Source organism: Filicampus tigris, chromosome 21 (assembly GCF_054856515.1).
Source record: "Filicampus tigris isolate MCC_2025a chromosome 21, RoL_Ftig_1.0, whole genome shotgun sequence".
Taxonomy (NCBI): domain Eukaryota; kingdom Metazoa; phylum Chordata; class Actinopteri; order Syngnathiformes; family Syngnathidae; genus Filicampus; species Filicampus tigris.
The window spans coordinates 12,618,595-12,688,720 of record NC_141237.1 but is presented as its reverse complement, the minus strand read 5'-3'; the positions used below and the strand labels follow the sequence as shown (position 1 = coordinate 12,688,720).

At 40.0% G+C, this 70,126-nt stretch overlaps 5 protein-coding genes across 6 annotated transcripts; 3 read left to right on the top strand and 2 right to left on the bottom strand.

The window, feature by feature from the left end:
• Positions 1-12,087: 12,087 nt before the first annotated feature.
• Positions 12,088-39,077, bottom strand: mtrr (5-methyltetrahydrofolate-homocysteine methyltransferase reductase). The gene is made up of 15 exons (XM_086020149.1): positions 39,000-39,077; positions 38,479-38,623; positions 38,185-38,338; positions 37,970-38,087; positions 36,986-37,403; positions 36,762-36,875; positions 36,506-36,662; positions 36,213-36,301; positions 35,615-35,795; positions 31,631-31,673; positions 28,786-28,966; positions 28,260-28,378; positions 20,676-20,768; positions 15,249-15,443; positions 12,088-13,006 (listed from the first exon to the last, which is right to left on the bottom strand). Exons 1-15 carry the CDS (start codon positions 39,020-39,022, stop codon positions 12,862-12,864), a joined length of 2,175 nt encoding a protein of 724 aa, XP_085876275.1. The 5' UTR covers positions 39,023-39,077; the 3' UTR covers positions 12,088-12,861.
• Positions 39,078-39,235: 158 nt separating this feature from the next.
• Positions 39,236-44,610, top strand: cct5 (chaperonin containing TCP1, subunit 5 (epsilon)). Its single transcript, XM_086020150.1, has 11 exons — positions 39,236-39,557; positions 39,952-40,012; positions 40,124-40,288; positions 42,033-42,231; positions 42,332-42,524; positions 42,594-42,743; positions 42,820-42,939; positions 43,530-43,715; positions 43,798-43,935; positions 44,034-44,214; positions 44,302-44,610. The coding sequence occupies exons 1-11, from the start codon at positions 39,453-39,455 to the stop codon at positions 44,427-44,429; spliced, it is 1,626 nt and encodes a 541-aa protein (XP_085876276.1). The 5' UTR covers positions 39,236-39,452; the 3' UTR covers positions 44,430-44,610.
• Positions 44,594-47,215, bottom strand: cmbl (carboxymethylenebutenolidase homolog (Pseudomonas)). Its single transcript, XM_086020151.1, has 6 exons — positions 47,055-47,215; positions 46,719-46,933; positions 46,435-46,542; positions 46,127-46,269; positions 45,940-46,031; positions 44,594-45,853 (listed from the first exon to the last, which is right to left on the bottom strand). Exons 2-6 carry the CDS (start codon positions 46,931-46,933, stop codon positions 45,674-45,676), a joined length of 738 nt encoding a protein of 245 aa, XP_085876277.1. The 5' UTR covers positions 47,055-47,215; the 3' UTR covers positions 44,594-45,673.
• Positions 47,216-47,375: 160 nt separating this feature from the next.
• Positions 47,376-59,606, top strand: LOC147127661 (E3 ubiquitin-protein ligase MARCHF6-like). The gene is made up of 25 exons (XM_086020148.1): positions 47,376-48,121; positions 49,051-49,150; positions 51,030-51,103; positions 51,410-51,553; positions 51,756-51,828; positions 51,989-52,157; positions 52,302-52,488; positions 52,621-52,682; positions 52,749-52,781; positions 53,775-53,826; positions 54,725-54,783; positions 54,884-54,964; positions 55,050-55,118; positions 55,322-55,396; positions 56,175-56,309; positions 56,396-56,616; positions 56,812-56,949; positions 57,031-57,247; positions 57,512-57,581; positions 57,747-57,928; positions 58,173-58,307; positions 58,437-58,526; positions 58,633-58,765; positions 58,875-59,010; positions 59,108-59,606. Exons 1-25 carry the CDS (start codon positions 48,103-48,105, stop codon positions 59,193-59,195), a joined length of 2,742 nt encoding a protein of 913 aa, XP_085876274.1. The 5' UTR covers positions 47,376-48,102; the 3' UTR covers positions 59,196-59,606.
• Positions 59,607-60,320: 714 nt separating this feature from the next.
• On the top strand, positions 60,321-69,234 carry LOC147127660 (palmitoyltransferase ZDHHC20-B-like). Of its 2 annotated transcripts, XM_086020572.1 has the most exons (14): positions 60,321-60,716; positions 62,633-62,659; positions 62,779-62,873; positions 62,963-63,083; positions 63,343-63,412; positions 63,520-63,552; positions 64,260-64,380; positions 64,696-64,731; positions 64,910-65,048; positions 65,222-65,348; positions 65,477-65,566; positions 65,638-65,744; positions 67,071-67,118; positions 67,243-69,234. In XM_086020572.1, the coding sequence occupies exons 1-13, from the start codon at positions 60,599-60,601 to the stop codon at positions 67,112-67,114; spliced, it is 1,128 nt and encodes a 375-aa protein (XP_085876698.1). In that variant the 5' UTR covers positions 60,321-60,598; the 3' UTR covers positions 67,115-67,118; positions 67,243-69,234. The 2 variants fall into 2 exon arrangements, with proteins under 2 accessions (XP_085876698.1, XP_085876699.1); XM_086020573.1 differs by lacking the exon at positions 64,696-64,731 and having other exon boundaries at positions 60,340-60,716.
• The last annotated feature ends 892 nt before the right edge of the window (positions 69,235-70,126 follow it).

Sequence of the window (70,126 nt, the reverse complement as noted above, 5' to 3'; positions counted from 1 at the left end):
GACATATGGATAGAGAGGCTCACTTTTTAAAACGGGACTGTAATAGAGACTGTATATTCTCTGTCATAAAATTCACACGTTTACATAATAAATGCCAGCATAGAAAAATGATAGTATAATTAAACAGAATTATATGAAGTGTTTTTTATTCATCTGCCTCACAGTCGAGAGGTTCGAATTTTTGCTCAGGCCCTCCTATGTGTGGTTTGCATATTCTTGCTTCAATTTTCTCCAAGACGTACTTTCACATATAAAAACATGTATCAGGTGAATGCTATTGGTTACCAGTGCAATCGGAAATAGATGGACGGATAAATTACATCCCAGAACTGGGATGTCAATCATAGCGCATATTAGGGGGTCTAAGGAGTCCTCAAGTAATTCAAATACTTCCATTAAAAAAAAAAAAAAAAAAAAATGTTTGAGGGTTTTTGTCTGATTTGGTGTTGGGAAGACAAGTCGTGCCAGCCTCAGCAACAATTGTTCATGTTATGCATGGCGGGAACACGCATCCAATGTGTTGAGAAGGCCATCTTCAAAATAAATGTTACCTTATCAAATAATACATGCATACATACGCCGAAATAGGCTGGCAAAGATAACTTTTCAAAGGCAGTTTAATAAGCGTGAAGCTGCCTCCGTGACACAGTTGCAGTTCCTACTGATTAATTTTGAACAAACCAGGCTAACTCAAATGCTACTGAGGTTCTGACGTCACTTCGGCTCAAAGGCCAAATTCTTGATAATGTTTCCAAAGAGGAAAATACAGTTTGATGCAGTTTGAATAAAAATGAAAAAAACATTTATTATGAATTTGATTTTTATCCAAATACTCAATTATTCGATATAATTTTCAGTAGGATATCCAAATATCCAAATATTTGAGAGCTGCAGCCAAAGCACACAAGGATTCACACTGTCATGATTGGAGATTTTGTTGTTTGGATTTTTCTTTTTTGCCTCATGTTGTGTTGCGGTTCATGTCTCGTCCTGCTCCTTAATTCTTTTTTGTTTCCACCTGTGCTCATCGCCTTGTGTCTTCCAATCAGCTCCCTCAGCCACTCGTATCTTGTCCAGGTGCTCCTCATTGTCTCGTTAGTTTTCTTGTATTTAGTTCCCTGGTTTTCTTCCGTCTTTGTTGGTTCATTGTGTCTCTGCTTCTATTGCTGACAGTCCTTTCTCCAAGTTGTGGCTTGTTTTCTTTTGTAATTCATATCCTGTTTTGGTGTGTTACTTTGAATGTCATTTTTGGAGTTTGTTCATTTAAATTTCTGATTCTTTCCAGTACCTTGTTTGCCTTTTTGAAAGAAAAAAAAACAACTCTGCCTTCCTGCTTCCATGTGTAGACAAACAATCATTTAGCTATGGTCAATTTAGAGTCTTCATTTAACACATAACATGCATGTTTTTGGGCTATGTCAGGAACCCGTTCGCCAGCCTCTGCGAACCACTAAACTATCAATTTGAATTTAAAAAAAAAAAAAAAAAAAAAGTTGAATTTGTACCGGCGATTTTACCTGTGTACCTAATGTAGAGTCCCTTGAGTGCAGTTTTATTGCCTATGGCAGATCAAACATATGTTCAAATTGATTTGCCCCCATGGCTTTTTCAATCACCACAACGTAGTGTGTGACTAGAATACATCATGAAATAATGCTTGTGAGTGTTGACTTCAATCCAAAAGAGGTTTAGAGGAGCAGACTCATGCAGCTGAATGATACATTTACAGTATGGAGTAACTCAAGTGGTGGTAGGCCCACAGCGAAACAGCATGATAGCTATCAAGGCTTTCATTACAATCGCAAGACATCAAGCAGTTCTCAAGAGGTAACGCTATTATCAAGCCCCGCTGAGGCCAAAGGAGCACAAAGAGTAGCACCTGATTCAGCAACTTTAATGGCTGCCGTACCACAGGTCATTAGTATGGATGCGTGCATGTGCGCTGTCAACATTTGGAGATGTCCAAATGTGCAACTCTCGCCACTGCCATTCTGATCCTAGGGGGACCTGATTCATATTTCAATTAATTTCTAATCAAGCTGGGAGCAGCAAACATGATGTGATTTGGCCCCCCTCACAGAGTGACGCTCTTATCACTTTCCCATCCAAAAAAGCATTTGGAGGGACGCCAACCCCCTTTTGTTTTAGAGGTCAGCCTTTTGAGGCGTTAACTCTCACTGTGACACACCTTCCCAACTGCCACCTCACAAAGTAAAATGACATTTAACTGTGATGTTAAGGTCATACACAACACTGGAAATGATACTTGAGTCATTATCCACAAACAAAATGATTCACACCCTTTCTGGATACATGCATACCATTAAAATGCAATAGCTAATGCTACAAAGTTGCTAGATGAATTTGTATATTGTGTTACCACAAACATGTAAGGGAATGAACCATTTTCCGAATGTAAAATAATTTAAAAAAAATGGAAATTGTGAATATTTGTCTTCTTTCTTCACTTCTTGTTTCCTTTCCTCCAAGCCATTAGTTGAAACAGGGCATTTTGATAAATATTGTGTTTGTGGAATAAGTGTTAATCCACTCGTTTTTAGCCATCTCTGGGTCGGCCATTTTGTCTTCTGTCGACTGAAAATGACATCACAACTGCTCGCAACGACCAATCACGGCTCAGATTCAGAAAACAGGTCAGCCGTGAATGGTCGTTGTGAGCAGTTGTGATGTCATTTTTCGTCGACAGAAGACAAAATGGCTGCCCCCGGAGATGGTAAAAAAACGAGTGCATTTTGCTGCTTAACTTTTATTCAACTAGTGGGCCTGCTGGCGAACATATTCTTGAAAAAAATATATTTGGGTTGACTTCTGCTTTAATATAAAGCTTGACTAGAATAATTTTGGGGGGAGCAGCATGGTGTTGTGGTTAGCACATCTGCCTCACAATTTTGAGGGTTTGAATCTTGGCTCCAGCCTTCCTGTATGGAGTTTGTATGTTCTCCTCGTTCTTGCACAGGTTTTATCAACGTAATCCGGCTTCCTCCCTGATTCCCTAATCTACATCGTTAGGTTAATTGAAGAATCAAAATTGTCCCTAGAAAACGGTTGGTTGGAACATCCATAAGGTTGTTGAGAAGTCGCCTAATAAAATGATCAATAATATGAATTCATAGGGTGACATTTTTCCATTGCTGCGGCTATTGCCATTGCAACGTCTCATCAGGGACATTAGTCATTTCCCTCGCAGTGGGACAAGAGAAGAAACAACATCCCAAGGCCACAACTTCTGCTGCAATAAAGGACAACAAGCAGCTGCAAAGCGCCGGGAGAGCACTTTACATCAATCCATTAAAAGGCTGAGACGCAGCATGGGCAAATAAATGTGTGGAGTGTACACAGAAAGGTGGAGCACAAGAAGCAAATTAAGGCAAAATAGAAGAGTCATAAAGGAGGGTTGAAGCAATGAAGACGACAAGCCCATGAGCCTGACACCTGGAAGCAGCTGGACTTAATTAGAAGAAAGAAAGGAAAGGTTGGGTCTAAAGAGTGCTTCACGTCACATCACCTTCATTTTTACAGTTTTGTAAGCAAGGACCAAGAGGGGACCAGTCATTTTTGCAAAACCAAAAAATATCATTAATTGTGACAGTGATGAGCTGGGCCGTGAAATGACAACAACATTGCTTAAATTTTGACCTAGAGCCAAGCCCAATAATGACATTCAGGCAATAATAAATTGAAATACAGCCTTTCAAAAGACTCAACGATGCTAAATTGTTAATTCAATTATCTGTGTTTTTTTTAAATTCATGGTCATGATTAAAAAATAGGAACCCGTACATCTGCTCTGCCAAACTGCCACCCTCCTTAACACCATCTTGTTGACGTTTTCCCAAAAGAATCAATGCATTTAACAAACAGTATTTTAAAGTCTGCCTAAACATATTTTTTTCAAGAATATGTTCTGTACAAGCCCACTAGTTGAAACACGGCATTCTGATTAATATTGCGTTTGTGGAATATGAGTTAAGCAGCAAAATCCACCCGTTTTTAGCCATCTCTCTGTGAGGCCATTTTGTCACTTCTGTCGACTGAAAATGACATCACAACTACTCAAGGTTCATTTAACGGCCAATCACGGCGAGCCTGTTTTCTGAAGCTCAGCCGTGATTGGTCGTTACCTGAGCCTTTGAGCAACTGTGATGTCATTTTCAGTCGACAGAAGTGACAAAATGGCCTCACCAAGAGATGGCTAAAAACGGGTGGATTTTGCTGCTTAACTCATATTCCACAAACGCAATATTAATCAGAATGCCGTGTTTCAACCAGTGGGCCTGCTGGTTAAATCTATCCATCCGTCCATCCATACAATTCACATTCAGCCCAATTGTACTATAATGTACTTTTTACTGCTGGTACCACTCCATTCTGGTGTAGACGGTTTTGTGGATTTCTCTCATCTTCTTGGGAGGGCACTTGGAAGCCTTCTACTTCACACTTACAGTAAAGACACTAACAAATTGCACACAAAGTTTACTGTTTGATGTCAGGTTTTACTTCAAGTGCTGCAGTCAAAAGGGCGTCTTTGGTTCTTTCAAGTGGTCATGTGCATCAAGTGTGCTCGGAAAAAAACAAACACTCAAGTCCACGTGTAAAATGAGCGCCTCATTTATCAAACCCCGGTGAGCCAACGGTGGGTGGGCACCACCGTCAGAAAGGCCGCTTCACTCATTCACTGGCAGACATTATGCTGGTTGGAAAGTCAAATATCACTGTGGTACATCGGTGGCTTTGTGAGTTTTGTTGAGGAGAAAATCAAATAAACAGAGTCAGTAAGTATTTGTTTGTCGTAGGCTGGACAGGAGAGGAAAATGGTGTAAAATACACAACACACAGTTCCGTCTATCAAAAGAAGACAAATGATATTTCCCTGTCAAAGACAACTGAAAGAGATTGGAGATTTTTCTGGCATTATCATTTTAAAGAATATTGCAGGGAAGAGCTCATTTTTAACCACCAGTTGCATACAAGTGTTGGGCAGATTGATACTAAAATACCGATACTGTCATGTTTAGGCTTTTTTAGTTTAGTTTTCTCTGTATTTCTGTCTGTCTCGTCAATGATTTATTGTGTCCACCTGTGTGGATTCCATCCCCTCATGTTAGCCAATCAGCTCCCTCCTACTTTGTGTGTCTCGTCCAGGTGTTTCCCGTTGTGTCGTCAGTATGCCTGTATTTAAGTTCCTATTTTTCATTCAGTCCTTGTTGGATCGTTGTCGCTGTCATGTTGTTTTGTTTCTCCCAATGTTGTGTTTTGTTTCCTAGTGTTTCTTTGTTATTTTGAGTTTTGGATTTTTCAGGACCTTGTTTATGCTGTTTTTTTGTCAATACATATTTGTTCAGTACGCCCTGCTTCTCCTGTAATTTGGGTCCTTTACCATGCATTCATGACAGATACTCTATATTCAACATTTGTTTTTATATTGGCATTAAGCAAAACCATATTTTACTTGGTGTTGCATCTTAAGGAAATATGTGGTATTCACACTTAGCAGGAGCTACATTTAAAAGATTTGTTGATGGTTATCACCATAGAGCATTGCAGGGGTAAGAAAAAGTTTGAAGTGATGGAATTAGAAGTGTTGGTGGAAGAGACAAACAAATATATTACTGAGTTTAAAAAATATATACAGTATATCACTTCACTAATTTGGGGGAGGCCCCATTTTGCTTAATTTAACTTTTGCCAAGAGCGTTGAATTGGATGGAAAGATTATAATGTGTTACATTGTGTTTAAAACTTGGGAAAGGACTCCCAAAAATAACTGCTCTGGGAGAGGTGTATGGGAAATTCAGAATGGAAAGGAAATAAATGATAGCATGACTCCTCCTTGTGAATCGCTCCAATTTAGTTACCCCTCTTAGATCATTCAAAAACTGGTTAATAGATCAGCTTCCACATCTGTCAATCAATCACGTTACACTTTACATTCAAGCACCTAGTCAAATTTGTAACATATGTTTCTTCCAAAACTTTTACAGGATGTTGGATTTTTTTGATACAGGTATATGTGCTTTGGCCCTGAATCTGTATTTTTCAATAGCTGGTGACGCTTCGGAATTTCTTAATTCTTACCTGAAGCATTGAGTTGGCAGTGAAGGTTCTCTGGACTGGTGCCAGTCCTTAATAGATATGAATCTTGAACTGCCATCAATTAGTCAGGACAGCTTTGCTCAGGAACTTTGCATAAACTGCTTTGAATTCAAATGTGGTCACACAAATTATGCAACCATTTCCTGTTGTTACAGTACTTTCTGGACTTTTCTTTCCTGTATCTACCATACTACTTGTGTCCGAGCAAATCAGAATGTCCTGTGTCATTCATCTGCGTGCGTTCAGTTCCTTGTTTGTTCAGCTCTTGCCTTTTGTACTAAGCATCAATTGCGATTGACACTTGTCGTATCCGAGTTGTGCGATTGCTCAAATGGAATCTCATTATACATCTGTACCATCCGGCCCGTACAGCGAGAGGACGGAAAATACGACCTTCGCAGCTTTGTCCTGCACTCGACATAATTGCTTCTGTTCAGGATTTAGCATTTCAATGCATTCGTGTATAGCATGATGTTGCTATAACAAGGCTTAGACAACAATTCATGTCATGCTTGCATGTTTCGCCCCCGCCCCCCCCAAGAGACAACGACTGATTAAGGGACTTTGTAGAGCTTAGTGGTCGTTTCACACAGAGATCCTGCCGTACTGCTGTTGAGAACACGTCTTATTATACCACATTGGCTTGTTTGCATTGAACCTTCCAAGAATAACGCTGCAGCTTGACACAGATCTAATTAGGCTTCTCGTTATTTTTGCCATCGTTAAAACCAGAGCTGGGCACTTGACCCTTTTTTTGACCGTCCGGCCGCGACCCTCCACCCTTGACCTGGGTACCCTTCCGGCCGCGACCCCCCGGCCATATTCATTAACATTGTCGGCCCCCGCCCCGTTCCAACCCCCCCCCCCCCCCCCCAAAAAAAAAGGGCATGATGCCCCCGCGGTAAAGATGCTAATGGAAGAGGTTTATTTAAAGACAATTAGCTGGCTAACTTACTATTCAAACCCGCTGTGGAACACGCTTCAAACGCGCCACTTACTCACGTACTTACCCAGCTGCATGTACTAACTTCCATTGCGAGCCCTGGGGTTGGTTTTGTCGTATTGTATAATTATTTGGGTCCAACAGACGACAAGTCTGCAAGCATTCAACAAGTTATTTATTTTCCACACTTCCCGGCCTTTGAAATAAAAGCATGCCAGCAAACCACTACACAGCAGTTTTGCTACGGCGTATTTCCGGAAGAAGGAAAGTGCAGCTCTGGTTAAAACATACCTGCATATTTTTGGAGCGAGTGGGAGATTTTTCTCACCCTGAGCAGCTAGTGTGAAATGATCTGACAACTGGATGAACCCGCTACCCTGTATAAGTACAAATGTGTGCTGTAGAGCTTGTGTGCGCGTTTAGGCGAGATCACTGAATAAAAGTGCGCGTGACCTTGACACTGGCACAAAAGTGCGATGTGACCATAGATTTCAGTCATACAACAAATTTCAGTTTTCACCCAATGTACACTGAAAAAAAGTTATTGTTGAACTTGCTCAATTTTATTTTGTCAAGCGGTTGCACGAAATAAAATCATCTGGATCCAGATACATTTTTTAAAGTAGATATATAGTTTGGTTTATGGGTTCAACTACTGTTGGATATCAGTGCTGCATCTGCTTGACAGCTGTGAAAAGAATGACGATAACACTGCCCAGAAACCATGCATGTTTTTCATCATTGGGGAAAAAAACGTTCTTAAACACATCAACAACATCTGCACACTGAAAAAAAAAGTATTTTGAAATTACTCAATTTTGTGGCTGTACAAAATAATATTTTTGAAGTAGTACTCCAAAAATGTATGTGGATCCAGATGATTTTATTTCATGCAACCACTTAACAAAATAAAATAAAATAATAAAATTTTTCAGTGTAATTAAGAAAATAAAGTTCTATTGAGGGGGGAAAAAAAGGATTTAAGCGAATATAGTGGAACTTGCCAAGTCAAATGCCGCTATTTGGAGTACAGTGTTCCCTTCTACTACTTTGCGGTTCGCTTATAGCGGCTTCACTCTATCACAGGTTTTCTTTTGTGACCATAGCTTCATCTATTGGAGTTTCTCAGCTTAAGTTCTAAATCAATCAACAGCTTTTTACCTTAAAATGTCTTACTTTAACTAATTTGCCTCATCGCATTGTAGCCAAAGGTACAATGCAGGTGGCTTGATGCGTGTGTTAAATCTTTGTTGTTGTGCAAAACGAAGGTTAGTTGCCATGACAACTTCTGTATTTCCGTCCTCTTTTGAAAAAAAAAAAAGATTTTTCAATTTTAGGTTTGATTTGGTTTTTGTTAACTATAATACAGTAACCTTGCTCGGCATCTCGTTATATAATTTCTTACACAGCATTTACCCATACGCATCCATAAGCACAACATGTGCCTGCAAGCAGATACTCTACCTATAAAACATATCCAGGTGACAATGTTATGGGTGCATCCGGCGTTATGCAAGGTTAAGTAGTTTTACTTTAATGTTATTATCCATCCATCCATTCTCTGAACCGCTTATCCCCGCGAGGGTCACGGGTGTGCCGGAGCCTGTCCCGTACATCGGTTAATTTCTCTTTACAAAATGTTATGACCTATGACTGTAGTTATTAAAGGATTCATAATGGTGACCTTTGACCCTGGAATATATGTATTTACTTTCAATTATTTCCTACTGGGGGGAAATATGTTGAAATTAGAACTTGGAAGTCAACCAGCTAAACAAAACATTGTGTTTGATGTATACGTTCACATATACACCTCCTGCATATGAAATTAGATTGCCCAATGTACTGTATATACGTATATCATCTCATTTACCTGTTTGGGAATGAAGGGATTTGGGTTCCTTATCTGTTATGGCCATCATAATATAAAAAAGTATTTTCTCATTTCCTTTTGGTCACATTACTCACTTTTGAGGGCAATGAGGATCCTCCCTAAGGTGAACGTACGGTTCAACCGTTTGAACTGACGACGATTACACCATTCATTGTGTCAGAAAATGTAATGAGATTTTGATTAGATGAAAAAAGAACTCGGGAGTCAGAATATCCTTCCTCTACATATTTAATGACCAAGGTAAATATTTATGATATGAATAAAGACTACATTGACAAAGCAGCTAAATATGGACTGACCTTCTTGGTGTCGGTGTTCTGCATTGCTCGGTGAAGATTAATTTCTTTCATTCAATCATTCATTCAATTTCAAAGCAGCGCTAAACTAAATTCTCCCATTTCAACCTTCGGTTACATATAACTCTATTCAAGCATTTGTGACCAGCTCTCTGACACATGATATAATACAGGATGGTGGAGCTTCCAAAGTCAAAAACAATTCATCATAATAATAATAATATCAGTTATAGTTAGTCATTTTAATTGTTGAACCAATTCCCAGAATAAAATATGGAAAGTGAATACATGTATTCCAGACTCAAACCTAAATTACCTGAACAGATGTTAAGTAACGTTTGATAATTCCTTAGTGTTAACCACTGGATCAAAAATAGATAAATAAATAAACCGGTCGAGCTTCGAATTATTATTTTTAATGTACAGTATTGAGAAAAAGCATGTTGTCTTGTTTGAATAAATTGCTAACGTGTGTAGATGGTGTGTTGTTATGATTAGGAAACACAAAATTATGACCTGTCATGAAAATTACATCTTTACATTTTAAAAATGAGAGCATTCATTTTGTGCACCAACTGCCAACTAATTTAGCCGTTTCTAATCAGGACTCTCAAATATATAGATTAGTGGGAAGCATAATATTATTGACTGTTGTATAATGATACAACGATGACCTGCAATGCACCCAATATGTACAGTAGGAAGTATGAAGCTGTAGATTTGCAGTATTATCAGGCCAAATCCTCTTGGCCGTTTTCACTCATGTAGGAATTAAGAATGTAGTTAACATTTGGACCACAGTTGTTATTTTTGGTATTTTTTTTTACTTTATTTATGGGGGGTTGCTAGAAGGGTTGGAAAAGTCGCTAGATATAGCAAAAACATTGCTAAGTTGGCAACACTGCAGACATGCTCTTGCTTACGACGTCGCTTGTACTAGCATGCATATTGTGCACATGAAATACAAGTGCAACTTTCAAAATAAAAAGGCAAATTATTGTAAACTACTCTCAGTATGATCAATACTGCAATCGTCAATCACAATAAAGGAATATAAGTACCTTGCAATTATTTAACAGTACAACTTGGATTAACATTACGCTATGGTCGATTTTTTTAAAAAATGATTGTGCAGGCGTAAATAGATTGAGACAAATAAAATGGATAAGATGGCTAAATGTTGCCTTCCTGTTTTAACTTTTAAAATGACATCACGTTCTCTCCCACAATGCAAAGGCAAATGAAGTGGTTATTGTGTCACCAGGCTGATTAGTCTCCTAACCTCATCATTCCCTGTAGTACTTTGTAGACCCATAGAGACCACGCGGTGTCAAGCGGGTCTTGTGCTGTTCATTGACATGAAGTGCACCTCTCCACTAGTCCCGTTTACACTTTCATAATAAGAGTCATTAACGAGAGCACACATCTTTCTGCTTCATTTAGCCATTTTTAACAAGGGGCATCTATCACTGGGGTGTTTCTGCTCTCCGGTCTCACTGACCTCCAACAAACTCTGATTTATTCCAAACTGTTGGAAGTCCTAGCTGCGGGACAATATCGACACCGTGGACCTTTTTAATTATGAAGCCATAACTTTAAACTTGCCTCGAGTCCTTGGCGGTCACAGGACAGGGTGACATTAGCCGCAAGAAGCATGCAAGGCTCTCAGTTTTGAGCCAACACTTGTTGTAGTCACATTGTGAAGATGATTAAAGAGAAGTCAACCCAAACATATTTTTTTTCAAGAATATTTTCTATGCAGGCCCACTAGTTGATATATGAGTTAAGCAGCAAAATCCACTCGTTTTTGGTCATCTCAGAGGGCGGCCATTTTATCACTTCTGTCGACTGAAAATGACATGACAAACCCTCAGGGCTCAGATAACGACCAATCACGGCTCACCTGTTTTCGGATGCTGAGCCATGATTGGTCGTTATCTGAGTCCTGAGGGTTTGTGAAACAAGGCATTCTGATCAAATTTGTGGAATATGAGTTAAGCAGCAAAATTGACCCGTTTTTAGCCATCTCAGAAGGCGGCCATTTTGTCACTTCTGTCGACTGAAAATGACATCACACACCCTCAGGGCTCGGATAACGACCAATCATGGCTCAGCTTGCGAAAACAAGTGAGCTGCGATTGATTGTTACTTGAGCCCCGAGCAATTGTGATGTCATTTTCAGTCGACAGAAGTAACAAAATAGAAAACGGGTGAATTAGCTCTTATTCCACAAATGCAATATTTATCAGATTGCTGTGTTTAAACTGGTGGGTCTGCATTTTTTAACATATTCTTAAAAAAAATATGTTAGGGTTGACTTCCGTTTTAAGTCGATGAGTAAAGGTAAAGTAGTGACAATGATCACAGCTGTGCAGCTTTTTTCCTTTGCCCTGTTTGACAATATTAAAGCAACTAGTCACAGTGAGGGGTGGTTTTCTAGGACAGTGACGGTTTTGTTTACCCGGCTTGAGAACGAATTAAATGGTGTGTCATCAACGGTGCAGGCAGTGGAAGATTGTAAACATGTTTTCCCCCTCTGCCCTCCCTTCAAAACGAGAAATAAAACGACCGCTGTTAGAAGATTTAATTCTGAGGAAGCCTCTCTCTGGGGCTCTGCAGCAGACTAAGAAGCGCCACCACAAAAAGACTTCAATTAGCAGACGCTTTCATTCTCTAACCAAAGGCACCTTCAACTTTCAAGTTAGCAAGTTTTACATTTTAAAATACAACAAGTTTCACGTGTTTTCACTATTGCTGCTCCAAAACAAGTTCATAAATTCGGGTACTTTGCACCTGAAGACCCATGACCTTAAATGTGAGCAATAAAAGGGGAAAAGAGGTGATGACGGAAGTTCATTCTTAATGATTTTATTTGCAGACCACACAACACGACAGGCCGCGTGTGTGTTGTGTTTGAGATCGTAGTCCGGCTGGGCAACATTTGGAGGAGTCTAAAAAAAACATTGTGCATGCGGGCAGGCCCAAACAAAGTCAAGTTGGATGCATTACTCTCAGAGCTTAGGGCTGAGCTTTATGATGGATATTTATGGCCTATATGCTCACTCTGAACTTCACACAAAGAAACAACTGCCTTGTAGTGTGCCTGTAATCATGAAAAGTTTTTGTTTTTCTCAGAAATTTTTTTTTTTTTTTAAGTAATTTTTAAAAAAAAGAAAAAACATAGCTCGATAATAATTAGATATTATGCACAATACAAATCAGCATAACACAAAACTCCAAGTGTTCATGTGGAGTTATTGGTGTGTGGCCTTCAGCTCTTCTTTGCAAATGCGGTGCGTTAAATCGGTGGCGGGTTTTGCGCATTCAAAGAAAATACCACAATGCTAAAAAAAAATCCATTTCTAAACCCTGCACAATCCTTTCATATTTGTATGCCTGCGTCTGTGTAAATGATTGTTGTTTATCTAGGGAGGAGCCATACCCCAATTTCAGTCTCATTGAAATCCCTCGATCAAAGCTGATTTACGGTAAATGCTTTTCCTGGTCGGACAAACATGGAGTGCTTGTCAACCCTAAAGGCATTTTCATGCTGCAAGAACCAAAAAGCAGCATTATTGGTTCATTAAAAAAAAAAATACAAATAAAGTTCTGTGTTATCCCCAGATGTCCTGCAAGTAGCGTTTCTCCTCTCTCAGGCCAGCCAGTTGCTTCATGGCTTCCAGTTGGTCCACCTGGAGCTCACGCTTGATCATCTCCATCAGGGTGTCGTTTACATCTTTAGCCATGTTCTTTGCATCTCTGGGGAGGTGTGGAAAAAAGATGGGACGAGAAGGGAAATATGATGGGTGTCAGAGCAACACTCATCCTGCCAGGAACTTCAAACATAATGTCAAATTTATGCTGTATATGTTATGCTGTATACCCTGCAGAGACACTTTACAATTGACTATTATTGCACTATTAATTTCTATATTTATCTATATTTCTAATCAATTTTTCCCCCACTTTGTGCACTGTAGCATTTTGTGTGGTTACAAAAGACTGCACAATCCTCTATTTTTAACCCCTACCTGAAAAATCACATTCCCCGTACGTGGTCGTACACGGTGAATGATAATCTCCATAAATCTAGAATTCTGATTCGGGCTGTATCTTACCATTGCAGCTTTTTGGGAGACATTCATCATTCTGTTGACGTAAAGGTGAGATTTATTTTAATTAATTTAGTCCGGATGTTTCCAAGATCATTTAGGAGAAGCAGGTAGCCCCGCAGTGATAAAAAGTGAGACCCTCTCGATAAATCATGGGACTCTGAGCTATAAAACTGTTGGCTCATTGTTATGCATCATTCATTGTCTTCCTGAAACTGCACTGACAGAAACAAATATGTGGGAAGTGTATAAAGGTGTAGGTATGCACAAAATAAAAGTTAAGCCGCTTTGTTATTGTAGCGATGAATAAGTGCATAAAATCTTTTCGGTGGTTTACAGCAACAACACAACAACGTGCATTTGCATTCCTTGCAGGAGATTTGTCAAACAGTTTGTTTATCATGCATGCGCACGGCCCTCTTTTATTAATCTTAATCAGTGTGAAATAGATAAAAACAATATTTCCACTCCAATCAAGACTGGCTTACACTCCTGTAATAAATTATTTCTTCCTAAATTATTCCTAAAAGTTGTAAATCTCTGTTTCTCTCGGTATCTTAAAATTTTAAAACCTTAAAACCTGGAATCAATGTTACATTCCATAATAGTAGTGAAAGTTATGGACATACTACATGAGCAAAGAGACGTGGACAAAAAATTAAACATCAGTGCTGATGATCATATACAGTGTGTGTATGTATGTATATATATATATATATATATATATATATATATATAGAGAGAGAGAGAGAGAGAGAGAGGGAGAGAGGGAGAGATACACATATATCAGTGCTATCAAGTGATGAATTTTTTTTAAACTAATTAATTGCAACATTTTTCATAGTTAATCGCGATTAATTGTATTTTTCAACTATATTTTTTTACAAAGCTTGGAACCGATGTTTACTTGAGTAAAATCTTGGAATTAAGGTGGTAACATTTTTTTTACGTATATTTAGATTCAAAAACTGTTCTAATAGCTTTTCTTTAATCTTTTTAATACGATTCTTTTCCTGTCAAATACAACTGAACGATACACCAAAGACGTACAGCTAATATGGTGTTTGCGCAAAGTGCGCAAATTATTTTGGATTCCTCCAATGAGCCGTCGAGCAACATTTTAACCCATTGAAGCCTGAAGCCCCGCGTGAGACATCTCGACGTTGACGTTGAAATCGTCATTGTTTACAAACATATATCTAAACATCACGTTTGGATGGTTTCACGGTTTTAAAGTCCGCGAGCGTGTCGTCTATATCACTGCCGTGACTTATAGCAGAGCCCCGCGATTGACAGCGTCCGCCATTACTCCTCGACAAAAGTCTGGATATGCTGCGACAACTCACGACACCATCACATGTATATTCTGATGCATTTTATTGGCTAAGAGACTGAGAATTGGATTAAAAAACAAAATGACGTATACGCTCTCCCGGCTAAAATGGGAGAACCACGCAACAGCGCTCCCGGCTTTAGTGGTAGAAACGCGGTTATGCGCTCCCGTCCTTAATGGATTAAAGTAAAACTATGTAAAAGTCCGTCCTTGAGACAGTGACCCTCCTCTAAGTTTGGCTGCAAAGTGAGCAGAGGTCAGCTGCCACAAGAAGTAAATTTAAAAAAATGAGTTAACTGAGTAAATTTTTGTTTTAATGCTTTATAAAATTTAAATTAATCTCCATAGTTGATGCTCTAATTTTGACAGCCCTAAAATTGTACATATATATATATATATATATATATATATATATATATATATATATATATATATATATATATATATATATACTGTATAAGGGCCTGGGCCGGAGTTCCCTCTGAATCTTGGTTCCACTGTTTGAAAATACAGTCACATGATTTAAAGAAAATAAATAAATCTGAGTCTGTCTTACCCACAAACGTAGAGGCAACCGTTATTTTTGAGCAAGATGTTGATGATTTTGTGGCTGTGGAGCAGCAGGTTGTGTTGGACGTATCTGGGAGGGCCTCCTGAGACGATGGCTTCCTCCTCCTTCTGCTCATCTCTGGAGAAACATACTTTGAGGTGGTCCAAGGTACCACTGGACACAAAGCCCTCCAGCTCCTCTCTGGCAGGAATAAAAAAAAAAAAATAGGTCATGCTTGGGGAAGATGAAGTTTTATGCAAAACTTCAATTTTGTAACGGACAACCAATCGACAATACTCGGCTTGGGAATGTCAACTAGGTGTTCTAAAGGCCCTCAAAACATGTTTCTTATCACTGCAAGGAATGTACCGTAGACTTGTATCTGTGTGTGCAGAAAAAAGGAATCAAGTGGGCTCACTCATTTGAAATTACAGCGGACATAGGTGCACATATGTCTGCAAGCACCGTTATTGGCGAATATGGAGAATGTGTTAGATGCCTGTAATGTCAGGACTTGTGTTCCTTTTCCAAGAGCCTTCCGGCAAAACGTGGAGAGCTTTGCCAGCCTCGTGAGGTGAGACTAAATGTGGATATGCAGCGCAATGGCCTTGTGACACCACACACCAACACATCCAACATCCCCTTAAGATATTCTGTGCAGATTTCCTCCCCAAACATTTGCAAAGAACAAAAACAACTGTCAGGCTCAATGGAAAAACAACACCGATGAGCAAAAGGTCCAAGGAAAGCCGTGCCAGACAGCTAATTTATTTTGCTTAACAAGAAAACCAGAAAGGTCGCGGCACTGTTCGAAACACATTTTTCTAATCAATCCTGCTGTTGGGTGTATCCTTGCTCCCCATCGGCTGAGGTGAGCTTGCCAACTTCTCGCCTCTGCCTCGCTATCTACACGGCCCGAGGAGCAAGATGGTCAATGAGCAAAAACACTCTCAAAGGAAACTACGGCGAGTCAAGGTGTGTGCTTCAAACCAATGACTTTTTTTAAAACACACAATAGTCAAAGGACATAATTCCTCTTTTGTGTTATATAGTGTTTACCACTCAACCTTTTTTAATTCTGCTTAAATGTGAGCACAAAGCTCTGTCTGGAAAAGCTGACAAATGTCAAGCAGGTTTTAGATTAGACCTGGCAGGCTAGAAGTTGCCATGGTGTTGCCATGGTGTTGTCGTGCTTGATTCTCACAGACAACCTCACATCGATGTAACATGACAGAGGTGAGCTCAGCAGGTAGAACTACATCTTTCAATGCACTTGGGGCCTCATGTTCACATATAAATTGTCGTTTTTTTTTTTTAATTGACTTCAAAGCTGTGTCTGAAATGTAAATCTCAGTGGCAGGAAAATCTTTTCGGGTGGGGGGGGGGGGGGGGGGTGCATTTATTTGTTCCAGGCACAAACTTTCACCATCATAAAAAGGCATATCCAAAGATATCAAATAAAAGTAAAATACAGTTAAACTATTTAGGATAGTTACCTAGCTCATAAGTTTGAATTGCTGTGTTGTGTGTTTCTATTGAAAGGCAGCATAAGCGCGCCTGTTGTGCTTTGTGGTTGCTTCATCAGTATGTCCGCTTTACATAATTCATCCCCAACATAGTCAGTTGTGAAAATGAAAAAATGTCCAGCTCTTGCTCTGTGCAGCTGTTACAGGTGAACACACACTGTAAGTTAGATGTACTGCAAGTGTACTCCATAGCAACAATGAATTTATTTCAAATCTGTGCAATATTTAGACTCAGAATAGTGTGACTTGGCAGGGAGATGATTATTTTTATTATCAATTACATGGGGACGAAAATAGATTTTACCCATTATAAAACTTTCTCACATTCTTAATACGTAAAGAGTTAGCATATGTACATTTAAATGAAAATCTTATTTTTGACTAGCTAGCATCAGAATGTGAATGTGAATGTGACTCTTTTTCAGGCCTGGGATTGGTTTAATTGTGCCTGACAGCCGGCAAATGCATCTTTAAATGACATTGCGTGTGAGCCGAGATTCATTTAACTCCCACAGTGAGGAAGATTTAAAAGTAATATGCATGCAACTCTGAATTAAGATAAAACACACAGCTATGTTCATAAATATTGGGACAGTGACACAATTCTCATCTTTTTGGCTCTAAACATCACCACGATGGATTTATAATTCATCAATGTGTTTTAATTGCAGCGTATCAGCTTTAATTTCAGTTTATTTTCAATCAAATCAGAAATGAGAACAATTTGTAGGTGTGTTTAGGTGTGTGTTGTTCCCTCATTATTCTTGTTCCATTTACAAGGAGCGGATAAAAGGTTTAGAGTTCATTTCAAGTGTGCCATTTGCATTTAGAATTTGTTGCGGTCAACTCTCAATATGAGATCCAAAGAGCTGTCATTATCAGACACGCAAGCTAACATTTAGCTGAAAATCAAAACAAACAAACCTCAGAGAGAGAGATAGTGTAGCAAAAACATCGGGTTTGCCAAATCAACTGTTGGAACATTCTTAAGAAGAAAGAACGCGCCGGTGAGCTCAGCAACACCACAAGACCCGGAAAACCACGGAAAACAATTGCGGTGGATGACCGAAGATTTTTTTTCCCTTTTAATGAAAAAAACGTTCACAACAGTTGGCCAGATCAAGAATGTGCAAAAACCAAAAGTTAGCCTCAAAAACAGGAAGGTCAGTTTAGAGTTTTCCAAACAACATCTAAGAAAGACCAGTTCTGGAGCAACATCCTATGTACAGATGGGACAAAGATCAACTTGTACCAAAGTGATGGGAAGAGAACACTATGGAGGAGGAAAGGAAGATCCAAAACATACCACCACACCTGTGAAACATGGTGGCGGTCGTTTCATGGCATGGGCATGTATGGCTGCCAATGTTAATTTTGTTCTTTGGTATTTATTGATGATGTGACTGCTCACAAAAGCAGCAGAATTAATTTTGAAGTGTTCCAGGCAATATTTTCCGCTCACATTCAGCCAGATGCTTCAGAATTCATTAATAATTCCTAGACCGTTCACCTGATTTGGATGTAAATACCCTCAATTTAAAACTGAAGGTCTACAGTTGATGCACACTGTTTGTTTGATTTCTAATCCATTATGGTGGTGGCTGTGAGCCAAACAGATTAGAATTAGGTCAATGTGCCAATATTGAAAGTGGAAATCAACACCCAAATTTTCTTTACAATAATATGTTCTATGCACCTCCACTAGTCTAAACACAACATTCTGATTTAATATTGCAATTGTGGAATATGACTTAAGCATTTTTTAGCTATCTCACGGGACGGCCATTTTGTCACTTTTTGACGACTGAAAATTACATGCTCAAGGCTCAGGTAACGACCAATCACCTGTTTTCTGAAGCTGAGCCACGACTGGTCGTTATCTGAGCTCCGAGCAACTGGAATGTCATTTTCAGTTGACAGCAAGTAGCAAAATGGCCGACCCCTGAGACGGACAAAAAAAGGTGGATTTTACAACTTAACTCATATTCAACAAACACAATATCAATCCAAATGCCGTGTTTAGACTAGTGTGGCTGCATAGAACATATTATTGTTAAGAACATTTTGGGGTTGGCTTCCATTTTAGGGACCTGGCTTTAGCATAAAAAACTCCAGGAAATACCAGACATCAGACCTCCAATTAGCTCGTCCATCTTGTTGGTGGATTTCGGTAGGCGCCAGCACTCTTCACCTGCACCAGTGAACATCCGGGGAACAGATGTTGAGAGAGTCTCAACTTACAAGTACCTGGGTGTTCATCTGAACAATAAACTGGACTGGTGCGACAACACAGACGCCCTCTATAGGAAGAGTCAGAGCAGACTCTTCCTACTCAGGAGACTGAGGTCTTTTGGGGTTCAGGGGACACTCCTCAGGAACTTTTATGACTCGGTGGTTGCATCGGTCATCTTCCAGGGAGTGGTCACCTGGGCAGGCGGCGTCTCGGCCCGGGACAAGAAGCGGCTGGACAAACTGGTCAAGAGGGCCGGCTCTGTCCTGGGCTGCTCCCTGGACTCTGTGGACTCGGTGGGGGACAGGAGGATGTTGGCCAAGCTGTCATCAATGCTGGGCAACCCGGACCACCCCCTCCAGGGCACCCTAACAGCACTCCATAGCACCTTCAGTGACAGACTGTTACACCCTCGCTGTGCAAAGGAGAGATTCCGCCGTTCCTTCTTGCCTGCTGCTGTCAGACTCTTTAACAAGAACATTGTGTAGTCTCTACAAACTGGCGGTCATTAGTGCAATTGTGCAGTCCTGCACCTGAGCTCGTATCGTGCAATACCCAATATTCCCCACTACTGTAATACCGTGCAATACTCAACATTCCCCACTACTGTTAGTCTAGTTTTATTTTTATCCAATGCTGTTCCTTACATTTCACTACAGCACTGCAGCACTGTCACTTAGAGTATTTTTTCCTCTGTACTATGTACAGGCCGAAATGAGTGTTCCTCATATTTTTTATGTAGATGTAGGTTGGTGTGTATACACATGTGTATATACACATGTTACTGCGTATATCTACATAGGTTTGATTCTAAATGTTTGCCGTCAATGTTATACATTAATGGCCACATTATGCCGCCGCCCCTGTGTGACCTATATCTTTGCTACTGTAACAATGAAAATTTCCCCACTGTGGGATCAATAAAGGCATTCTTATTCTTATTCTTATTATTCTTATTAAAACAACCACAACCAAAAGGGATAAGGAGAAGCTAGTTATGCATTGGTAAGTGGATTGTTCTGATTCTATTAAACCTTTTAAATTGAGTACAACTCTTGGGTGTACCACACAACACAGACCGATAGCTTCGGTCAACAATGATGGTGGTTCACACAGTGGGCAAACATTACCTCGCTGTTTGGCGATATTGACCTAACAAACACGAAAACAAAGGGGATCAAATCACACCGCCTGTGATCTATTCTTGTGATTACGGCAGCTAATCCATGCGCACTATTAATCCGGCAGAATAACTTGATCAGTGCACCAGTGCTGAGCAAACGTTGATACTCGGAGGATGAGCCGTCAGTATGAAGACATGAGAGTAAAACCAAGCAAAAGAGGCAGATTAATGAGGAAAAATTTGATTTTTTTTTTAAAAACAATAAAAGGTACTGGCAAAAACCCACAAATCACAATTTAGCGTCCTCGATTAACCAACCATTCTTGTCTTTGGAATGTGGGGGGCAATCAGAATTTTCAATTCGTCAATCAATTTTACAATGCAGCCACGCACTAGCCACTGCAAGGTTAAAGGAACCAAATGAAAGAACTCTTATTCACGAAATGTGAGCATTGGCAATAGGCGGTGTGGGCTCATTATATTGAACACAATTTTTTATGTCAAATTTTTCGACATATTCCCCCAATCGGATCTCAAACGCACACCAAGCTCACCTGAACAGGTAATCTTGGTCTCTGTACCGACATCCGAAAAACAACCAGGTCTCACCGAACACTGCATCGGGATTCTGCTGCCTCTCCTTTTCTCTGAAAGTCAAATAGGGACTGCTATCAGTCAATCTTCATTCACAAAGAGAGAAGCAGATGGAAGAGAGAAAATCCATTCTCGCAAACAGAGGTTAAAGAGTGGTGACACAGTTAAGCAACATCTGCAGTGACAGCAATTGCCTCATGCACAAAAATGACTGGTGCAAGGACGTTATATGCATGACGAGAGCGGGATACATTCCATCACGGTAAACAGGGAGAGAACAATATATATCATACAATCTGCGTGTGCAACAGTGATTGATTGCACCCAGTGCAACTTTTCATGGATTCTTCTTGAGGCTGGGAGTCTGGAAAAGAATTTTTAGTAGGCGGAGGCATTAGAGCGACACAAAGTGGCTCTGATGGTATCGTCCCTCCCCCCTTCCACACCTGGTGGAGAGGTGCAAACTGTCAGCCCGGATTTAAAAAAAAAAAAAAAAAAGAAAGAAAGAAAAAATGTTGACCCCCTCAACCTTTTCATGATGCCATCAGCAGAATCTCAAAAGCTTTATCTGTTCCTGCCATCTGCTCGGAAGGAGGTGACCGGCGAGAGCGGCCACCAATGGCGGCCTTAAGTGGAATACATAAAGACATTCTGACCATGTCCTATTTTTGCTGCTGTGAGTCCAACAGGGCATCGTTTCTGAAAGAGGAAGTCAACCCAGACATCGTTTTCAACAATATGTTCCATGTTGAAACAAGGAATTCTGATAAATATTGCATTTGTGGAATAAGAGTGGCTCCACCCGTTTTTAGCCATCTCAGGGGTGGGCCATTTTGCTACTTGCTGTCAACTGAAAATGACATCACAGTTGCTCAGAGCTCAGACAACGATCAATCATGGCTCAGCTTCAGAAAACAGGTGAGCTGTGATTGGTCGTTACCTGAGCCCTGAGCAACTGTGATGTCATTTTCAGTTGACAAAAAGTGACAAAATGGCCGCCCCCAGAGATGGCTAAAAACGGGTCGATTTTACTGCTTAAGTCATATTCCACAAATGCAACATTAATATAATGCCATGTTTCAACTAGTGGGCTTGCATAGAACATATTCTCTAAAAAAAAATATGTTTGGGTAGACTTCCCCCTTTAAAGTTGATAGGTCCAATTGCTTTTTTTATTTTTTTAAGCCACAAGACAATATAGTTTCACGGCTACATGTTTGTTTCGAACCAAATCACAAACAAGAACATGGTAATGAAACAGATTTCGTACCAGTCATCACTGTACATTTAATGACGGATGTTTTATAATAGTTAAGCGGCCCCTATGTAGTAATAAAAAATTGGACAGCTATTATATGCTTGTGTCGTGTCAATGATACACGTCCCTCCTCTAATGTTAACCACTCTCATCAGCAAAAGGAAAATACTACAGTTTAGACCTCATACCATTAATTTGGGATTATTATGCTTTATGAATATAAACCCAATTGAATTATTTGTGTGTTTTGCCAATACATTCATTTATTTTCTTTTAACTGACCCCATCTTCAACTGCAACTGGTCTGTTGACTCGCACATAATTTTTGCCGTAAGCTGGTAACATGCACACCAGTGTAAACATAACGGTATTGCAAAATGGTTGTGCATGTTAAACTGTTAAAAACGTTTTTTTTTTCAATAGTTTTGTTCTACTTTATGAAACTAATGCCCCATTCTTCTCATGGGTCATTATTATAACCATTGTGGTTGTATACCCTACAAGAATGTAAAATGACTTGAGCGGATATGCAAAGTCAAAAACGTTATTAGGAGAATAAAGCGAATAAAATCAAGACTCGCGCTGAGCACCTGTGTTCACTCATACAGATTCAAAATTTTTAAAAAACTGGTTGTACAGTATGCAGTATATGGTAGCCTCGTAACATCGTGGTTCAAGAGGTCTTGGGGTCTGGCCCTGGTGTGGAGTTTGCATGTTCTCCACACGCTTGGGTGAGATTTTCCCGGGTCCTCCAGTTTTGTCCCACACTCCAAAAATATGCATGTTAAACTAATTGAAGACTCTAAATTGTCCATAAAATGGCTACGTGGTTGTGCAGTACACAATCAGGTACAGCTCATTTAGTTTGAATAACTGCAAAGGTTTTTTTCATTCACATTTAAAAAAAAAAAAAATAAGTGCAGAGGCATGAAAAAAGGAAACAAGTGTGTTCCTTCAACCTCCTCGCTATCTCTTTCAATTATAAAGATCAAAATAAGATATCAACAGCAAAACAATTAAATTGAGCTCTTTATACCATGTCTTTTGGGAAATGCTTGGTATCCTTGGGCGTTCTTTACAATTTACCAAGACTCAATCCTTCTGCATGTGCTATACACAGAATTAAGCAGCTGACTCCTAAATGGTCTGCCGCACAATGCATATAAATGAACACCATAATTTAGTCGCTGATGAACCAGTTGGGTGGCTGGAAATTTGAATGATTAAGACATGAAGCATCATTTGGAAAATGTGTTCATCTTGGAGTGTTTAGCAAAGTCATTTTTAAACATCAGATGGAGGAAAAAAAACAAACATTGGATCAAGCTCTCACTTGTGTGCAGGTCCAAGATCACATTATGACTTGTCATGCTTCTGGGCTCACATGTCAAAGATTTTACCACTTCAAGCAATGAAAACAGCAGTCGACTGTCAAACTGCACAAAATGTACATTGTGCACAACGGTCAAATGTTTTATTTTTAAGTCCGCTCTCACCAGACTGCTCACAAGGACAAAAAACATGTGCATTTTAGAGCAGTTAACAAATGAGATTGCCTTTACATTTAGTGAAGGATTCAGGTGTGCGCATTTCTCCCCTGACAGCATGATGAAATGCACAAAGAGGAGACGGGCAAGAAAAAGCGAAGGAGCTGTCTATCAAGCACGCCAGTGTCGGAAACAAAGAAAGTCGGAAGCAGAATCTTCCCCTCTCAGGTTCACTGTCATGTAGTGAGCAAACTGAGAGTATAACTTTCACCACAATATTGATTTAAATAAATGTCATTGTTGCTGAAGACTCTAGTGCAGTCATACTCCAACTTTTTACCCCAAGTATAAGCTAAAAAAATCTTAGCTCTTCAAGTACTACTATCATGACCAATATTAATAAACAGTAGCATCATAGACCCAGGCCAAATTGCTCATCAAAAATGTATTTCAATAAATACAACTGAACTGCAGAAGAAAGGTAAACCTGCATTTTACTGGATTAAAAAAAAAACAACAAAAAAAAACACTTGACTCATTCAGTGCCAAAAACGTTTTTGTAAGTCTTTTCACAGTCCAGCCATTCAACCCCAGGAACATATTTAGATTTTTTTTCAACGTTAGGGTAAAAGAGGGTCTGAAAATGTCTGGCACTGATTAAAGACACTTTAAGATTAAAATTTGCACTTAAATATAGGAAGGTAAAATTGTAGCTGTCTATAACTATACTGTGAGCATTGCAGCTCAATTGTTTTGAAAGGGAAACGGAACAAATATTATTCATAATCTTGTCACAGACAGTCAGAGTATTTTTCACTGTTTTGTCACATTTCTCAATTTAAAATGGAGCAAGAATCAAATTTCAGCAGAAGGATAGCCAAATAATTACAAAAAAGACAAGTCTTTCATTTTTGTGTCCATCATGCTGAATCTGGGAACAGAGCCGTCTGGCTGTAGTTCCAATTCCTTCCATTTTGCATCCTGGGCAAGATCCTTCTGATCCGCAAACGGCCTCAAGTATACTCATTTTCGTGTGCTCGTCTCCACTCACCGCCTGCCCTGAAGGGATCAATACCAATATGAAAAAACCCGGGTTCCATTCTGAACAGGCCACACCGACGCCTTTCCCTGAATACAAATTATATCATTGCATCTGCACACTCTTAACAGCGTGCAACACGATCCCATGAGGAGAGAGGCAACTGGAGCATTCAATTTGGTCGGGACTAGAAGCGCGCCATTTCGTAAGGGAGGGCCGAGGGTTAGGACTTGGTAAACATCCCAATTATCTTGTACGGAACATTTCATGAGGTCGCAGATCCGGTAGTTGTTCACCGGCCTGACTTCCGAGCAGGCAGCATGGGTTCCATTCGCATTTAGTGAGAGTGTCAATGACTCTGTTTCTATATGTGTCCTGTATGACTGACAAGCATTTTAAGATGTTCAATACCGGTATGGGTCAAAGAATCATTTTTTAATTCTTTCTCGGGATGGAAGAATCAACAAAACGTGTGCTGGTTGCAGCCAGGTAGCGCACATCACTTGTCTCATTTACCTCGATGAATTCACAATCAATTCTAAAATCGGCACTTCTCTTAAAAATTGATCAAATCAATTGATTACTATGCTCATTACAAATGCAAAATTACACACCGGCTAGAATCTAAAGAGATTGAATAGAAGAGTGACAAAGCAAGAAAAATATTGAATCCGTTAATTTATGCGAATGTTTTTGGTCCACGCCTTCTACAAACTTTAGTGGTAATTGCGATTGAAGCAGTTTTGCATAGTTCGGCTAACTAACAAACACAGAAAGAAACAGCAGACAATAAATAAAATACCGCCCCGAGAGTGTCAAAACGGAGTATTATCACTATAAAAAGCACAAATTTCATTATTCAATACTTTCTCTCTTGTATTGGATTGTCCAGGTTGGATAAAGCTTTGGCTGCTTGTCATCCTTGTGAAGTTTAGCCTCTGGCATCAATTTTTGTCTTTAACGTCATAAAGGATATGACAGGCGACAGCTCAGTGTTATATTTATTTCACTGCCGTCACATGATTCTGCATAGAATCTTGTGCAGAGATCAATGCCAGCCAACTAAGCTGGAGAGCTTGTTTGGGGGGAAAAAAAAACCAGCACCACCTAGTGAGTCTGTGACCTTTAGGAGAGGCTTCTTCCGGTAGCAATCCGAAATCAAAGATTTATTTTTACAAACAAGCATCGATTAGCATTAAGAGTAGAGATGGAAGGGTCTCAGCATGATTTTCCTGCAAACAGGATGCTTTTCAGGCCCAGAGGAAGATACGGCGCCCCTGTTGACAAACTGGTGATTGTTATCTCGGGGTTGGCATCAATCGGCGAGGTCGTGTTTGGAACAACGGTGCTTCACACCAGGACAGGTTTACACAAGTCACCTGCGCTCCATGCAGACAGCACGACGAGATGCAAAGGAGGAGGCGGGAAGATGAGATCAGACAGGAGGCATGCTGAATTCTGTACATGGAAGTTTAAGCTCCAATGGTGAATGAAAACAATAGAAAACATGAACCGTAACAAAGGCGCTGTGAGGAGGCATTTAACAAAACCTATGAGTAACGATTTGAATATTGTTTTTGGGTCAAACAAACAGATTTGCATAAATAAAATGCTAAAATGGTTATTTTGATATTTCAAAATGTTTTGCAATGTTGACATATACTTTGTTTTGTTCCTGTGCTCCATTTAGCTCATAAATAAGAGGTGGCTGCCATTTATTCACATAATAGGGTTTGAAAGCTAAGATTATGTGGAGTTATATCAATCTATTTGCTCGCTATGGCTTGACATGTAAAGGAATTCATTTCACTTCAGTTTGCTGAAAATTCCAGCAAAATTCCAATTGGGCATAATGACAACATTGACGGGTGGCTACTGGCCGACAAAGTTAGAATGCTTATACATTTGTATTTCAACTTCAGTGCCAGCTGCCGGACTTAAGCTGTGCAAAGTCCATTTCCAGCCTGATTTCGAGTCCATCGACTCATTTTATGTTTCGGGGTTGACAGCAGGGTGCAGAAAACGACTGACGGCTCCCGACTGGTCATACAAATGTCAAATGAATTTCTGCCGTGTAAAAAGTTTGCTCACCCCAACAGTGATTTCATACAGATGAAGCTGAGCCATGACTGGATTTGACAATCTCCAAGTCATTTTCATCTCACTGTGATTGCGCAAAGTCGGCAAAATAACGGATAAGTCATGTTACGAAAGGAAACGTGTGTCGACATGCACCTGTGTCTGTTTTTGTGCTTTAAAAGTAACATTTGAAATTGTGTGTGTACGTCAGGTTTTACTGACTGTGAAGTCATGTTGCCATAATCACATTTCTCAACAAGAATTAGCCAGATGGTATTCAAAAAGCTAAAAAGCAAAAAGCTTGCACATTTGAATTTAAAGACATTTAACTCATTCACTGCCAAACATTTTCAGCCCCTCTTTTTATCCTAATGTTTGAAAAAATCTGAAAAAAATATAAATAAGATCATGGGATTGAATGGCTGGACTGCGGAAAGAGAAGTAAATTCATCAATGGCAGTGAATGGCTTAAAAACAACAATAGCCTGTCGGTATTGTAGCCCTGCTTCTTTTTCTCTTCAAGCAGGCTTGTATTATTTATTTTTAGAACAGAAAAAAAAAATCAATGTTCAAAAACGTTCTCAAATATTATCTGACATCGTTTTTTTTTTTAATACTAGACAGAGTCAATTTCACAATCAATGATCAAGGTATGTCCCTCCCTCAAAGTGACACGTCAGATTTCTGACATTGATCTTGCAGCAAGGATTTTACAACAGTCACCCTCAGTCGCTGCCAACGCACCCCACCCATCAACGCAGGTCGGCTGTCCAGGTGGCTTAGAGGCAATTGGAGTTGACTGGGGCACCACCTCATTTGCGCAAAGTCACCCGTGACTTAAACGTGTCAGTCACACTAAAAAGGTTTGCGCTGCTTCCTGACAAGTCCAGGGAGACGTGGGCTCAGTTCAACGCACATCTATCAACCCGAGTAAGAGAAGCTTCAGACAGTCACATTAACTCTTTATGACAGGTCATCTTGCAGTCTTGGCCTAACCATTAATTCAGAACCCCCTTTCAAATTTTGCCACCAAATATTCCTGACAACAATAATTAACTCATTCACTGCCAGACATTTTCAGACCCTCTTTTACCCTAGCGTTTGAAAATAATAAAATACAAATAAGTTCCTAGAATTGAATGGCTGGACTGTGAAAAGACAAGTAAATTCGCCAATGGCAGTGAATGAGTTAAAGGTTAAATTAGACAATCTGCAAGAAAATGCACATAATAAAAAAGCATCCTCGCATCAGCATTCACTCCATGGCTATCGCAATTTTTTTAAAGCTTAAATCAATATGCATCCATGAGCTTCTGTGACTCCTGGCTGCTCATTATATACCAAATTATGCACTGTATGTGTGAATATGTACATTTTGGGGGACTTCATTTATTTCTAATGCAACGGCTAAAACAATCGCTGGAAGCACTTAGCGTTTACTATATAATAATAATATGTATATCATTATTATGCCGCATGCGATGGAATGACGTCAACCTTTATGAAGCTTGTGGAGGGCCTCATTCAACTGTCAGGGCAGATTAGCTAGAAATGTGCAGTGGTGAAACACCGCTAAACATGGACATTTGTGAATATATATGAGCAGGTCTGGAAAGGTCAGAGCAACAATCTGCACAAAACCAGCAGGAAGTAGACAAGAAGTCATGTATTTTTAGTTCACCTTTGCTGGAGGAAGCCAATGAAGGGTGCGACACCCGTACCAGGTCCGACCATTATGAGAGGCACTGATGTGTCAGGTGGATGTCGAAAGGAGCAGTTGGGTCTCAAACTCACATGGATCTGAGGTGTGAGGGTCACAGAACATTAGTGTGCATTCTAAATAATGGAAGTAATTAGAACACTGCTGAGGAGCCACTGTGGGCCTCCCAATCTATTAATTGATCTACTTAACATTCTAAGACAGGCTAATGAGAAAACTTATGAGCTCCAACTAAAATCCACAGGGTGTGATAGAAGGGATTTAGTTTCTTTAATTCAAATTCTAGTTGATTTGAATCGACCCCACATAACAGGCCCAAACCCGGGCAATCGGTGGAATCTCACAGAAGAAAACTCAAATGGGGTATCAATTGCATTCAAAGAGCGCAGACCTCCACCAAGGCAAAAATGCTATATTGTTTCTCATGTAAACATTGCAGATTCTCAAGTCTAGAAATATTATTTCTTTTTTATTCGTGCGCACTCACCTGCGGCAAGGCCACGCAACGCTGCGATGCAGGCTTCCCTGGGAGAACCAGGAGAGGGGTGACGAGGTCAAAGAGCCAACCAGTACACAGGCCCCGCCTCCCAACGGGACGGCCTGAGCATGCTGGGAACTCGACGACGCTGAGGACAAAATTCAGCTTGCCTGGGTGCTGAAGGCAGGAGCTGCGAGTTTCAGAGACGACAGACAAAAATGTTACAAGCAAGTGATAGTGAGGGCATGCGCGCGTGCATGAAATACAGGCTGTTGATGATGAGAGCGAGAGAAAAAGTGAAAATGAACAGATAAAGAACAGAGTGGCGCAGAAAAGCATGATGGAAACCATTCATACAAAAAAAAAAATACTTTCGAAAAAAAAAAAAGGACAGTCGTTGATCAAAGTACCAGAGATGAAAAGGCTTTAAATGTGATTTGATTTTTCAAATATGGCAGTTAAAATGAGGGTGCAACATCTATAGATCTGCTTGGGCTGTCCAAACTTTTTTCCACTGAGGGCTTAGAGATATGTTGACATATTCTGGATCTGTTTTATACCAAACAACCATTCACATTGCTTATAGACTCACAAAAATGACATTCAACAGTGATAAAAAAATCTACACCCTCCCTGAAGGCCGTCCAACATGTCCATTCTTCTCATTTCTACTTCCTGTTTGCCGCTGTAGACCTGAATTGACTCCAGCATCAATAACGCAAGCCTCTAATGTCTCGAGTCTGCACTATCTGATCAACTACAGTCGCCGCCTCGCTCTGAACGGTCTCTCGCTGTCTGGCATGCGCTCTTTTCACAATCAAGGAAGCAGCAAAGCGAGTCGGAGAGCAGCTGAGAAGTTCTGACCTTGTCTTAGACGCTCATGTTCCTTGTGAGCTTTAAAGCAGACCCTAATGGGTACTATCTTAACAGGAAGTGCAAATCGATGACTGGCTAAGTGAGGCAAAAAGATGGAACACTGATTTAAATAGAAGACTCGCAATAGTCCATTTGTTTTGCTCCAAGTTCCTCCGTCACAGAGTTCATTAGGGAATCACATGTACTCACTGAAGTGCACTTAACTTGGACTACAGAGTAGGCAGGTGGGAGATGGTGACTCAAAGTTTTTCTTTTTGTCCAGTAGAAAGTTGGGAAGTCTTATTTTTATGCATGAAGATTATAAAACACCTCAATCTTTACCTAAAGCATACTTTGCTTTTTGTAAATGTGGCTTTAAATAGTCATAAACAATGCAAATACCCCCTCAGCAGATAACTTTAGGTTGCATGTGTACGTCAAAAATGATGTCTTAAACGCGGGAAGTCAACCCAAACATATTTTTTTCAAGAATATGTTCTATAAGCCCACGAGTTGAAACAAGGCATTCTGATAAATGTTGCGTTTGTGGAATAAGAGTTTATCCACTCGTTTTTGCCCATCTCAGCCATTTTGTCACTTCTGTCGACTGAAAATGACATCACAACTACTCAGGGTTCAGATAACGACGAATCACGGCTGACCTTTGTTCTGAAGCTGAGCAGTGATTGGTCGTTACCTGAGCCCTGAGTAGTTGTGATGTCATTTTCAGTCGACAGAAATGACAAAATGGCCGCCTGCTGAGATGGCTAAAATGGATGGATTTAGTTGCTTAAAGAGGGGAAATCAACCCGAACATATTTTTTTCAAGAATATGTTCCCAGCAGGCCCACTAGTTGAAACACAGCATTCTGATTACATTTGCATCTGTGGAATATAAGTTAAGCAGCAAAATGCACCTGTTTTTAGCCATCTCTGGGGGCGGCCATTAAGTCACTTCTGTCGACTGAAAATGACATCACAAATGCTCAGGTAAGGACCAATTACGTCAGCCCTTTTTTCTGAAGCTGTGATTGGTTGTTACCTGAGCCCTGAACAGTTGTGATGTCATTTTCAGTCGACAGAAGTGACAAAATGGCCGCCCCCTGAAATAGATAAAAACGGGTGGATTGTGCTGCTTAACTCATATTTCACAAACGCAATATTAATCAGAATGCTGTGTTTCAACTAGTGGGCCTGCTGGGAACATATTTTGGAAAAAAATATGTTTAGGCTGATTTCTCTTTTAACACCGGCAGAGGTTTTCCTGCCACAATATTTATTAAAGTGGTTGTAGTTTACAGTGGCAAAACTGCACGGAGTCATACTGAGAGGCATTTTAGCAACATGACATGGCAAAATATGAATACTATAGATCAGTATGATGCAGTGCAGAAAAATAATAAACACTGTTTAAACCGCACCCGTCAAAATCTTATCTTTAAATAAAGCAGAGCGTTTGGTCTAGTATTGGTTGTATTAGACTAGCAACTAAATAATAAAACCCATCAAGCATCACATATTTTGTGAAATGTCCGCTGAGATGCATTTTTAATTAAGGATGTCTGTTTAAAATCAAATCCTTCCCTGGGGAAGTACAATACTGTAACCCAGTGTCTTCCAACCAAACGACAACAATTACTGTTCACATCAGCACATAAAGATTGATGACTTTATATCAACTAGCCCCTTGGCAAGCCATTCATTCATTGAAGCATTACTCGAACAAAACTGCGGTTTTGTTAATTAAGACATTTCTCAAAGTTTCAGTGCAATTTAGATATTCTAACGTGGCTAATAATCACTGTCAAAACACATTCAGGATTCTCTTCCTTTCAATTACCGATTGCTGTTCGGAAACTATTTTTAGTCGTCATTGTGCAGAGAGGAAATGAGAGGAGTAATATTAAGGTTGGAATAAGACAGACATTTATCATTGTGAGGCCATGTTAATGCTAACAAATGATGTCATAGCTGTGAAAAGCAATTTCAGTCTCCTTACCTGGCAGCTGAATAAGGCCTTGGTTGCAGCTTGGGGAGATGCTCTAAAAAATAAAAAATAAAATGTAAAAAAAAATTGCACAGCTGTCAATCATCCTGTTGTCCTCCAAATATGTTAAAACCAATGAATGCAAAGTCACTGTGATCCAAACCGTTAGTCTACTTTCAGTAACCCTCACCCAAATTTCAGTCTGTTTTTAGGACATGCTGTTGCGACATATATTAAAATTACAAAGTCAGGCAGTTTGAATCCCAAGCGGCCAGATGTGAAGCCAGTGGGAAGCAGATTGCTTCTGCGAACCCTATTGCAAAGTCAGCCATGAAGGTGCCCTCTTTTTAGTAATAAGCAATGCACACTGCATTAGCAAAGGTGGGTCGCTGGAATTGAGAAAACGCAGAAGGAGCAGCGCTTCCGCCTGTAGCAACAGGATACGCCACTGCTATGCACGGCCACCGATTTGATGTGGGCAAAAAGAAACCAGTTGGATCACTTGAAACTTGGATGTGAATAATTGATGAACACGAAAGACCGAAGCAGCTGAGACCCCGCAAAAAGACATCATTCAGCTAAATCGCCCGGAAAGACCAACAGCTGGACAAAATCTGCTCACACTCTGAGCCTGACACTTGCTAACAGCTCAAGGTGTTATGGAGGAAGCTCAGCAGGCTGACGTCAAAAGTCATTTAAATTGAATGGCATGCATAAAACTAAATATGGAAGATCTTTCAGATTGCCATGTTTAGAAAACATCACTATGCTCATCAAACAGTGGATAACCCCTTCCTGCTTGTGTCTGAATTTCGTCAAAAAGATACATGCATTATTTAAACCCCCCTCAGGCAAAATAGCCCTGTCAAAAAAAGTTTTTATTTATTTTGGAGCAGGTACTTTGCGTAATGACCTTCACTAACAATCAAAATATGGCACTGGGCTTCAATTTCAACCAAGGTCTAACAAGCCTTATTTTGATGTGGGGGTTTTGGATCAGCACTCAGGATCACCACAGTCATGGTCATAAGTTTGGTGATTGAAGGCTCCTTGAAATATTTTATGTTACACATTTCTTACAACTTTATACTGGAAAAACAATAAGATAATATTTTCTCAATGTTTTTGGAAAATTCAAATTTCTTGATCAACATGTTGACCCCTATTCTTCAAATTTATGCAAACTACTGTTCTAATTTTAACAATATATATGACCAATCAAACAATTTCCACAATAAGATCATATTTTTACTGAGTCATTAAAGGAAATGTTGGGTTGTTTTTTTTAAGGTTTCCCGAATTAACTCATTCACCATTGACGAATTTATTTGTCTTTTCACAGTTGAGCCATTCAATCCCAGGAACCTATTTATATATTTTTTCAAACGTTAGGGTAAAAGAGGGTCTGAAAATGTCTGTCAGTGAATGAGTTAAGAAACATTTTTAGTTTCATTGCATTCACTGTATTTTTTAAATATAGTTATGTAGTCTTTAAATTGAAGTTTAAAAAAAGAATTCAAAAGACCAAAGGTCGTTTTTGCTCACTGCACATTGTTTGATTTCTCTCTATTGTAATGTACATGTTGCTGTCATTTTGAAGGTCAAGTATGGAGGTGATGCTTTGAAGGTCTCAATTTAATTTGACAAGCAGAGATTATAGTCTCCTACCCTTTTGTTATGATCAAAACGTTTGGACTGAAATATAAAACCCATGGGGACTCATTTAATAAATATTTAAAGACGGCTCAACCTGGAAAAATAAAATGTTCACTATTTCTGAAATAAAAATGAAAACCTAGTAGAACCTTTGGAACTGTTCGTCTCACATGTCACTAAGTAGATTATTAAACATGCACTTCATTCTTACTTGAGAGAGGACAATTTTAAAGGTATATTTCCTTTTTTTTTTTTTAAGTGCAGTCTCTAGAAAAATCTTGATTTTTGTCCAAGTATCTGTGAGATACTTCATCTTTACCATCGTTCCATTCATCTAACATGTGAAAAGTAAAAAAGGAGTATAAGGTCAAATATTTATGCATGAATGGTCCCCTTACCAACAGATGAATGGGAAGGCTGTTACACATTTCAAAGAATCGTCCTTACTTTTTATGCTACTTAATTTTTTATTAATATTATTTTTTTTAATACTATGCACATGCATTTTAGTTCATTTTGGAAGAGAGGCCTTGCAAGTTCACATACTTTCACTAAGCAGCCTTTCAAATGTTTTTTCTCATCCTGTCGATGAATACCAAGTAAGCAGTGAGTGGCAGTGAAAAAAGAAAGAAACTTCATTCTCAATGTTCATGTTTTTGTGGACTGAGGAACAAGTTCAAACATGGCTAGTAGCAGATGGTAGAGAAAAAAAATGGTCTCCAACTTGATACAAATACCTTTGAGCCCTGCAGTAAATTATAACGAAAAAGATGCTTACAGACAAGCAGTCTGCTATGACCTTTTCACATATGGGGGGAAAAATAGGATCATATAATAGGACAAAGGAGAAAGTGTATCTGTAGTCTTTTGTGCTCTTGGATGCTCTCCTCATTATTTATAGTTACTGTCAAAAGCAAAAGTATAAACCCTGATCTTGCAGTCTAATGAACACGAAGGTGCCCATAACACTGTGTCCTTGGCATGCTGAGTCAGGCTTCACCATTAACCTTTGCTCCAAGATCACCTCTGCATTTGTGCAAACCTCCAGCCCTCCGCGCAATCCACCAACATAACATCTGTTGCTCTGAGAAGCCTCCAGCTACACGCTTTCTCACATAACGATTGTTGATTTCTGCATCTGATCACCACTACGGAGAAAAAAAGGCACTGTGGCAGGAAACTAGCATGGAAGCCAAAAATAGCTGTGACATACTGAAGGTGTTTTCGAGGACAACTTGTATGTGAAGCTGTCACCAACTCATTTCCTTGTCTGCTAAAGTTTGGTCTACTGAACCACTCAGGATGGCTAATGAATGAGGAGAAATATTTGCTCAACAGTGACAAACGTAAGACAGCATGAATGAAAGTGACACTTATCAAATTCATTATTATCGAGGATAAATAACAAGAATGGCTAACTTACTTTACAGAGAAAAACTCATAAAACACAAGGAAAGGACTATTGCCCCACTGAAGTCTAGTTTGTGTCAAAGACAGACTTTAATGCTTTATTGGGGTAACAGCGCCTCTCTCTGGACGAAGGTTGCATCACCCTTGACATGGGAAAAAGTGAAACTAGAAACTGCAATTTTCTCAAAATGCTCATGAATGATGAGAAATTAAATAAATGGAAATACCCCCCAAAAAAGGACTGTAGTGACTCTCTGTGAAATCTCAGCAACGTCATTTAAAAAAAAAAAAAAATTAAAAAGACGCCCAATTCTCTTCCCTCAGTGAGGTTACGTTTTCATAGACTTTTGTTGTTTACCGGTACTTTGAATTACTTCAAAATGCATCTCACAAAACTTTGGGGAAGGATGGAGCATGGACCAAAGAAGAATGTAATATTGTTTTTGTATATGTGGATAAAGATGCAGATCCAGGATTTTTTTTCACCCCCACTGTAATTAACACTTTGAGATGTGGGACAATTAGCAACACATCCATTACTTTTGCATTGGGGAGGACATTGCTGTATTTTTTTTAATTAAAAAAAAAAGTACAAATGCAGGAGGTGGTAGTATTTACCGAGGTATATAATTTGGTGCTGATCTAGTCAAGATGATAAAGCATCAGCCAAGATATGCGCTATGTTGAATTGCCTGATCATTCTAATACTGAACCAGGCTTGGCTCTCGGAAAATCACCAATCACCAGTTGAAAAGTTATAGCTACAATTTTTCATTGCTAACGCTTGACTTCCCGCAAGTAATTACAAGGTTATTTTAAACCTATATAATTACCGTAATATGGATCTAGCGAAAAAGACTCATCTACTAAAGCCTTGACATGATGGTGCCACCAAGAACTCCTGCTTGCTAAATAAGAAAGTGATCTGACCTATAAAGAGGCTGAGGGGAGGTAGGCAGGATGGAAAGGCAGCGAGAAGCTCCAAAACACTGAGGCTGGATTCTCTCACAAACTGGTTGTAGTCTGCAGTGCCTTGTTTGCTACAAAGCTCCTGCAATCGCCTCCTCTGCGCGCTGTCTGCTGTATGCTCAGCCAGCGCTCGCAATAAGGCCTGACAAAGGAAAGACGGCTGAAAGTCACACCGAGAAACATCCGTAACAGTTTTTTTTTACTATGCAGAGTAAAAATAAGCATTTGGAGGCTTTATTAAAACACCTTAAGAACCGGCTTTGCATGGACGGAGGTGTAAAATAAAACATGTATTGCCTTCAGATTTATGGTGCGATTGTAGTGTGTGAATTTAATAAAATTGAAGAGAAATTATCTGCATGACAACAGAATTATTTAAAACAACTACTGTACTTCCAAGTTTAATCATATTCCTTGAAGAAAGTGGAGCATCCATCAGTGAACAAATATTTTTGTTTTGTTTGTCTGCGCTTCCCATTAAATATAAAGTATTTATCTCCTTGAGCTTGAGAATTTTTGAAAATGAGCTGAATTTGTTTTTGTTGTTGTTTCTACATACCTTCTTCGGAACACTTCTAATCTCCAGACACCACGTGAGCAGGTACAGTAAAGAAATGTTCTGAGGGATATAGGAGGGTACCTGAGCACCTGTGACCCAGTCGGAGAAAGAAAACATTACATCATAGCCGGCAGGAAATGAATGCCACGCTAACAACATGTTTTTTTTGCTGCATGATTATTTACTACTGCTCTAACATAAAAGAGATCCTGCTAGTGTCTTGTTTTTTCTTGGCCATTTCAACACAGTGCTGCACAAGACATGCTGCAAATAATTGCCTGATGTGTGCTGACCTTTTTTGTGTGTGTTTTTAAGTAAAGAAACTTGGACATGATGATTCTTCTGATCCTCAAGACCCAATCTTTGAAGCAATTGCTTGACCTCAGAGGCTCTATTGGGGCAGAAAACATCAAACGAATCCCCAGGTTGATAGGTCAACAAAGGGTACGCCTTGAGAGGAAGAAAACATATTTACAAAGCAACGTTATTCGAAATGAATACAGAAGTCATTGAGGAATGCAAAAAAAGAGAACATTTTAGAAATCTTACAGTGATGTCAAGTTCAAGGAGGATGGCAGTCTTGACAGAGTCGCCTGTTGTTAAACAAACAGCACGGGATATAGGAACCGCATTGAGAGTTTCAATGTTTAACGGTCCAAAAATCTGAAAGAGATTACGTGCTCATTTTTTTTAAAAATGCACAAAATAGAAAGGTTTCATGAAAATTTCTAATTATAATAGGTAGGGGATCTAAGAGATAAAAGAATCCTCACCTCTTCCACAGTGTCTACTTCGTAAAGACACACGTCTAGAAAAGGTGGAGGTAGACTAGGAACATTTAGAGACAAGTCAGACAGCGGAGGTACTGAGTGTGACAATGAAGGTGCATTGGACATTCCAGAATCTGAGCTTTGTGTCTCTGCTGGTGGTGTGGTTAAACTGACACCTTCAACTGACGGGGACGCCGCCTGTGTGGCAGAAGCTGAACCCGTAGATGAACATTTGCGATCCAGATCAGAAGATTGAAGGTCAGTGAGGCTTAGCAGGTTTAATTGGACATGTGGTATCGATGAATCTGGAATTGTCTTCTCTGAATCCTCTTTAATACTCCAATCGGAAGCCATGTTTGTTAACACTGCTTTGACAGCTTTCCACAGGCCTTCTAGCCAAGGGTCCGCAACTACCTCCAACCTTGGGAAAACAAAAGTACATTACAGCTGCAGAATTAAGTGATGCCTTAGGGATGTATCAGATGACTGAAGGGGTGGAAAAAAAATCACAGATGAATTGCATCTTGTTTCCTAGATGATGGGTTTTTAGTTCCTATAGTGAGTGCAAACACTCCATGAAATTAAAAAAAATTGTTTAGCAGGGCAAAAAAATCAATACTAAGACTTTTATGAAAAAGTGTGTATGTTAGTAATTAACTATTTTGCTGTTAGAACCCATAAACATTTCTGACTTAAATTTCACAAAAGCCTTGCATTGCATGTTTATATTCATGCTTGTAGCAGGACTACTTCTGAGGGAGCATTTAAATGTTAAACAAGTTGTATGGAAAAATGTGAGATTGAGTACTATAAGCACCATGTTTAAAATGAAGGTTCCAAAGATGTACCTAAATGGCCAGTGAAGCAACTCTGTCCACCATATAATTACAACATTTAGTGTTGTTTTATGTTATGTGAAGGAGCCTCACTGTCCCACACTTGGAACCCTAGTCTTAGATATTTTTCACATTCCTTTGGAGAATTTACCCAGTCCCGTCATCTGCATATCCTGTTGCATAGAATTTTTGGGCTCCAAGCTCCTGTAAACGGCGCTCAATTGTCTTGCCACAGTTGCAAAAGTTTTCATAATTGGTGTCTCCTAAAGCTGGAGGAGACCGACAAAGCAAATAAGAAATCAATACAGAGTGCACAACAATTTCACAATTTACACAAAAAAACACTACAGATTAAGGTTCATTTACCTAAAAGTGCATAGTGAAGGTGTTTGTAGTGATCAGAGGAGAGCGTCGTCTTCTTGATGTGCTTCACAAATTGCAGGGCATTGTCTGGTGGCTCCCCATCTCCGGTCGTAGACACAATAAAGACCACCGGGGACTTTTCCTTCTCAAGATTGTACTGAAAGACGTCGTTTTATTGAACCAGAGATGAGTGCTTGTATCAGACAGAAGAAAACACGTCGTAGACCACCGCATTTGATGCATTATGGCATGTCAGCAGCATGATCCAAGAAAACGAATTGGACATGCAATTGCTACCTTGTCTTTCTGGTTCAAGCAGCTGATCTCAGCAAGTAGTCCATGCTCCTCTGCCTCTTCAGCTATCCCCTCTGCTATGGACTGGGCTTGACCTTTTTGAGACCCATAGAGAACCACAATCCGAGGCTTGATTCCAATGGGCATTCTGGTAGAAAACACAAATGTCTTATATTATATTGAGCAAGGCTTCCTTATGAAATTGTGTAGCGGGGCAACGTAGCATGGAAAAGAAGAACTTTATCACAGTGCTTACCTCTACTTACCTTCAAGAGATGAGACTAGCAGGGTAAAAGTCCGTAACAATCTCCTCCAAACTAAAAGCTCAGAAAACATAAACAATGCCTGACGCTAAGCGGATGTACGTCATATTTGACAGTTCCACACGTGGAATCTAGAAGTAGGTTACCAAATCGAAAACATATACATGAAATGGCGATCGCTAAAGTTGAACTGATCAGATAGCATGGTAACGTAAAAACACAATAAATGTTTTTTTGTTTTTGTTTTTTGAATAGGTATACCTTTCTAAATAGACGAGAATCATCCAAACCGGCCGCCTCACACCCTTTATTTTTACCCATCAGTTTAATTCACGCGAGAATCTTCTTTTTGTGGTGTAATTCACGCGAGATGATCGCACACCGCGAGATATAACGTGATCGGAAGAGCCCACCAAAACAACAAGTTTGTTTTTATTTGAACTTATTTTGTATATCTTTTAAAGGCCCGTTAACACTTCTGAGTAATATATTTCAGCATTTACATATTTTTTGTCGTCTACCAGTGTGCAATTACCTACATTTGTAAAAGCTTAATATTTCCACTTGGTCCCGCCCTTCCCGCTCGTGGAGTCTTCCAGAAGTCGCCGGCAGATCCGTGCGGCTTGAAACTCGCCAACAATCCAGAATTCCATCTCTCAAACTCATAATTTTATCTGCGACAAGTGAAATTGGTACTCCAGTTCCTCCGTCAACATGTCGACTTTGGGCACGCTTGCCTTCGATGAATATGGAAGGCCGTTCATCATCATTAAAGACCAGGATAAGAAGACAAGGCTAACGGGCATTGACGCACTGAAGGTACAATGGGCTAGCTATCGGGGCTTGGTCTTGCACGTTTTCGAGCATATCACCGATGATCTTGCAGTATCCTGTTTACGAGACCACCCTGACATTGTGTAACTATCGGTGAAGTGCTCTGAATGTTAAGGCTTTAAACAGCACACGTAAGGTTAATGCGACAGCGGCAACGTAAATCACTTTTGTAAAAGGCTAGCAGATCCGTTTTCTAGCCACCATGCTAACATGAGGCCCATGTGCTTGCTCAGGGCATTCGACTGGTGGGTGTTGCTACATAGGGCTGTGGCCCTTGTCCTTACAGATGCTAATGATTCATGTAAAAATGCTAACAAACGAAAACACCAGCATACTGAATTTAAATAAACCGTTAATCTGCTCATTGTTGTGTTTGCAGTCTCATATCATGGCAGCCAAGGCAGTTGCGTCAACGCTTAGAACATCATTGGGACCTAATGGTGCGTATAATTAATGTTGAAAGTCATTAAAGAAAATAAAGAACGGCTGATTTTTGGGACACAGCTGATTGAATCCCCTCATCAAATATAATAAATGATTTTCGTGACTAGGGCTGGACAAGATGATGGTTGACAAAGATGGAGAAGTGACTGTCACCAATGATGGAGCCACTATTCTCAGCATGATGGATGTGGACCATCAGATTGCAAAACTTATGGTGGAGCTGTCCAAGTCCCAAGATGATGAGATTGGTGATGGAACCACTGGAGTTGTTGGTATGTTAAAGCAAAATTAGATCCTCCTTTTGCTGTAGATGAAAACTTGGTTGACCTTATCTGGTTAATTAAATGTAATGTCTGCACCGACTTACTGGACGTACTGGTTCTGTTTAGTTTAATTGAATACTACAGGGATTCCAAACCAGAATGCTGCAGCACACTCAGTGGTGTCATGTTATCCAATTTTACTTTCATTGTCTGAAAATTCTATAATTGGAATATATCTTTGTTCCCCTATCTACGTCAGAGACGTAGTGAGGAATGACATTGTGAGTACAGTGATCCCTCATTCATCGCGGCTAATGGGGGGACAGAACCCGCCGCGATAAGTGAAACCCGCAAAGTAGAGTCGGACTTATGATTATTATTTTACATAATGTTTACTTCACAGTTTTATTTGGGGGAATTTGCACCTCTGTTAACGCTGTTGCGAACCCCAACATGGTTCCCACACTTCTAAATGCTTGTTAAACAATCAATTTAACTATAAAAATGCAAAATGAAGAATATAAATACCAAGCTTGCAGGCTGTGATCAGAATTTAGCTTCAACCGACCGCGGCAGCTGACGAGCACGACGGAACGTTCGCTAAACACTACGTTAAAGTTTTCATTTTTATCATAAAATTGACTTACCTTAACTAGAATGGCATAGTGTAATTTATCCAATCCTGCACTTTAAATCGCTTGTCGCCGTCGTGAAAAGTGAAAGTAAAAGCGGCCGCTTCTTCTACCCTCATTCTTCTTTGCCTGCTTTTTCTTCTTCTTCTTCTCCTCCTACTTCATTTAAAAAACGAAGAAGCATGGGGGATCATGCAATAACTTTATCTTTGCACAACAACATCAATAAAGTACTTTGGATAAAATGCAATGTGGGATTGTAGTTAAGGTAAGCTGTTTTTAAGAGAAACTAAGACAAAAGTAACAAACTCTTTTACACTTTATTTGGCGATGTCGTCCGTGCCGCTGGCTTACAAATATGGAGGAGAAAGTATCCGGCTTGACTCTGACTAAATCAACAGCACATTTGAATAGTGGACGAGACTAAGATGCGATGAGGCGCACAGAGTCAGCTCACGTACAGTACAGTGTGTGCAAAAAGTAAATCCACTTGTGCTCTCGTTGGTCGATCTCGCGCTGGGAACCAGTCACCACCTTTTATGAGTGCCTTCGGCTATGTACAAAGCCTTTTTGAATGTGAAAATAGTACCATGGCTCATTAAAGGTTGGGAAGCACTGGGATAAATTTTTTTTTTAAATTGTTCATTTTGTAATGCTCTTAATCGTACAGTTAATAATTAGCTTAGTAACTATTATAATAATAATAATAATATCAATAAAGGAAAGATACAATGAATGAATAATATATAAGAAATTCAGGGGGTGGTTGTGGGGTTGCTAGTGATAGTTGGTAGACTGTAACGGAAGCCCGTTTAAAATGATAGGCGGACCGGCATATTACTATTTGACCCGGCCGGACAAAATGGTGGATAGGCAGACGGCGGAAGGGTACCCCGGCTGCAGACGGAAGGCAATAATAGACTGGGAAATTTGAGTAAAATGTCCAGCTCTGTGTATTTATATATACACAAAAATGTATTGTTACCATCATAAATGTAGTATAATGGTGTCAATTGTCTTGTTGCAATTTTAAAACGATTCATGAGATAATGTACAAAGTAAATATCGTAAGAAAATCATCATTTTGTACTGATTTGTACATGAATTTCTTGTCTTACCAGTACTGGCCGGTGCTCTGCTTGAGCAAGCTGAGCAGCTCCTGGACCGTGGAATCCACCCCATCAGGGTCTCTGACGGTTACGATCAGGCCGCGCGCATCGCGATTGAGCAGCTCGATAAAATCGCCGAAACCTTCCCATGTGATCCCAACAACACAGAGCCCCTCATTCAGACCGCCATGACAACACTGGGATCAAAAGTGTGAGTCTCCTACGTGCAAATCAGTTATGTTTATACTTTATGAATGAATCCTTTTTTGGGGCGCTAGTCTGCTAAACTTCTTTTTTCATTTATATTTCAGCATCAACCGGTGCCACAGGCAGATGGCGGAGATTGCAGTGAATGCTATTCTCACTGTGGCTGACATGGAGAGAAAAGATGTTGACTTTGAGCTTATCAAGATGGAGGGTAAGGTAGGAGGCAAGTTGGAGGACACGCAGCTCGTCAAGGGCGTCATTGTGGACAAAGAGTTCAGTCACCCTCAAATGCCAAAGGTACAAATGCCGCATTGCGTCTAATTTGACTTCAACAATATGGCTAATTCCAAATGTATCACTATCCAGGTCCTGAAAGATGTGAAAATTGCAATCCTTACCTGCCCGTTTGAGCCCCCGAAGCCGAAGACTAAGCATAAGTTGGATGTTACCTCTGTTGAGGACTACAAAGCTCTCCAGAAATATGAAAAGGAGAAGTTCGAGGAGATGATCCAACAGGTTAGTTTCCCTAAAAGACAGCTGTTGATAGTCACATGGTTGAAGCCCAAATGTAAAAATCGCATTGTTGTTTTAGGTCAAAAGCAATGGCGCCAACTTGGCCATCTGCCAGTGGGGCTTTGATGACGAAGCCAACCATCTTCTGCTGCAGAGCAAGTTACCAGCTGTCCGTTGGGTCGGAGGGCCTGAGATTGAGGTTAGAGACTGCCCTTTTTTAAATTATTGCGAAAATTATTTCACTTGCACAAATAACTCTGTCAATAACGTGTTCACGGCGGTCTTCATGTGATGCAGATGAATAGAAATTTCATACTGAGTCCATGTTATGAGCTAATTGAGGTTCTAAAATACTGACAAGAATGAAAGAGTTTCAGTGTTTTTTTTTTTTGCATTTTAGTATAATGGACATCATAGTGACCAGAACTACCCATCATAAATGAGTTCAGATTCTTGCAATATTTATTTTTGTTCTATAATACTGAGCCCACTCTTTGTTGTCATAAGCTGCTTTCAACACTAAATTTGGAGCAAACTGGCACATCAAAGGCATTAATAGTAAAGCCGGGATTTATTCACAGCCACGGAAGGGGCTAAGACTTTACCGGAGAGATGCTGTGGTCTTAAATTTGATCAAAGTAGCCATGAAATTGTCTTTTAATATAATTTCTTTAAATATGCATCTACCTGATTAAACCAAGCACTGTCAAGGCAATAAAGACAACAGTACATTGCTATGAATATGTTGTGAGTGGGCTTATTCACGGTTTATGACTTTTCCTGGCGTAGTTGATTGCCATCGCCACTGGGGGGCGCATCGTGCCAAGGTTCTGTGAGCTGACTCCAGAGAAGCTTGGCACTGCTGGCCTGGTGAAGGAGATATCCTTCGGCACCACAAAGGATCACATGCTTGTGATCCAGGACTGCAAAAACACCAGAGCTGTGACCATTTTCATCCGCGGTGGCAACAAAATGGTAAATCGCTCACAATTAAGGGTAATGACTTCCTAGTTGAGTGTGACATTAGGTTAATCATCATCTCCATTTGTTTTATTAGATTATTGATGAGGCCAAGCGTGCGCTCCATGATGCTCTTTGTGTCATTCGTAACCTGGTCAGAGACAACCGTGTTGTCTATGGAGGAGGAGCTTCAGAGATTGCTTGTGCTCTGGCTGTCAACCAGGCTGCTGACAAGGTAATTGCCTATCACCTTTCAAAAAGGGAAATACTGCAGCATTAGCAGTAACTTTTATCTTCATGTTCTCCTAATGTTTTGTCTTTCCTGATTACTAGTGCCCATCATTGGAGCAGTATGCAATGAGGTCATTTGCAGATGCTTTAGAGGTAATCCCAATGGCGTTGGCTGAGAACAGCGGCCTAAACCCCATCCAGACCATGACAGAGGTCAGAGCCAGACAGGTCAAAGACAACAACCCGCACCTGGGCATCGACTGTCTGCATAACAACACCAACGGTGAGTAACCACATGGAATTGTGCCTTTCTTCCAAAACATCTCGTCTTCGTACAGTTGTTACTTCAGGTCTTTCTTTTTCAACGCAGACATGAAGCAGCAGCATGTGATCGAGACCCTCATTGGCAAAAAGCAGCAGATCTTGCTGGCCACCCAAGTCGTCAAAATGATCCTCAAGATCGACGATATCCGAAGCCCGGGAGAGTGCGAAGACTGAAGTGCTTCCAGAACGCCCGAAGGCTCAGCTGTGCTCAGTAATGTTGAAAACTGCCTGAGATGGAGATAGGCACTTTCCTAGCACTGCACCCAAACCGCACTGCTTACTGCTATTTATCATTTGATACAATTCCCTGTTCTAGTATCAAATTTGCCATTAAAATGTTGGTCTGTAGAAATGCCCACATTGTTTATTACATGACACCAATTTTGTAAGCAGTACATTAAATATGCAGTCCCTCTCTCTCACTCACAACTCAAAACTCATTGGCACCAACATTGGTATTTTCAAAGTTTTTTTTCCCCCTGTTGTCCAAATTCAGACTGCAACAATTTTGGAAACCTGGCCAGAATGAAGAAATCATGACTATAATAGCATTTCTTTTTTAATTGTCCGTTAGTTTTCCTCGTTAGCTCCTTAACTTATTTCATACTGTTTAAAAGGGAAGTCAACCCTAAAATGTCCTTTACAATAATGTTCTAAACTTGATATTATGATTAAAATTGTGTTTGTGGAATATGAATTAAGCAGCAAAACCCACCCGTTTTTATCCATTTCATGGGGTGGTCATTTTGTCACTTGTCACATCACACTTGATCAGTGCTCAGGTGAAGCTGAGCTGTGATTGTTTATTCCCTGAGCAACTGTGATGTCATTTTCAGTCAAGATGGCCGCCCCCTGAGATTGATAAAAATGGGTGGATTTTGCCTCTAAACTCATATTCCACAAAAGCGATATTAATCACAATGCTGTGTTTTGACTAGTGGGACTGCATTGAACATATTATTGTAAATAAAATTTTTGGTTGACTTCCTCTTTTAATTTTCTATAAAATTGAGATGGTATACATTTTCAAGTGTCATTTCATCAGCCTTTGAAAATAATGATCCAAAACCATATTTATATAAAATGAAATAAGATTATTCATACATATAAAATCAGATTGTGGTTCAGGTTTTTGTGTTTACTGAAAAAAAACGAAAAAATAACTTGGGCCATTATTTTAAGAGGGTGATGATTTTTAAGACTAGGCAAAAAAAAAAAAACAATGTTAGTTCCATTAAATGCTTTTTTCGATCCTATTACGTTTAAAATAGTTTTTAAACCCCACTGTGGAGAAATGTTTTTCAAAACACCCATTTTGCATATTTGTGAACATGCTGACATAAATGATGTTGGTCTCATCAAGGTTTCAACATGCGAAGGCACCAATGCTCCTCCTTCTTATTGACTGTTGCAGTTATTTAAATGTACTTGTTCAGCCAGTTAATCATGTCAGCTCTAGCCTCCTGAATTTTCGGCTCATCTGTCGGGCTGATGTCCTCTCTCTTTCGGTGGGCAAACCCGTGATCCTGCCCAGGAAAGACCTTCACCTGGTAATCCATGGTGCATTTCTCCTTCAGCTTTGCTTCAAGAGCACTCACCTGAAGAGTACAAGTTGTCAAATGGCTGTATTGCATTATGTAAGATGGTGCTTATTGTCCTCCTAAAAACCATAACCAATACTTACTTGATCCAGTGGTATTAAATGGTCATTCTCCCCAAAGATAAAAAGGGTTGGGCTCTTCAGATCATACCTATCCTCTCTTTCTCGTATGATCCCTGTATGATATTAGCCATGTTATTCACATTGTAACCCTAAATGCCAATGTTTTACAGCATGTTTGTCTCAAATGTTAGTCACTATTGTTGCATACCATAAAATGACACTCCAGCTTTAACCTCGGGGTATTGCAGGGCCAGATAATGTGTGGCAATTCCTCCCCAACAGAAGCCTACCACTCCGATGCGTTTGGCGCCGCATTGTCCCTTCAAGAAACTCAGCAGTATGTTCACCTCTCTGAAAAGCAAATAGTAAGTGGTTCAGCAGAACAACCTAAAAATTCGATTTGAAGTGGAACCTACTACAGTAGTTGTTGACATGCTAGCCAAGACGCCAACCCATCTCTACTTGCATGTGGGATTCTGTGATGTGCAACTGAATATACAGCAGTGCAGTTTTTACTTGTTGATGTTGGTCGGCTTTTTGTCTTCGATCCATTCCGTAAACGTGGACCAGTCACGTGATGGGTTCCATGGCTCCTTTCCGAGAAAAAAATCTGGGCAAATAGCCCTGCAGAGAAAAACATGTGATAAGCAGAACGTTCACACTAGGGTTAGTAAACCTTGTCCTCCAATATTTAATTTTAATTTTAAAATGTTGTCACGTATGGCCGTAATCTCCCCCATAATTTTTCGCATTATTATAATGTATGTGTTCAGTTAGTTAATAAAATGCATCGAACACACAAGTATCCATTGGCAGCAAGCACATCAGCCATGTATCTTGTGTTTGGAAGCTGCCATCCAAATATGTCTTGGATGACAATGATGGCCTTATCAGATGCTGCTGGTGGCTTCACTAAATATGCTTTAAAGTGCTCGATCTGGACCTCCTGGCCAAGACCCCCATACTCCATTCGATCCCCAATATCACAGGGACACGGTCTCGCCTCGTTTGCCATCTGCGCACACACACGCACAGTTACGCGCACGCACAGACACGCACACACGCAGGTCAGACATAAACAAACCCGTTGCTTGTATATTAAACGCCATTGCAAATATCACACATGCAAAACGTACCGTTCTCCAACTAGGAAATGAAGGAACGGAGCGTCTAATAGCTTGGAACGAAGAGTTTGTGATCCGGATTCGACAGCTGTCAAAACTTTCAAAATAAAAGCTTGCTTGTATCAAGCCAATACTGAACACACTGGTAAGATAATCATTTCAAAAGTCTGGTCGAAATTTACAAATTAAATTATACGTTTAAGTAAAATGGCGACGGGATAACCTCCTATAAGGGATGATCGGTTTAAAAAAAAAAAAAAAGTGGTAAGTGATTGTGACTCCTATTTGTATGCCCATGCTCCTGAACTGCGGACATTCGAACGCAGAAGCTTCACTTTGCCAGACAGGCGCGTTTTAACCATCGAAGCCACTGCGGACCTCGTATTGAAATGGATAAATATTTCATTCTAATTTATTATACTATGATATGCGACGATGCCCTGTCTATTCATTGTTATACAATTTAGAATCTGTTTAAAATTAGAGCACCACTGATGTGTCAATTGTGAAGTGCATACAGGCTACAAGAGAAATTGGTAACAAGGGGTTTGAATCAAAGACTACCGCGCACGTTATAGAATTACTCCCCGACACACTAGACGGCGGTAAAAAGGCGTAGACTTCGCTTTCAAGTGACTGTCATTGTTTTAAAGAAGAAGACGATGGGCGAAAAACTGTTGTGACAGCGTCTCTACGCATGGCGCATGCGTTAGGCTTCAGCTAGCCGTTTGTCTTCTGCCTTTAAACAACTGTCAGTACTACCTAACAGAGGATGCGGTATTTATCGTGTTAACTGAAAAAAAAAAAAAAAAGAATACGTGAATTTAGCAACGTCTAACGTGTTTCGGATGTTAAAACTGGACACGGCAAAGAAGCAAGCAACGAGAGTTTCCGTCTGTTGGGAAACCATTTTCTGTTTGCGGATGCATTCTGACCCATAAGGTTAACGTTGTACTCGTCTCGCTAGCGTAACTTGGCTAGCTAAGCTATTTCGTTTGTCGTTGATGGGTTCACTGAACGAGCAACACCTGCAAGAAACAGCGACAGTTGCTTTGTGAACATGGACACGACCGAAGAAGGTAACCTGTGATGTTTCGTCTTTCTTAGCGTTACTTAGCATTAGGTCAGAGTGATCGTAAGCGCATCATTGAGAACCATCAAGCTGAGCTGGCCTGCTAGTGCTTAACCGGCTAACATTCGAGCTTAACGACGTAATATTGTAGTGTAGCGCCTATTCAGGATGCCTACTAAACTCTACTAACGGTAGCATGTATCAGATGGACTTTAATCAAGGAGCGTGTACTACGATGAAACGAGTACGGTCCAGAACTTAATGATGTCAGCAGTCAGTGGTCATTTCATTAGGTACACATCTGAATTATGCAATAACAATATATGAAGACACACCCATTGACGCACTGATGACGAGGTATTAATTTAACAGTATATTTAGCGGTTGTTGTCATCAGTGCACCATACTGACAGATAAGAAATAAACGTTACTGTCAATCATAGTACTGTTATAAAGACAGACATTAGAACTGGAGATCCTTACGAGAGTATATTGTACCTGATGAATGCTCCGGATTTCTCACTCCATAAAATTGTACAATGTGGTCTTCATTAATAAGTAACCCAGTCCGTGTTACAGTGTAGTGCAAGGATCACCAAACTTTTTTTAAACGTAGTTACTTCTTGGATACTGATTATTGTGAACGATGGCCAATTTGATTCACACTTCTGATTCCTCCGTATAAATATCAATATGCATTACTTAATTTCTATCAATGTCTGCAAGTGTTTTCGTTTTTCATTCCTGGGAAATCACAATATCCCATTACTGGTGAGGTATTTTTCCAACACCGACCACTGGTGTAGGCAAATATCTCATGTACGTTTTTACACCCCATATGTTTTTGTCCCCCTGTACCCTGTTGTTTTTGTCTTTAATATTGAAAGTAACTAAACCTGTCATGGTTCTGTGTGTGTGTGATGTATGCACTTTCAGCGGACATTTGTCGTGTCTGCCGCTCCGAGGGGACGCCAGACAAACCCCTGTATCACCCTTGTGTTTGCACTGGCAGCATTAAGTTCATTCACCAGGAATGGTAAGTGAAAGCAAGAATATGCCAAATCAGTTCAGAAAAAACATTATTTAGTACAGACACACATTGCAATGCAAAGACAACAACAGTAAATAGTATTTTTACTTTTTCACATTTTCACATTCTCACAAAAGTTAATAGTTTTTGGGCCGTAATTTGTGCAATTGGGAGCTTTACATGCTATTTTCATATACATGTTCTTTTTTTTTTTTAATGTGCTGAAAATCACTTTAAATTAATGCTTATTTAGTTAATGTTTAGAAAATATTAAATACTGTACCTATGTTTCCAAATGTTATTTTTGTATAACTTTTATAAAAAGTGCCTGCAACTCTGATACTAGGAAAATGCTGGTCCCAGTGTGAGAGTGACTGTTTTAGATAATATCTCACACTCGGGCTATTTTTAGTGTAATTAGTTAAGGATTTGTGTTTCCCTTGGATGTTAAAGCCATTAGGTAATGATCAGATCAGATTTATGGTCAGATTACTACTACACAGCAGTAGAGGGTAAACTCCAACCGGATTTTTCGTTTTTGTAAGGGACTTTGAATTTTGTTATGTCAGACCAACCTACAGGATACCTCAAAAGAAAAGGGTTGAACATTATTGTTATTATATTTGTTTGCATCCAGCATCACGGAAGAATAGTCAGAGAGCAGGTTTTCCCTCCATCCCTTACTGGTTAGATGCCTCTCATTGCCAATTGCCAATGTGAAAATAGAACCCACCCAAACATAATGTGTTGTCATTGTGTCCTGTACATTACCGGTAAAAGGGTGGGGTAGGTGCATATCCCCTGTAGAGAGGAAAAGAGCCTGGATGTTTCTAGGCAGTTGTAGAATCCAACCATGAATGTGTTTGACTTTAAAGTAGGGCCCAACCGATATAGAATTGTTGAGGCCGATACCAATTTTTGCCAGGAAAAAAAATTTATTACAGATGAATCGACCGATTATTTTCAACAATAGGGATAAAGTAATACGTAACAACGACAATTAGAATTAAAAACGAATTAAAGAAAAGATAGTGGGAGCAGGTGGGTGAGATTTTGCATTATGAAGTTAGATAAATCTTAACATGTTCATTTCTCAGCCGATTTTTACTTTACTTGATCGTCAACACGTGTTAGTAATACAAAACAAGCATCCTTGATTTATTTACTTTTTTTTGGGGGGGGGTTGTGACATCCACAAACATGGAACGCATGGGAACACTTTGCCGTATGAAAGTCTCCTTATAATTCCTGTTATAATTCGTTAATTCCTGTCGTGTGTTTATTACCAGAAGGCGAATTTATGATATGTATATACAACACATTTACGGTATGTTTGTCTTACGCTGCGCTATATTTTTATTTCTTATTTTTTCTAATCAAACAGTTTTTAGGATGTTTGAAAAATAGTGAGATTCAGGTCAATTCTTTACACAAGATGCATCGCTCACCCAAGCAATGCTTGTAAAAAATTCAGTTTCACATGGGCTAAAGAATGACCTTATCAATTACAGTCTTCATATACAATTAAGGAAACACGGTTATAGTATAGATTTAAGACAAATGGAGGCCAGTGTTACTTGTGTACATCTGCCGTAAGCCATAACCGGTTGATTTAGTCAGCCGGGTCTGGCCCTATTTTAAAGTTACCCACTAAAGCAACTAAAAGCAGAAAACTATATTTTGCAAGTTTTTCCAATTAAAAAAAAAAAATAAAATAAAATAAAAATATGCTAATAAAATCCCGACTGGAAATTTTCAACATACAAAATCAAACAGTCATTGTTTGGATACTGGTCGTACACCCAAGATATTTTCTGTACCATGTGACTGAACAAATATTCTATGCTTTAATGTTCAATTTCACCTTCAAATGTTTGCTTTACAGTTTGGTCCAGTGGCTGAAACACAGCAGGAAGGAGTATTGCGAATTATGCAAGCACAGATTTGCATTCACACCAAGTAAGTGCTTGCGTGGTCGTAGCTCATCCGTCCTGACATATGAAACAGCTTCATGTTGCTCATATATGCCACAGATGTTGCTGTACTATACGTCTGTGTGCTTAACGATAATTACCTGACACAATAGTTGCTTGTTGGGTAAGTCCAATATTCTATTAAATGAGTCATTTACCACTGTCAAAAATGGCTTTGAAAGTGCTTGGCAAGTGTTTGAATTTCATGCGCAGATCTGTACGAACCATTGACAGATTTGATAACGTTTGTATTTGCAAAATTGAAGATGTAATCATTCCGCATCTTTTACAGTCTACTCCCCAGACATGCCGTCACGTCTGCCCATTCAGGACATTTGTGCCGGCCTGCTGACAAGCGTGGGCACGGCCATCCGCTACTGGTTCCATTACACGCTGGTGGCTTTTGCCTGGCTTGGCGTGGTTCCCCTCACTGCATGTGAGTATTCAATGTTGAATGCGCATCCACGTTCACCTGGCAGTGCTTAACTAGAGTCAGAGATGTACCACTTTGTGTCCTATAATAACATAAACACTGCGCAATGAATCCACGTCCCCCTCCGTAAGCAGTGTTGGCAAGATCTTACTTTGCTGTTTTTTCCGCAAACATGTCGAAAGTCATCTTTTCCCATTGGTTTCAGGTCGCATCTACAAGTGTCTTTTTACTGGCTCTGTGAGCTCTCTTCTGACACTGCCATTGGACATGCTCTCCACGTGAGTGATGATCTTGAGGACAGCATTACGAAGCAGCACACACACACTCGCAGTAACGCCAAATACATATGTGGCAGCATATTTTCGTTGTTTTTGTAAAAGAAAAAACTTAATGGTGTGTCGTTGTTGTTTTTTTTTCTTGTGTTTGTCTTTCCTGCAGCGAGAACCTGCTGGCTGACTGTCTGCAAGGGTGCTTCGTGGTGACCTGCACCTTGTGCGCATTTATTAGCCTGGTGTGGCTCAGAGAGCAGATAGTCCATGGTGGCGCTCCGCAGTGGTTAGAGCAACACCAGCCGCCGCCGCCCAATGCAGCTGGACAAGCCAATGAGGTGCCTTTCTTAACGTTGATTTTATTTACTTTGATATTGACTTTTGACGCCGATGCGCTTAATATGTGTTTGAAATAACTGCCACGTGCACCCATGTAGACACAATACATTACACTTGTAAAGCCAGCCATGATGTCCCTTAAGGCACAAGCGGCCGGGCCAGGAGCAGCAGATGAAGCTCCTGCTGACCAACCGGTCCCTGCAGAGCCACCGGCCCAGAATGACGCAGAGCCAGAGCCCCCTGATCCACCAGAGCAGGGTGAAGACCCCGAACTGGAGGAAGAGGAGGGAGTGGCTGCTGAAGATGCCGACCCGAATAACGGAGCACAAGGTCGGAGTGCAAGTTTATTTCCTGACTCATTTGATTTGATTTAAATGTATGTGGTAGCAATCTAAAGAAAAAGTGGGATGGTGTGCTGCCTAGCCTAGCTAATTGTATTAAATATTGAAATATATCCAACAGATGATATGAACTGGAACGCTTTGGAGTGGGACCGAGCAGCCGAGGAACTCACCTGGGAAAGGGTAAGTGCATTAAATGACATTGCACTAAAGCACATTAAACACTCAAATTCTGTTCATTTTTTTCAGATGCTTGGCTTGGATGGATCGCTTGTTTTTCTGGTGAGTTTGATTCATGTTCCCTTATGCATGCGGTGATTTCCAACTAATGTGCCGTGTGAGATCATGAAATGTCCTGTGACAGATTGTCCATTTTCGCTTTTTTAATTTGGTGACTAGTGTCGCACAGGGTACCAGTACTGTACCGTGATTTATTGGCGTCAAGAATATGGCATGTAATGTTAAAACTTAGAGTGAATACATACATTGACATGTATACATTATGCTTATATAAACATTATTATCATATTACTATTATCATTTTCTTTTTCAAAAATGCCATTCTTAAAATCAGAATTGGTTAATTCTGTGTCCAAAAAGCATAGAGGCTTGAGAGCTGCATATCTGGCCATGAAAATGATCATAACCTGCTCAATACTGTGTTACAGTAGATGTCATACTAATGACTTTATAAACCTCTGTGCACATTTTCTACTAGTGATGTTTAAAAAAAATAGTTCCCATTTATTATCCTGTAGTCTATAAAATATAAATGATCAAGGATAGAAAGTTACAAACAGTGTATTATCTCACCCTCCCACGTGTGCAAAAGTGTTTTGCAATGTTTAAAATGTTATTTTCTTGTCAAGCATATCCTAGTTTGAATTGATAACAAATTTAAAAAAATGAATTTGAAGCTCTTTTGTCAGTTATAATTTTGCTGATTTTAGATTTTTGCCAAGGTGCCGTTACGGTATCGATGTACTTTATGCAGGTATAGTATTGAAGTCAAAATTTTGCATTGTGACAACACTATTAGTGACAATCAGAAAAACTAAATGCACTTGCCCACCAACCAATATTATTATTTCAGTACCGGTATATGTGACATTTTTGGGGGTGGTGTGCTGTGATTTTAAAAAAAAAAAAAAAAAAAAAAAATTCCTGATGTAAAATATGCATCTTGACCTAGTACCGGTTGTGAAACACTGGTCGAATGGGAAGTAGTTTTGCATTTGCAATCTTCCTACTTCATAGCTTCTATTTGTCTTGTAGGAGCATGTGTTTTGGGTGGTGTCTCTCAACACACTCTTCATCCTGGTGTTTGGTAAGTACACTGGTCAATATTACTATAAAGTCACTCAGTCATCATAAAATTGCAGCAAGAGTAATGAAACTGAGGTCTAATTATTAGCTGTCAGACATTTGATGCACAGTTAGGTCTCTAACGTTTTGTTTTTTTTAATTGGACGTACATCATTTTGTCGTATCCCACACACAACTCTAACTACGGTACGTTTAGAAAGTTAAAAGCTAGTAAATTAAAAACACAACATGGTTATTTCATACAACACATTATTTTGATCTCGTATTTTCTATGTTCACAATCGTGCATTTATTCCTAAAATTGCTGCCCACCCTGTCCTCATAAGGTAATTAATTTAATTAATTTAACTTTAAGAAACCCTCTGCCTTTAGTAACATTACAACCAACATTTTTTTCTTTCTGCAATGGAGGCTGAAACATTTAATGGTTGCAGAATAAATATTTACACTTGTTTTGTAATTTTCATTATTTTGTGTGTATTCTGATATTGTCAACATGTCAACTCTGACTTAGTGAAATAACAATTGATGAAAAAAAAAAACACTTTTCAGAAATTTGAAATATTTGTTTCACCGTAAACAGTCAGCTTGCTAACTGAATCATGCTGCTGGATGAGGATGCTAATTAAATGCTACCATGAGCAAAAAATGTCCACGTGTCATTGTCCACCCTGGCAACAAGATCACATTTTATTGTTTACATGTACATTGTCTACTTGCAGTTTATATAATTAAAAGTGTGGGGGCTTGATCAATATGAATTTCTAACAGCATCTACTTAATACGATGGGTATGAAGCTCGATGGAAAATGAAAGCCACCTTATTAACCTCTGATGTAGACTTGTATCTAAATATTACTGTCTTTGTCTTTAATATCAGCATATCTCTCCTCTGACAGCATTTTGTCCTTACCACATTGGACATTTCTCTGTTGTGGGCCTTGGCTTTGAGGAATATGTAAGACATTGTATTCTTAACCTAAGTTTTAAAAATTTCACCTTGACTTGAATCAATGGTGCGCTTATGTTTTTGACTCTCCTTTTTGTTTTGTTTTAAGGTTCAAGCTTCCCATTTCGAAGGTTTAATTACAACCATCGTTGGCTACATCCTGCTGGCCATGACACTTATACTGTGTCACGTATCCTTACATGGCACATTCACAGTGCAGATAAAAGATTTGTTTATGATATCTCCGGTGTTGATCCTTAACGACGATGTTTTAGGGATTGGCAGCTCTCGTCCGGTTTCAGCGCTCCCGACGTCTCCTAGGAGTCTGTTACATCGTCGTCAAGGTAACCTGTCAAGCATACAGTATGCATTTGCTCTCTTTCACTTGCGAAGACATACAATATTCCATAACTGCGAACCAATGTCTGATCATACCTCAGGATATTACACAGAAAATAAAAACTAATAAATTGCAGTAGTATTTAAAATGATGAGATTATTCTTATTCTAATCAACACTCTTCATAATTTCATTTCATTGTTTATAGGTCTCCCTGCTGGTTGTTGTGGAGATTGGTGTTTTCCCACTGATCTGTGGCTGGTGGCTTGACATCTGCTCTCTAGTAAGAATCTCTCTTGTACGGCTCATTCATTATTGTGTTTAACCATATCGTGCCATTTTACGACAAAGTTTGAAGTTGTTTTAATGGAGGCCCGGGCCTTATTCATGACAAAACTGGCTTTGTCATTACCATTGTAGCTCGCCTTGAAAATGTTCAAGGAGAAAACTTCGAAAAGCAGATGTGTCCCATTTTTTAAAAAATGCTGTCCTGAAGTAAACAAGAGATAAAATGGATGTCCGATCCTTCACGTCGGTGCAAATGCACCACGGCTGTGTGGCATCGGATGCCTTTTGTCTTCATCGATTAGTCATAAATAGAACATGGCTTCCAGCCCTTGCATTCAAATTGAATGTACATTTTCCAAAATAGATATTCTTCTTAGAGATGAATAAGCAGTACATTCACAAGAATATATTGATACTTATTAAATTACTAAGTAGTTAGTTTTTGTAATAGTTTAAATATTATTTCTCAACCCATACAGCATTGTTTAACAACCTTTATTGAACCAAAGCACATATTTTATATTAACAAAATCTGACAGCACCCCACCAAATAAAATTGCCTCACAGTATATTTGTCGTAAATAAGTTACTTTAATTTGGCTTGATTCAACTTGTAATAAATAAATGATTTTTGTTGGTCAAGGTAAGAGAAATTGCATTATTTCCCACCGCACACCCAATGAGCTCTCAATCTGCTGCATTACAGTATTTGCGAATTAGTGAAATACAGACTTTGAATCATTGTTCACCTTTTATCAACATTGAACTCGCAGGAGATGTTTGATGCCTCTCTGAAAGACCGAGAGTTGAGTTTCAAATCAGCACCCGGCACCACCATGTTCCTGCACTGGCTCGTTGGGATGGTCTACGTCTTTTACTTTGCTTCTTTCATTCTACTTTTAAGAGAGGTTAGCCCGTTTGCAACAAGTTTTTCTTGGCCAGGGAAAGAATAGCATATGTCAACTCCCCCCCCCCCCTTCTGTATATGTGTCAGGTGCTGAGGCCTGGAGTGCTGTGGTTTCTGAGAAACCTCAACGACCCAGATTTTAACCCAGTGCAGGAGATGATTCATCTTCCCATCTACAGACACCTGCGACGCTTCATTCTGTCGGTGGTGGTGTTTGGTTCCATTGTGTTGTTAATGCTGTGGCTGCCCATCAGGTTGATTAAACTACTGATGCCCACTTTCCTGCCGTACAACGTCATGCTCTACAGGTAACCAGCAGACTGCAACTTTGTTGCATTGTTTTTTTTATCCAGAAAAGGATATTTTGTTATGCCAGATGGGGGAATCGTGTTTTTTTTTTTTTTTTTTTACAGAAATTGAGATGTCGACCGGCAATTATTGGGTTTTCGATATGCACCTCCATACATTGTTGAAATGGCCTTTTGTGAACCTTTTTCCCTCAGCGATGCCCCTGTCAGCGAGCTGTCTTTGGAGCTATTATTACTTCAGGTCGTGCTGCCAGCTTTATTGGAGCAAGGGCATACTCGCCAGTGGCTCAAAGGCTTAGTTAGGGCCTGGACAGTCAGTGCTGGATATTTATTGTAAGTCCAAAAGCCAGTGTCTTCAATGCACTCAGCACCTTTTTAATTATAACTATGATTTGTTCATCTGTGCCATCGCAGAGATCTCCACTCGTACCTCCTTGGGGAGCAAGAGGACATTGATGCCAACCAACCCGTGAACAACAACAATAATCCTCCCCCGGGACACCATAACAACAATAACAACCCGCCACCAGCTGTTGGCGAGGGCTTGCATGCGGCCCACCAGGCCATCTTGCAGCAGGGCGGACCAGTGGGCTTCCAGCCATACCACAGACCTCTCCGCTTCCCATTCAGAGTGAGTTGATCCCACGGTTCCTGTTTTTTTGTGTGTGCTGCTCCATAGTTGTTCCCCTATAATTAAGGCAACAAGCAACATGTGTCAAATTGAACCTTAACTAAAGTTTTGCACGGGAGGAAGACAGCTCCCTCTAAAGTTTCCTTAAAATTCACAAGGGTGTGGCTCCCAGTGGTCAAGTATTTTTAGTTGATTTAAGTGGGTGCAGTTGGGCTGTACTTGAGGCGTTAACACTTGCATGAACATTGTTCCTCTTTCCTCTAGATTGTGCTACTGATTGCATTTATGTGCATTACCCTGCTGGTGGCCAGTCTTGTGTGCCTGACACTGCCAGGTGAGAGATATTTTGCGGTGCATCTCATCTTCTACTTGTAGACTTGTGGGATATTTAGACAGTTCTGTCTTTAGTTTTTCCTCAGCCAGGCCACAGGACCACCTTAAAGTTGAAATACTTAGGAGGTATTCACTTAAATGTAACCTTTCCCCCCCTGTTCCCCAGTGTTCACTGGACGATGGCTGATGTCCTTCTGGACTGGAAGCTCCAAAATCCATGAGCTGTACACAGCGGCCTGCGGCCTGTATGTATGCTGGTTGTCCATCCGCGGAGTCACGGTGCTGCTGGCTTGGATGCCCCAAGGACGTACTGTCATTGTGCACAAGGTTCAGGAGTGGACGTTCATGGTAGGTGTCAGCAAGGAGCATTTTTTTATCAACATGAAAATTACTCAGACGAGTGTTGTGAGAACTTCTTCCCTGGCAGTAAACACTCAATATGGGTGCTACAATGTTTATCAAGCTCTGCCTTCGTTTAGGAGTACTTCACATACACATTTTGCTTTGCTATGATGAGGAGCGAGATCATCATTTTAATAAACCCATAATTGTTAGTGCCGTGTTTGCTCACCCAGCTTGTATGTTTGTGTAGATCCTTAAAACCTTGGTTGTTGCTCTGCTGGTTGCCGGAGTCATCCCACTGTTGTTGGGCCTCCTGTTTGAGCTGGTCATTGTGGCGCCCCTCAGGGTACCCCTGGATCAAACACCTCTCTTCTACCCCTGGCAGGTAATTTCCCTCGCAGGGTTAATAATGTATATCCATCATTAATTGACTTTTTTTTTCTGTTGTTCTTTTGGAGCAGAGCAACATAATCATTCTCTGTATCATTCAAGTTTCCCCCCCTCTTGTCTGCAGGATTGGGCTCTTGGAGTGCTTCATGCCAAAATCATTGCAGCAATTACCTTGATGGGTCCTCAGTGGTGGCTGAAGACTGTTATTGAACAGGTAAAGGGTTTTTACAGTTGGAGAATCAATTTTTAATTAGTTGTGTGTGTCAGTGTAGCAATCACATTGCATTTTTACTGACGATATTTTGCCTTTTTCCGCCCAGGTGTACGCCAATGGAATTCGCAACATTGATCTTCATTTCATTATCCGTAAACTGGCAGCACCAGTCATCTCAGTCCTGCTGCTGTCCCTGTGTGTGCCCTACGTGATTGCGGCTGGGGTGGTGCCTGCTGTCGGTGAGTTTCTGAACATTTTCAAATCCTTTGGCCACTTATGTTGAGCACAAATTCTTCCTTTCGAACGATTTTTGTTGTTACTCTTATGGCGTTGATGTTGCTCCCATAGGAGTGACCCCAGAGATGGAGATTCTAATGCAGAGGAGAATCTACCCCTTCCTCTTGATGGTGGTCTCACTTATCGGCATTCTGTCCTTCCAAATACGACAGTTCAAACGCCTTTATGAGCACATCAAGAATGACAAGTAAGATGTTTTTAGTGTCTTAAGTGGCATGCTTTTTACATGTTGTCCTGTGTTGAAATTTGAATCGTAAATCCAATAAAATCATTTTTGTGTGCAGGTACCTGGTTGGCCAAAGACTTGTCAACTATGAAAGGAAAGCAGGAAGAGCAAGCTCAGTCCCCCCCTCAAACCCTATCATAGAATAGATTTTCACCCATGACCTCTGCATACATGACACTGCCTTTTGATTTGATCAGTCACTGGACTGTAATCCTTTTAAAATCTCCACTGGTTCTTGGTGGATTTCACGGATGTTGTTCAGTCCCCTGATTTCCCTCTAATGCCCATTTGCAGTTGGGAAGGGAAACATGTATTATAATCATGGGACAGCAATGTAATCTCCACAAACAGAGTGTGAGAGGGAGGGGTTTTGATTTGACTTTTTGTCTATCATTCTCGCCTTGCTTTGAAAAGTGCTGCCTGATAATTGTACATGTGTAAATACTTTGAATGCAGATTTTGTGTTAAAAAAAAAAAAAAAGAAGACATGGAAAAAAATGCAATGACCATTGTACATCTTAAAAGTGTATGTATAATTTATTAAATCAAACCAGCAATTTCTTGTTGTTTTTATGACAGATATAGTGTGAGTTTAATTATGATTTGACATCAGGATGTGCTGAGAATTCCCATTGTTGAGACAACCAAAAGCACAATCATTTTCATGTAGAAAAATTATCAATACGCAACACTAGATGGTGGTGTTGAGGGTGTGTCCTTATGTGGAGAGAATCAAGAAAAATAGCTATTTATCTGTACCAAGAGCAATTCATTCCCTCTCGACATCATACCCACATAGTTAATTTCCGGCGCCATATTTGAGGACCCAAAGGAAAACACAAAGGGAAGCCTTAGCCATTTTTAGCGTCATTGGTCAGTTTCAAACTCTGCCCTTTGCAGAAGGGGAAAAGTTAAACCTTTGCGCATATAACATTTCAACTGACTTCACCATAAGGAATCAAAAGTTGTACCATTATAAACTAATACTGTACAGTTAGAGCTGGAATAGACAAAATTAAACCCCCCAGGCCTCCTATGGCTAGCTCTTTAATCAGTCTCACAGAGCATTTAATATATATTTTTTTAATTTGTTAATCACAATATATTGAATTTCATAGAGCATACAATAATTTATTAAATCAACGTTTTTTTTAAAGTAAACATTTAACGTTTTACTTTTTTAATTTGTAAAATAAATTAAATGTAAATAGAAAAGGCAAACGAACATATTTGACTTTTAAAATGTCTATTTTATATCGATAAAATGTATATTTGAAGATGTCAGTTTTTCTTCTACCTTGAGTATGTATCTGGTCCTTGAGTACAATTTTTTGTCTCCAGCCGAGTTACAGAGATTCTTAGGCCAATACAAACAGAGCTATATTATCTTCACAAAAGGCCGATTTTTTTTTGGTTATTTTTTTCTTTTTGTCTGAATTCACAAAGAAAAAACATTGAATTATGTTTACCTTCTCCGATTTCCGGGTTGTGTGACTTCCACCGATGACGTCACACGCAGACACTCCCTTTCCCCAGTAGAGGGAGAAAAATGGCGCCCACTCACGTACTGAGATGCTGTCAACGGGGATTAGCATGGATACCTGTGATTTTCATCGCTATGGTCGTCTGCTGGTCATATTATGCCTACGTGGTTGAGCTTTGTATATGTAAGTAGACTCTTTGATGCACCACTGTGTGCCTTTCAAGCTTTTTTTATTGCCGCTTTTTCCATTGTACTCGACACAGACGGGCAGCTGCTTTTTTGGCCAGTAGGAAGTAAGACGTACTGTAGCCCAATAATACAACTGGCAAGCCCCTTTTCATTCTCTTGATACAGATAATTAGCAGGCAGACAGCTTGTATTGTTTTGAATTGAAGTACAATTCAAGTGATAAACATGCTTTGAAGCGACACAAACTTTCCCCGTGTGTGGTAATGCCTTGCTAACAGTTATAGGTTTGAGCTCATTTGGGAAGTGGACATGATTTCCCCCCCGCCTCATTTGGTTGTCTTGTCATTGCAAGCACTTGCTTGTTTAAAAGACGTGACATTGTGAGCCTCGCTTTAATGGAACAAAACATATTGTGACTCAAGGAAACGATTTTTTTTTTGTCCACGAGCTCTCAAACTTGGAAGTCTAGTATGTAATTCTCGCCAGAGTGATTTGTTAAATTTGATAAACCAACCCATGTTATATGTCATTAAATATTTAAATTCACTGTTTATGTGTTTTGTAAAGTATAACTAATCATGTAAGTTTGACAGTTTTGAACTATACTACAAATAATAATTATATCAGGGGCATCCATTAAACCGGGGGCACCAACACCAATGAAACTGAGAGAGATACTGATTGATGCGAATGGGCTACACGCTTCCTAAATAACACATTTTCTGAAATTATATTTAATAATAATCTGCCATAATTAATCTGTATTTGAAGACATTGATCATGTTAATGCTTTATACACAAGAAGTAGGAAACATCAATATGCAAAACTTCATTTCTATAAATGGCAACTCGACAAAATTCCCTAAAAATGACAGTCTGTCAAATTGCTGAGTCAGGTTGGAATGGTATAATGTAGCAAAAATTTTGAAAAATTGGACAATGGGTTTTGGGGAATTTGTGTGTTTTTTTCTGTTGGGGAAAAATGCCTAATTGGACAATGGGTTTTGGGGAATTTGTCTTTTTTCTGTTGGGGAAAGAAAAGGCCTTTTTGGGGAATGCTTTGGCCCGCTTTTCGACAGGCAAAATAATATTGCCTATAGAAAAGCCAAAACGTCTTCAAATTAGAGTAAAACAGCATAACTTCATAATTTTGCAACGTTCTCCTTGACCCTTTTGTTTTGTCTTCTACCAATTGCTCATACAGGCCAAAATTCCAAGATGTCCATGGGTCAAAATTACTGACACGTTTAAAACGCAGACTCTTGCCCTAATAACTTCACTTAACTAGCGCAAATGGAAGATTATTGGTGAGAAGAGCAGTGTGGGCACAAGAATAGGACATGTACTTTGCAGTCAATATTTTTTTTTTGTGAATTTCTTTGTTATGGAAGATTTTAGAGGCATTTGAAGCACTCATTGTCTGTTTTTGTAGAAAATTCCACAAACATTGCGGCCTCTTGTCTCGTTGCTACTATAAATCGCTGTTAGTGTTTTCGTTTTCCTCTGATCCCTTCTACAACAGTCCTAGAAAATCACAATGTCCCATCACTCATGAACTATTTCTAGAACAAGCTCATGTGCTACTGGTCCTTGGAGGCTACCTGGTGCCCAACGGGCACAATGTTGGTGACTCCTGCATCACACCATTTCATTGACGTGTAAATGCTTAAACAGGTGAAAGTTGAATTTGACTCAAGTTTTGAAGCTTCTCATCTAAAGGTGGGAAATAATTCCACTGGGCGCACTCAAGCTGAGTAAGAGTGTCAAAGGCAATAAAACAGCCGTCGGTTTTGATGTACCCTTTCGATGGTGCTCTAAAAATATGCCGGATGGATTGCTTGCACAATGCTCCCTTGTCTGATCTACAATCACTGCTTTTATGTGTCACTTACATATTTTTGTCTCTTACAGTCACCATCACTAGTAGAGGAAAACAGGGTAAGCTTCTTCTTTTTTCTTTTTTATTTTTTTTATTCTGTCTCATTCGTCTTTCATTTGTTTGCTGGCGCACTTTTCCCTCGAGGCTAATATGGTTATTTTTCATATTTTTACCCTAGTTGTATACCTCATCTTGTTCCATCTCTCCTTCATCATGTTTGTGTGGTCTTATTGGAAGACCATCTTCACAAAGCCTGCCAACCCTTCCAAAGAGGTACCGTGTCATCCAAAGCCACCCACCCTGCCGTGCTATTCAGGCTATCTAGTCTAAAATGTCCTGTTTTTGTTTTGCGCTCCCTCCAGTTCTGCTTGCCCAAGGCTGACAAAGAGCGCTACGAGAAGGAGGAACGGCCAGAATCCCAGCAAGAGATTCTGTGGCGAGCGTCCGCCAGCTTGCCACTTTACACCCGCACTGGAGCAGGAGGTATGCGAGCACCTTACACTTTTGAAACCTTTTTAACACCGTATTTTGTTATATAGGGATGTAAACTGGGAGAAAAATGTTCAGTGCAGTGCACGGGACACTGAAAAGTGTTTATATTCACATTCAGCAACAATTTCAAATAGTATTTAATGCTGGCGTTTTGATAGTGTTTCATAACAAGCAACGGTATGACGCATCACAATATCAATATTTTGTCCCACAGCAATACCGATGTCACTTCTGAATTTCTTTGTTGCAGCGATTCGTTACTGTGACCGCTGTCAAGTTATCAAGCCCGACCGTTGTCATCACTGCTCCGCGTGCGACATGTATGTTTTTATTCTTCCGCTTGCATGGAAAAGGATGCATTTTCTCTTCCTTGTCCGTCTGCCTGTCCAATTATGTTTCATCTGCATCCTTTTTCTGTGTTTGGTAGGTGTGTGCTGAAGATGGACCATCATTGTCCCTGGTACGCAACCGACAGTTTTTTTGCTGTACGCATTCTGGCTGTGCAATTCATTGGAATCCAATTACAATTATTACACTCCACGATTACAAAATTGGCATAATCATAAAACAATGATTATTAATCTGCATTTATATCCAACGCGCTTGTTTGTTTACACATTGAAATCATACTTGAATTCATACACTTGCACCTTTTTTAAAAAAAGAAAAAAAAAAAGTATAAGAACTAATTTTATAAATTTTGTTTGGTCCAAAAGGAATTTACATAACTATAGCGTTTCAAAGAAATGTGTCATTATATTTTTTACATTTAAACATTTTCTTGTTTTTGTACCAAAAATAAATGATAATTTCAATAAACGTGATTTCAATTATTACCAAAATAATCATGATTAATCTATATTTTTTTCACACTAACAGAGAGGAATGACACGGTCAATAAAAACAAAGCATTGCAATAGCAGATTTTATTGTACAGTGATTCAAAACCTCCCGATTTACAGCTGTTGCACACTTGTTGGCGAGAGAACACAGGCATTGCTATTTTGGAATCGGAGTGCTATATTAGTCATTTGTAATGTCGAGAGTTGTACTTATTTTGAGCTTCTGGGTAATTGGAAGGATTGATTATCACTAAGATGCTCTCATTAATTGGTGCTTGTTGGTTGTGAGGTCCAGCCTGACATTAGCCTTTCTGTCTTTCTGCAGGGTGAACAACTGTGTGGGGTTCTCCAACTATAAGTTCTTCATCCTCTTCTTGGCCTACTCGCTGCTTTACTGCTTGTTCATCGCAGCAACCGTGCTGCAGTATTTCATCAAGTTCTGGACTGTGAGTAATGACACGCTCGGGCGCAGTCCGGATCCGTTTAAACGTCCACCCTGACAAGTCGGTCGTGCGTGCTGTTGAGTTGACCCCCCCCCCCCCCCCGTGTCCTGTGCCTTACCGTGTGTGTTACACCCGCCATATTGAGCGATTCATCTGATCCACTACGGCACCTGTGCGTCACCAAAACTATCCTTTTTTTTTCCCCCCCTTTTCCTCTCTTAGAGCTTCTTTGACATCACCTACTCTGCTTTGTATTTTCCTACTCACCATCATTTCCTGCCTGCTCTCTAACGAGTCTCGTTTTTGTTTGTACTAAAGCTTTGCCGGAGAAAATCGGCTGAGAACTGCCCAAAGGTAACATGGTCATCCTCTCAAAACTCTGGCTTTTGCACCACCTCCCGGGTCATCGTTGTTGGGATGCGTGCATGCTGTGTCCGTCCCTCCTTGTCTCTAATACCCCCCCCCCCCCAAACAATTTTGTAGATGTATTATTGATGCCTCTCTCGCTTTCCGCCCTTCTCTCTCTCCCCAGAATGATCTGCAAGAGACCCACTCACACGCCAAATTCCATGTCTTGTTTCTCTTTTTTGTGGCGGCCATGTTCTGCATCAGTATCCTCTCCCTCTTCAGCTACCACCTGTGGCTCGTCGGAAAGAACCGCTCCACCATAGGTAGCCCCTTTTTGTCCTGGAATCCATCCGTTCATTTTCAGTCCCACTTAAAACTTACTGGGATCAACAAACAATTATTCATACTCACATCGATTGACAAGTTTGAGTTTTCAGTTAATGGATTATTACAAATATTTGAATTTTGTGACCTGATTATATTGATTATGTCTCAGAGGCGTTCAGAGCGCCCGTCTTTAGGACCGGGTCCGACAAGAATGGCTTTTCATTGGGGTTCCGGAAGAATATTTCTCAGGTGTTTGGAGACCAGAAGAAGTACTGGCTACTGCCAGTCTTCACCAGGTATTAAATTGTCCCCTTTGTCGTGTTGCCATGTTAAAAAAAAAAAAAAATTGAAAAGTTGCCTTTATTAGCCGTGATCTTTTGGACTTTGATGTTGCTTGGGCTGACTTTGTCCTCCTTTGCGGCAGCCAAGGAGACGGCCTGACGTTCCCCACCCGGCTCGTCAACGGCGACGTGGAGCAGCCGACAGCCACCTTGCAGCCAGAGCCTAATAAAAGGTGACCAATCACAGGTGAGAGAAGTTATTTTCGCGTAGGTGTCAGGGTTCATGCAGTTGTTTTGTTTGCAGTGAAGTGACGGTGAGCCCGCTCAGCGAGTCACAGAACCGCCTCCTGAGCAACGAGCAGAACACCAACAGCGTGGTACACCATGTGGCTGATAATCCCGCCAAGTCAGGTGAGTTCCACCAGAATGCGGAATAGTAGAAGTGGAACACACAGTTCAGTAGTCCTGCAACAAAAGTCCACAAAAGACTCTTTACAACTTGGAGTTCTCGGAATGTTAGGTATACTAGCTAAATTTTATTTTAATTTCAGAGTCACGGGAAGGACATATTGAATTCATTCAGTAAATGTATAATGAGTCATAAAATTCGATTTAAAACAAGTCAGTGGTAGGAAGTATGTGGAAGCTTTGGAATTTCAAACATTTCTGCAGAAGTCGTGCATAAAATGTTGGCTGATCTTCATCTAAATCACAAGAATAAACAGACTATTTAAACTAATACCACATGAACAATTTTGTTTTCATGTTATTAAAGACATGTAAACAGTTATAGGACAGGGAGGGGAAAAGTAAGTAAACGCTTGGTTGATCCTGCTTTGGCAGCAATAACCTCGTCCAAAGGTTTCCTGTAGTTGCAGATCAGAAGTGCACAACGATTAGGATGAATTTCGGACCAATCCTCTTTCACAAAACTGTTGCAGTTCAGTAAAATTCCTGGGATATCTGCTATAAATAGCGCTCTTGAGGTCATGCAGTGGAATATCGGGTTGAGGTCCGGTTGACTGGGCCACGACAGAGCACGTATTTTCTTCTTCTGAATTCTGTTGTTCATTTGATCTTTGCCCTGTTGCAACACCCATCCTCATTTTGAGCTTCAAGTGTTGGACGAATGGCCTCGGGTTCTTCTTCAAAATATCTTGTAAACTTGTGAATTCATCTTTTCATTGATGATAGCAAGATATCCAGGCCGTGGGGGAGCAAAGCACACCCATAACACGATGCCATGCTTCACAATTGGATAAGGTTTTGATATTATCGTGACGTGCCATTTTTGCCCCTACAAATGATGTTGTGTCCCTACTTTGGGATATATAAAATTTTGGTTTCGTCTGTCCACAGAATATTTTGACAGGATTGCCGTGGAACACTCAAGTGCTCTGTGGCAAACTTTTTAAATGTGTAGCAATGTTTTTTTTTTTTTAGACCGCAATGGCTTCCTCTTTTGGTGTTCTCTTATGAACGGCATTTTTGTTGAATGTGTTACGTATGGTATATTTGTCAACAGAGATTTCTGTAAATCTTCAGCTGACACTGTAGATGTTTTCCTTTAACCTCATATAAAGACCTGACCGGGTTGAGATGCTGTGGCATGACCTTGAGAGAACTATTCACACCAGACGTCCCAGGGAATCTTTCTGAACTGCAACAGTTTTGCAAAGAGGAATATCTTTGTTGCATTCATCACAAACCAACGTGTCGTCCTCTTTGGTTTCACAGCCCCAAGTGACACCACCACCGTCTCCGTGGAGATTGAGTCCTAACCAGGTGATGTGTTGTTTTTAACGTATAGTGGCCCGGTTGTGTTGCGTAGTTCAAGGAAGAGCAGTGTAACAATCGATCTAGCGATTTAACTCCACCTGATTGGCTATTGCGTCCTCCCCCGCCACAGGAGCGACTCCTCAATCATCCAGTCTGATGCCTTAAGCTGTGCGACACTTTCGCTCATCACCATGGTGACGGCCCCTCAGTGCAACCTCAGAGTAACTATGGAAATGCATTCCTTTTGCCTGTCACAGCACAGAGCCGCGTCCATGGCATTGGCGTTTTTCCGCACGCAGCAGCAACCAGTTGTCCCCACACACATTTATTTCATTGCTACACTTATGTCTCATTGGACTATTTCGGTGTCTTTTTCTGGAATATTTATTATGATTGCGGAAATCCTTTGCAGGAGTTCGAAGCTGCTTTTTTAATTAGTATTTTTTGGTGCCAAAAACGGCCTGGATCTGCATTCAAGTGGTCTCATAGGCACAAAGCTGCAGTCAAAAGTGGGAGAAAAGCTGGATCGTTTTTTTTTTTTTTTTCTTTTTCTATGAAGAATTCAATCGTGGGACTATTGTTTTTCGTCTTTGAACTGTATTCTTGGAAGATTTTTTTTTTTTTTTTCAACATGAAATATTTCCCAGCACATATGTCCCAGATGCCTGGGGGGGGGGGTCAATGGACTGTTTTTGTATGAGCACAAAATGGTGCATTTGCACTGCAGAGATCATTGATGTACATCAATGTGTTGCTCGTTAGCAGGTTGGCAAAGCAACACAAGTTGAGTGAACTTTTCATGTGTGCGTGTGTGTCTGTGTTTATAATGTGCAGCCTTTACTTTGTGCTTTTATGCATTCGCTCATCCAGAATTCATCCATTTTGTTACATGCGCAGTGCTCGACAAATTCAACATTTATTGCCAAAATAAGGGCTGCACCAGCAGGAGCTCAGACTTCTGAACCACAAGTGTTTACAGCTTCCTTAGCTTTACCTTAACCTCATAAATACTGTAGTCATGGCGCTTTCGTTTCAAACTGGACCTCCTGCCTGTCGCGTTGTCTTACCTTGACCAGCAGATGGCAACAGAGCATTATTTTTGCCTGGAGTGCACTGAAATATAATCTTCTAATCAGTAAAAAAAACAAAACCCCAAAAATTGGAATTAGGAAGATTTGAGATGAATCAAATTTGGCCTTGTCTGCTTGTCCGAGCCTTAACTTGTGTTTTGGGGTGACTAGTCTTGTGTCAGTGGCAGTGCAGGGAAATCATCTATCTCACAGCATCTCAACTCTTATGTTTTTTTTTTTTTGTACAGAATTGTTCTTTTTAGAATGACCAAACAATTTATCTCCAAATTCTGTTCCACATCTGCAACTTTCCCGTTCCTCACACACACACGTAATATTAATGTCTGTCCGATCGCGTCGTGACAGTTGCTGGATGAGCCTCCTGCTAATTACTTCCCACGCTGTTCCAAGTTTACAGCCGTTTATATATTGTATAGAGTGACCCGTGGTGTTGTACGTTGTTTTCTATCATAGCTGTGCTAGATGTAAACACAATGAATATGTGACGACAAGAGAGTTGACACTGCCTGCTCTCTGGATTTTGTTGACGTGTTATTGTTCAAACAAATGAGAGTCCTTGGAAGATACGGGCTTCCTAACATTCAAGCCCCATCGAAATGTCTAATTCTAGGGAACAAATTACTTTAAAGTCCACTCAAAATCAAGCATAATGCGCTAGAACCTTTCCAGTAATTTCCATTTATTCCCAACATTTGGACCTATCATCCTCTTATTTTCTATAAATGGCCTCTAATCTTTCTCTGGGTTGTTGAGCCTTGAGATTGGTGCGTGCGTGCGTATTTTTGCACTGTTGTTTTGTAATATTATCGTCTTGAGAGAAATGCTTCAGTGCAGCAACCTTGTTTTGTTTTTTTTTTACATATGTTGTACGATGTGCGTAATGCCAGAATAAAGCCCCTAAGCATGGTGCCTCACTGTCAGAAAATGTGTTTTTAGCCGTGTGTCAATGTGGGTTCAAAGTGAAGGTGCATCATGTTTGACAGCAGCTTTACTCTGGTGTGTCCTAATAAATGAAGCCATAAAACCGCAAATAGCCACGTGCATTTGTCACCGCAGCATGTTCCATGATGTCAGTTTCGTGAGACGTTCTCAGGGTTTTGTCCTGTTCTTGGCAAATGCTCCATAAATACCAACTTACCCCCTCACTCTAGCTTCTTTGGCCATGACGTTTGATTCTATCCTGCAGTTTATGAAGTTAAAACTTTCTCAGAATGATATGACACTCGCAGATAGATTGATGGGGGTTTTTTAATCCCAAAATTGAAAAAAATAACTACTTTAACTAATCAGTTAAAGATGAAAAAAAAAAGTTTTATTTTATATTTATTTCCACTTCCTTTATGTTGCAAAATGACCAAAATATTAGTGGCAGCTCTCAGTATGAGGTGGTACATGCCCACCGCCCATTAATAAACATGAATTCAATATCGGTCTCATAACTTTGTAAAGCTTTTTTTTTTTTTTTTAAACGTGTACAACTCTACCTAATGTGTTTGATGTAAGCCAACTCGAAAGTGAAACCTTTGGCTGCCTAACACCCAGGCCCTTGACTCCTCTTGGTAGGTTGTCCAGTGAATAAAAAATCTGTGCACGTCAACTCCATTGCACTTGATTTCAAAATACTTTCACGTATCAAGATGCAATTCATGCAAAGAACATGAGAATGAGATCACCAACAAAGCATTTCCACTCACTCGCTGTGATTCTGAAATACTTTTGTTTGTTTAGCATGTGCTCATTTGCTTCCAAGGCAATGGCCTCAGTGTCAGTTGTTTTTCTTTTCTTTTTTTTTTAAACTTGTTGAAAAGCAAACACGTCACAAGGCCAAAGCGGCCTCGCTTTCACCGAACAACTTTGGATGGTTTATCCATTACAGATAACACAAAAATCCACCATTAAATAGTGATTTTGACATCTCCAGTG

What these genes read in the sequence shown, in the direction of transcription:
- mtrr (XM_086020149.1), bottom strand. Translation starts at nt 39,022, where the DNA reads ATGATTCTCGTCTATTTAGAAAG. An exon ending in ATTCTCGTCTATTTAGAAAG is followed by an intron (nt 38,624 to 38,999) that starts GTATACCTATTC and finishes GTTTTCTACCAG; the next exon opens with AATGCCCATTGGAATCAAGC. An exon ending in TTAGAAGTGTTCCGAAGAAG is followed by an intron (nt 35,796 to 36,212) that starts GTATGTAGAAAC and finishes TTCCTTTGTCAG; the next exon opens with GCCTTATTGCGAGCGCTGGC.
- cct5 (XM_086020150.1), top strand. Translation starts at nt 39,453, where the DNA reads ATGTCGACTTTGGGCACGCTTGCCTTCGATGAATATGGAAGGCCGTTC. An exon ending in ACAACACTGGGATCAAAAGT is followed by an intron (nt 42,232 to 42,331) that starts GTGAGTCTCCTA and finishes TTTATATTTCAG; the next exon opens with CATCAACCGGTGCCACAGGC. An exon ending in TCCGCGGTGGCAACAAAATG is followed by an intron (nt 43,716 to 43,797) that starts GTAAATCGCTCA and finishes TTGTTTTATTAG; the next exon opens with ATTATTGATGAGGCCAAGCG.
- cmbl (XM_086020151.1), bottom strand. Translation starts at nt 46,933, where the DNA reads ATGGCAAACGAGGCGAGACCGTGTCCCTGTGATATTGGGGATCGAATG. An exon ending in AAGCCGACCAACATCAACAA is followed by an intron (nt 46,270 to 46,434) that starts GTAAAAACTGCA and finishes TTTGCTTTTCAG; the next exon opens with AGAGGTGAACATACTGCTGA. An exon ending in ATTTAATACCACTGGATCAA is followed by an intron (nt 45,854 to 45,939) that starts GTAAGTATTGGT and finishes TGTACTCTTCAG; the next exon opens with GTGAGTGCTCTTGAAGCAAA.
- LOC147127661 (XM_086020148.1), top strand. An exon ending in GCCTTGGCTTTGAGGAATAT is followed by an intron (nt 54,784 to 54,883) that starts GTAAGACATTGT and finishes TTTTGTTTTAAG; the next exon opens with GTTCAAGCTTCCCATTTCGA. An exon ending in TGTGTGCCTGACACTGCCAG is followed by an intron (nt 57,582 to 57,746) that starts GTGAGAGATATT and finishes CCTGTTCCCCAG; the next exon opens with TGTTCACTGGACGATGGCTG.
- LOC147127660 (XM_086020572.1), top strand. Translation starts at nt 60,599, where the DNA reads ATGGCGCCCACTCACGTACTGAGATGCTGTCAACGGGGATTAGCATGG. An exon ending in CGGCTGAGAACTGCCCAAAG is followed by an intron (nt 64,732 to 64,909) that starts GTAACATGGTCA and finishes CTCTCTCCCCAG; the next exon opens with AATGATCTGCAAGAGACCCA. An exon ending in AAAGAACCGCTCCACCATAG is followed by an intron (nt 65,049 to 65,221) that starts GTAGCCCCTTTT and finishes ATTATGTCTCAG; the next exon opens with AGGCGTTCAGAGCGCCCGTC.